We start from the raw sequence: 72,089 nt of genomic DNA, 5'->3' as shown, positions 1-72,089 counted from the left end.
CCCCCCAATAGCCACCATTACATCACATTAACTCCAGACCCTCGAACTACGTCATAAAGACCAGAAATCCAACATTCCATAGTGCTGCTGTGGTGCAAAAAACATGCATGGGTAAGAACTGGTTCTTCTTACTTTTACAGGGAGTTCTTGAATTTTCCAGCATATCACTTCCGCCACAATCATGTCCATGGAAAAAGTGCTATATGATACCACCATGGTGCAAAAATTGCAGTTAAAAACATGGAACCCCAGAAAGATCCTCAGTCTTACCTGGGCAACATATTTAATGCCCAGTGGATCCACTGAGCTGCAGTCATGTGACAAGAAAATGCATAGCATCAGAATGATAGGAAATAAAGAGGAGCAGGGAGACCTTTGATTCCCTGTGGCACAGAATGGTAAAGCTGCAGTACTGCAGTTCAAACTCTCTGCTCACGACCTGAGTTTGATCCCGGGAGAAGCTGGGTTCAGGTATCCGGCTCAAGGTTGACTCAGCCGTCCATCCTTCCGAGGTCGGTAAAATGAGTACTCAGCTTGCTGGGGGGAAAGTGTAGATGACTGGGGAAGGCAATGGCAAATCACTCCACTAAAGAAAAGTCTGTCGTGAAAGCCTCGTGATGTGACATCACCCCAGAGTTGGAAATGACTGGTGCTTGCACAGGGGACTTCCTGTACCTTTGGGGAGGGACGGTGGCTCAGTGGTAGAGCATTTGCTTGGTAAGCAGAAGGTCCCAGGTTCAATCCCTGGTATCTCCAACTAAAAAGAGTCCAGGCAAAAAGAGTCCAGTCTGAGTGGACAATACTGACTTTGATGGACCAAGGGTCTGATTCGGTATAAGGCAGTTTCATATATATTTCATATGTTCCCCAGTAGGGAGTGGGCTGCATAGAGTTATAGCAAGGGTTTCTGGTTGCAGGGGAAGATAGTTTTTGAACCCACCAGTGCTTAACAGGACTCATCTCCATGTTGCATCTGTCACCCTGCTCTTCTCTCAGCATGCTTGCAAAGAGCAGGGCTGGATTTACAATTAGGCAAAGTAGGGCCCCCACGCCTTTAGGGGCCCCGGGCCAGCTTCCCCCCATCCCCCCCCCCCCCCCCGCTTACAGCCTTCCCAGCCTGCATGCACAGCCAGCAACTGAGCTGCTCTTTGCCCAGCTTGCCTGGTGTGGCTGCTGGCATCGACTCCAAATTTACCTCTCTACTTCTCCCCCACAGCTTTGTTAAAGGGGCTTTTGAGAAGGTGCCTGCAGGCTGCAGTGGGGGCCACGGGTGGTGGGGCAGGTGCACCCACTCTGAGATAATTTGCCAGAGGGCCCCCATGATTTTGACTGCTTAGGGGCCTGCACAGGGTTTAATCCGTCACTGGCAAAGAGACACAGAAGGATTGACACCTTTGCTGTCTTTGTATCGCAAGTAGAGATAAAAACACTTCAAGTTGAATTAACAGTTTTGCAACTCCTGTAAATATTATTGAGAACTTTGTGATATGTATAAATGTTGCTATAATTTGACCCATGGTATATTTATTCAGCCATCATAACATGACAAGAGCCAACAGGATGCTGCAAAGTGACTCCTCTGTTGAAGAAATGTTGTGATGCTGCTATCAAGGCAGGTGCAAATCCCCACTGATTTCATAGTAAGCATATAAGAGTGTTTTATAATAGTATGAGTGGAAGATACTAAGGATGTGCACATGCAAAAAAAATTCAGTATTTTAAATTCAGATTTCAGAAATGGTTTCCATGCCAATATTTTGGGTAAATCAGGTCTCCAATACTATTTTGGGATTTGGATTGGAGTAGTTCTTTGTTTGGATGAATTCTGAAATTTTGAGGGTCCAATTTCCCTATGGGGTACTTTTTGGGGTAGTTGTTTTTCAAGAAAATAAATTTCAGGAAACCTAATCTTGCTTGTCTACTAACAAACTCCCAAGTTTCAAGAGAACTGAGTCAAGGAGTCCAGTAGGAAACCAGGAGGGGGGCAGTTACGGAGTAACTCCTCTTTTGTCTGGCTGGTAGCTGCATGGCCACTCAGCCAGTCTCTCTTCCCCCATGAAAAAACAATATATGGTGATATTTCTTCAAATGACCAGTTATCAAGAGATGACCCTCAGCTCAGTTCAAAACAGGGATTCTCCATCCTCTGGAAGTGCTTCCAGACCATGGAGGAATAGCCGCCCTGAGCCCGTTAGGAGAGGGCTGGATATAAATTTGATAAAATAAATAAGTGCACCCACATTTACTAGCAGCTATGAGCTCCACCACAGCCACTTCCTGTGAGGGGACGGGGGCAGACCCATCATGTAGATGGCAACAGACAGAGATGTCCAAGGAAAAAGGGTTTGAGATGGCAGTATCTCAGGGTGTAGTACCTCCATTTTCTCTTCTGCCACTTCCAGCTTCTGCATTTCCTTGAAAGGCCTGTTGGACTCTGGAGGAAATGGAGAAGGGGTGCCTGGTCTCTCTTCCAGTTCCTCTAGCAGCCTCTGGATCCCTGAGGTGAATTTGAGAGCCTGAAGATGTTTGGCCTTCAAATTTACCCCTAAAGACTAATGTTCCCTCTAAGCTGCAGAGTCTTGTGAGCAAAAATTCTTCTTTGTGAGCTACTGGCATTAAAGTTGTGAGCTACTGCATAAATTAGCATGCTCCGGGGTCATCCTTCCTGAGCTAAGACAAAAATGTGTGAGCTGGAGGCTAAAAATCTGTGAGCTATCTCATGCTAATTCAGCTTAGAGGGAACACTGCTAAAGACAGCTTAGGCTGCTGTTGAGTTACAAGAGCTGGAAAAGGTGCAGCCAAAGCAGCAGGCCACTGCCCAGTGCCAGCACCTACCTCAAGCATCCCTACAGGTAGCGCTTGTACCGCAGTCTCATTGAAGAGGACCTTGCAAGACCTCTTTATTGTACCACTCCCACCAGAGGAAGGTAGAAGAGTGTTACAGAGCAGACCTCTACACTGATAAGGGGAAAACTGCAATTCTCCCCACTGCCCTACTATTCTGCCTAACCTTTTCCCCAGGGCCTCAGTGCACTCCCCTCCTAGCACCCATTCTGTCTATTGTATTACTTCAACAAAATAAACTACCTTCTAAACTAGGCTAAACTGCACTCTGACTCTGCTAGGGTTGTCAATCCCTAGTTGGGGGCAGGAGATCCCCTGGGTTGAAGGCCCTCCCCCCACTTCAGAGTTCTCAGAAAGTGGGGGGGGTGTTGAATGTCCATTATACTGGTCCCCATAGGGTGTAATGAAGAATTAGCCCAAGGGTATCTGGGGGGGGCTGTTTTTTGAGGAGAGGTACCAAATTTTCATCATAGCATCTGGTGCCTCTTCTCAAAAAACTCCCCAGGTTCAAAAAGATTGGACCAGGGGTCCAATTCTATAAACCCCAAAAGAAGGTGCCCTTGTCCTCCATTATTTGTGATCAAAGGAAGGCATTTAGAAGGAACATGATCCCTTTAAAGTTGATGGTCAAAACTCCCTTTTGAATTCAATCGTACTTGTTCTGGCTCCAACATTACTCCTGGCTCCATCTCCAAAGTCCCCAGATATTTCCTGAGTTGGAACTGGCAACCCTAGTGAGCACTAACTAACCTGCACTTGAACCTGACTTGCTAATTTGCTGCTCTTGACTTTTTCTGTCTGCCTGTCCTCCTGAGCAAGAGCCAGCTTTATTTTCCAAACTGCTGCAACCTAACTATTTTTGTAAAACCACACCTAGGCTTTCTTTCTTTCTTCCTTTTTTTTTTTTTTTGGTGATAGTACACCTAGGCTTGCTTTTTCAAAACCTCCTTCTGACTTTCCAGCCTAAAAGCTAACTGCTTTTTTGTAACAGCAACTTGTGATGGAAGTATTGGATTCTTTTTTTAAAAACTTCAGTTTATTTTTTTCTAAGCACACAAGCAAAGCCTCCCCCCACACACACACACCATTAAACTAATCTCTACCCTTGAATTTAATTTGTTTGGAAACTAAAAGGTCAGTTTTAGCACAGTTTCCTTTAACCAACTGGCTTTAATTGTTGAGGTCAGCTTAATGTGTGTGTTTTTAAAGTAGCTCCTATGCTAAAAATTCTACCTAGCTTATATTTTTGGAAAGCCTAACCAAGGCCTATTTTTTTGAGAACACTGAACCCTATGCGAAAAATGTATTTTGTGTTTTTTAAAATACCTAAATCCTTACACAGTTAATACTAATAAAATGCTATCAACAGGCCTGATGCTATGGGTTCTGTCACTCCAGGCAGCCCCCTGCGCCATGCCTCCCCCCCGCTCCGGCTCTGGTCAATTTCGTGTGCGCGTGGCATGATGACATCACAAAGTGACATCATCATGCAGAACTGCCTGGCTCTTCAGAGGCTTCCTAGGAAGCCTCTGGAGAGCTCAGGGTTTTACTGGCGACTGGCCACTTTCAACCCAAAAATAGCCAGGTGCCGCTAAAACATGGCGCTCTTCAGAGAGTGCAGTGTTTTAGTGGCACTCAGCAGCTTTCGAGCTGAAAGTGGCCAAGAGGCGCCTTTGCACGAAGGCACCGCTTGCAACCTGAAAGCGGCGGGGCACCGCTAAAACGCCCCACTTTTCAGAGAATGCAGTGTTTTAGCAGCACCCCACCACTTTCGGGTTGAAAGTGGCCAGATGCCACTAAAACGCCCTGCTCTTCAGGCTACACTCCGAAGAGTGTAGGCGAGTAAGGGGGCACCTGGTAGTGCTCTCAGACAGGGTAGCACCCTAGGCAGCCACCTACCCCACCTACTTCCACGCACCAGCCTTGCTATCAAGCCATAACTAACTTATGGCAATTTTTAAATGGGTTTTTAAGGAAATGGATAAAAAGAGGTGGTTTGACATTGCTGTCCTCTGTATTTTCCATGGTGTTGTTCTTCCATCCAAATACTACCTATCCTGCCCAACAGCCAGACTTTGCAAGCTTAGGCTTGTCTGGTCTATTCAGGTTGCTCACCTACAGTTAGCTGTTATTTAAACCTAAAGAGAAATTCTCTTCAGAACCTGCTGCAACAATTAATTTTTTAGAAATCAACAGGAACACCCTCAAAACTTCAAAAAACCACTCTTCTAAAAAAACACAACACAGAAGAATCTTTTTAAAAAAACTACAGAACAATTGTAAAACCAGAATCAGAAAAATACAAAAAGATCAACTTTTCAAAACAGTAACAACTTTGAAAATTGTCTCTACTAAAGCACAAATCCTTTAAAAGTTAAAAATCCTTTATTAATAGAGAAAAATGCAGTTAAAGATTCTAAAACAAGTCAAAAGAAGAGAATCTAGCCAAACAGCACATATCTTTAAAAATAAAGGGCGTTTTCGCACTGAACTTAATCGGCAGCGACGTCTCTCTTCACCGCGCAGGATCTGCGCGGATTTCGCACCAATTGCTGCGGAGCACCCGGAAGAGCCGCAAAGTCCCGCGGCTTTTGCGGCGCAAATGGAAACCGCCAAAAACCAGTTTCCATTTGCGCCGCAAAAGCCGCAGGACTTTGCGGCTCTTCCGGGTGCTCCGCAGCAATTGGTGCGAAATCCGCGCAGATCCTGCGCGGTGAAGAGGGACGTCGCTGCTAATTAAGGTCAGTGCGAAAACGCCCAGTAAAACAAAACCAAGATCTGACATAGGGGACTGTCCTGTCCCCAAAGGGAAAAGCAGCCACTAAAGTATTTCATCCCTGAACCTATGAGAGTGTTGTTCCAGCATCCAGTCACCTTACGAGGAGGGGTGGAAAGATGGATGGAAGCACAACAGTAGTTAGTTCAATTATGCTGCAGGGAGAGTGTAGTCATGGGTCTATTATGCACACAAAGCTTACTGCAGAGAATCCATGCAGTCCTTTAAGCTTGACTTCAGATTTTTGGTGCCTGGAGTACACAAAGGGTTTTTTTTCCTGGGGAAACATGGCAAAACAGAGTTCTAGAACCTCTTTGTGGAAATAAAATTCTAAAAAAAAATTAAAGAATACTTTAAAACAAAATCTACTATTGATGAACAAATCCTTAAGATGTCCAGGCACAGAATGCAAAGGTCTTCACAGGCAGGCAACAACAGGATTAATCCAAGGTACAGACACGCCTAAGCAGCATTCCAAAACTTCTCACCCTGAAATGGAGTCAAAATGAAACCAGTTCTACCCTCTTTTATCCTCTCTTTACATTCTCAAAGACACATGGAGGGCTATAGGAGAATAGTTGAAGTTATGCAGCCAGCTTTAGTACTCACTCTACTGTTTGATCTCATTGTCTGCAAGAGTTGCCTCCCTTCCCCTTCATTCCCATTGCCCAGAAAACCTGTAAAATGGAGAAAAACAGTATTGGGAGCTTTAATGGCTGATTCTACACTCAGGTTTGATGAGCACTGAATCTGCCTGCTAGAGATCCGCATCATTCAAAATGCGTCCACATTTTATTATTATGTTCATGTATTATGTTTTTGAGATATTTTAAATTTGTTGTGTTTAATTGGATATGTTTTATTTATTGTTACTGCAATGTTTTAATGTTGTAAGCCACCCTGAGCCCACCTTGCAGGATAGGGCGGGGTATAAATCGCAAATTAAATTAAAAATTAAAAAAAACAAAAATCTGCTCCTCACCTTTTGTGAAGTTTTACATCTACATTTGCAAAAGAAGAAAGAAAGCCTGCAAGCCCCCGCTCCTCTCAGAGGCTGGAGGTTCAATTCAGCTGTCTCTCAAGATTGCCCGGTCATAGGTGTGTGGAGGGGGGGGGGGGGGGGTTGAAACCCCAGTCGAAGTGTTGCTGTCACATACATACTCTCAACCACCCAAAAATGGGTTTCGCTTTGGCTCTAGTTGGAACTGGGCTTTTATTCTAGGAGTGGGGAGGAAAAGTGGGCAGAACTGCCAACAACCTGGAGCAAGGGAGAGATGCCACCCCTGGCAAGGACTCCAGCCCCCCCATGCAGCAGTGCACACATTACTGCTACACACCGCCTCTTTCTCCTTGCAAGGGAAGTCAAGCTCAGAGGAGAAGAAGGCACCCTACTCAGCTGCTCTCACCTGAAGGCGAGAGCATCCAGGTGTGGCCGGGCAAACTTTTCTCCTCTGAACTTGGAGGAGAAGAACGTGCCCTGCTTGACTGCTCTTGCTTTCAAGGTGAGAGCAACCTGGCAGAGTGCATTCTCTTCCAAGCCCATCTTCCCTTGCAAGGGAAGCCAGACTCAGTGGAGACTGCTGCCAATGCATTGCCCAGCTGCTTTCAGCCAGGAGTGGCGGGGAGAGGATGCACCATAGGTGAGGTGATACCCCAGGCCACCACCTACCTTGCCTATTCTCATGCACTGGCCATGGGTCCTGCTATGAACTTTTGGAATGGCAGAAGTATAACAAAATATAATTTCTTCTGCACAAGAGTTCTTTTGCAGAGTTGATAAACTACACATTAGCTGGAAAAAGAGTTACAAGCCTCAGTTCCAATCTGTTCTTAATACAATGATCTATCCCTATTACAATGCCACAGTGTTCCATCCCCACAGAGTAGCTGTGCTTTCTGGAGACTGGACTGTTTCCTCCAAACAGCATTCCTGTAGTTCTTTGTCATTTCGTAGTCTTTTCTGCAACCCCACCAGTAGTTATTTTAATGTAGATAGATCCAAGCAAGCAGCCGTGTTGGTCTGGAGCAGTTGAACAAAGCAGGAGTCAAGTGGCACCTTTCAGACCAACAATTTTTTATTTAGAACATAAGCTTTCATGTGCTCTTAAGCACACTTCATCTGACGAGGAATCCAGCACAGTGAGCAAAGCCATACATAGCTGAACAGAGCCATACATAGCCAGTAGGCAGTGGCTACTATGAATAACTTATTTTAATTGTAAGTCATCTAAAGCAGGCATCGAGGAAACACAGAAATCTCTTAAATAAGCAGATACATTAAATAATCTATGGGGCTGATGCCAGGGTTTTTCGTGCCCTAGGCTCTTGGCCCCCACAGAGACAAGGGCGAGCATGGTGGAAGCAGGGCAGTGTGGCAAGGGACAGCAGGCTCTGAGCACATGCACCTCCCCACCACCCCATCGCACTCACCTTCGCAGGTCTGTGCTTCCAGCAGAAGCACAGACCCAGGAAGGTAAGAGTGGTAGGGTGGCACATGCACTCCTCAGAGCCTGCCTTCCCTTGGGAAGGCAAGCTCTGAGAAGCACACATGCCACTGTCCCTCCTCACCACTCTTGCCTTCCTTGATCTGTGCAGACCTGAGAAGGCAAGAGCGGCAGGGTGAAATGTGCTCTCCTTGGAGCTTGCCTTTCCAAAGGCAGGTACCGAGGAGCACACACTCCAGGGGGAGGGATGGTAGCTCAGTGGTAAAGCATCTGCTTGGTAAGCAGAAGGTCCCAGGTTCAATCCCCGGCATCTCCAACTAAAAAGGGTCCAGGCAAGTAGGAGTGAAAAACCTCAGTATGAGTCCCTGGAGAGCTGCTGCCAGTCTGAGTAGACAATACTGACTTTGATGGATCAAGGGTCTGATTCAGTATAAGGCAGCTTCATATGTTCATATGTTCACCAGCACACCATAGACAACCGCCAACTTCGCTGACTGGGACGTGCCAGCCTGGATCTGTTGAAAAACAGTGCCATCCTCAGCAGAATTATGCCATTCTAAACCAGTAATTTCAATTGATTTAAGCAGGATATACTTTGCTTAGGATGTCACTGTAAGATAGTTTCATCACAGTGAATATAAACTGCAGAATAAAAAGTTCTCCAGTTTCAATTGTGAAGTTTTCACTTATTTTTTATTTAAGAAACATGAAACTGATGCATATTGTTATTAATCTGATTGCTTCTTAACTTTTGGGGGGGTTTTGTGTATATTACTCTTTTGCACTGTAATCCTATGTTTGACTTGCACAAGTTGGACTATTGTGACATCGTCAATATAGAGTAACTTCATCATGTAACTATCACATGAAAATTGACATTTCAACTTATAGAGTCCTGTTGCAACCAACAGGTCTCCACCATCATAATAGCTAGAATAATACCTTTCCTGACCGCGTCGCCAATCGGCAGCATAGGGCGAGGGCCATGTTTGCCTCTCCAGAAGGAGGGGAGGCAAACGGACCTTCCCGCCCATTCGGGACTTGGAAAGGGGGCGGAGCTGGGAGCTTTATTAGCCCCAGCCATGCCCCGACTGATGCAGTTTTGAAGCGCTCTCGGTGGGGAAGGACGCTTTGCAGCGCTCCTTTTTGGTGGGCCAAGAGCGTGCGTCGCGAGCTGGCAGTTCGTATTTCTTCCGGTTGCAGCAGTCTGTGGAGTTGGGAGACGCAGCTGGGATGAGTGGCTGGGTCCTTTTTCTTTTATTTCCCGCTTAGTTGGACACGGTTGAGCGTTCTTTCCACCCCACCCCCTCCCACCCCCTTTGCTTCAGTCTGGGGCATCATACGGACCAACTTTCTTTGCCTTGGGGGGTTAGGGCTTGAGGAGCCTCTGGGGATCATTGAATCCTCACTGTGGGAAGTGGGTTTTCTCAACCCCCCATTATCCTCCCTCTCCAATAGCCCATCGGGCTACAGGCTCCTGCGTTGGCGGGGTGGGTGATGGCCTATAGAGCGGGGTTCTTGGCCTTCTCTTCAGCTTCCTCTTCTTTGAGGCAGTGGTGGGGCAGGGCCAGTCCCCAATGTCTGATCAACCCGGCCCTCCCACCCCCATTTTGCGTTAAGGGTTGGGGCTTGGGTCGATGACTTCCAAGAAGGGCCAGGGTATGGCGAAAGGCAATCAGCCCCTTAAGGGCGCTGCTAGGAAGCGCACAGCGAATCCCGGACCTGGGGAGGCGGAAGAGGCACTTACCAGGAGGGCAATTATTGAGCAGCTTGGGGTATTGGAGCAACAGCAGGGTTTGGATGCTGGGACAACAGGACTTGTTAGGGGCCATAAGGCAGCAAGGACATCTACTAGGGCCTTTGAACAGGAGGTGCTGGCACGTCTTTCTGCTTTGCAGGGCAGCGCTGCTCGGGCTGGCAATTCGGGAGGTCCGAGCCGGGACCCGATTGAAGAAAACAATTCCAAGTCCTGGGGTGGTTGGGGATCCCCATACATGTTGAGTCCAGCTGGCTCCACGGTTATGTTTGGATCTGGCGGTGTGGGGGTTACCTAGCCAACCCGGTGTTCCAAGGGCTTGGGCCCCATTTGCCCAAGGTCAGTATTTCCCCTGGGGGCCTACTCAGGTCTCCTCAACAGCTGCTACATAATCCACTTTGCAAGGGGCCCAGACACAACAGATGTCATCTGAGTCTTTGCCTTGGGGTCAACACCTTTATAGCCAATGGCTGGCCAGATGGCCTGCATCGCAATGGGGAGAATGCGGTTTGGCTCCAACTCCCTAGGGGGCAGTCCCCTTTCAGTGTCGCCCCTTTGGGGACACCGCCATGCCCCTGGGTGACCATTTGACGGTGGCCACCAGGGAAAAGATTTTACGAGGGGAATATGTTGATGTTTTTAGCCTTCTTTATAGAGAGCTTGAGAAGGAGGACAAGGACGAATTAGAGGATAAGGACAAGGAGAAATTGAAGCGGAGAAAGGTGGAAGGAATTCGGCTAACTGGCTGCCAGGGTTTCTGATTTATGCAGGAGTGATAGCGTGTGCTCAGCCTTTACTGTCGGCACTGCTATTTCAATACTGTGACATCATCTATAAGGCTTATAGGAACTTCTCGGGTGCAGCTTGGTTGCAGTATGATGAGTTCCGTATGAGGGCGGCCCTGAATCTGGCAATACCTTGGGATCAGATCAACCAGCAGCTGTGGCTGCAGCTAATGTCCCCGGCGAAGCCTAACAGTGGTGACAGGCCGGATAGTGGCCATCTTGTGAGTAAGCAGGCAAATGTATTTGGTCCCCACACAGCAGTGGGGCAGCCAGTTCAACCCCGGCTGCTGTGTTGGGAGTACACGTTGCAGGGCATGTGCAATAGAAAAATGTGCAAGTACAAACACGAGTGTCCGCTGTGTGGGGGTTCACATGCCTTCTCTACATGCAACAAATCTAAACCAAGAGCTGGAAGTAAGTATCCAGGGGTCGGGGGGAATGCCCACGCATTGGGAAAAGGGTCCCAGCCCCATCAGGCTGAGGGTACTTAAGGACCTTTTGTGGAGTACCCCAGGGTTGCTGACAGGAAGTATTTGTGGGAGGGCTTCGTTTTTGGGTTTCATATTCCATTCCAGGGCCTTAGGGGATCCTTTATGTCACGGAATTTACATTCGGTTCAAGGGATGGAACAAGTGGTGAGGGACAAGATAGCGAAGGAGTGTGCGGAGGGACGGGTGCTAGGCCCGTTTGCCCTCCTGTCCCGAATCTCCAGGTATCTCCTTTAGGCGTGGTGCCGAAGAAGGCGGCGGGGGAATTTCATCTTATTCACCACTTGTCCTACCCGAAAGGGGAGTCAGTAAATGATGCCATTCCTGACCACCTATGTTCAGTTCAGTATACCTCCTTTGACCAGGCGGTCAAAGTGGTTCGGAGCTGCGGGGTAGGGGCGGAGATGGCAAAATGCGACATTCGCCTTCTCCTGGTGCTCTCGGACGATTTTGAGCTACTGGGTTTTATGTTTGAGGGCAAATATTACATGGATAGGACATTACCCACGGTTTGCTCCATATCCTGTTCGGCCTTTCAGTGTTTTAGCACCTTTTTGGAATGGGCCCTACGGAGTAGGGCTGGCTCAGCTAACTCAGTTCATTACCTTGATAATTTTTGGTTTGTGGGTCCGGGAGGGTCGGGCCAGTGTGCCCGGCTGCTCCATACATTTGTGGGGCTGGCTGGGGACCTTGGGGTCCCGCTGGCCCATGAAAAGATGGAGGGCCCTTCATTGGTATTGACCTTTTGGGGCATCGAATTGGACTCCGTGTGGCAAGCTTCATGGCTGCCTGCAGAGAAGGTTCAGGGCCTGAGGCTGAAATTGGCAGCACTGAAAGGTAGGCAGAAGATTTCCCTATTGGAGCTTCAGCAGATAGTGAGCCACCTTAACTTTGCATGCAAAGTGGAGGGCCTTCCTGAGGTGGCTGTGTGATGCTATGGGAACTTTACGACTTCCTCATGACCGGATTAGGCTTAGCAGTGGAATGTGGCAAGACTTGGAGGTGTGGGAGCAGTTTCTGTCATCCTTTAATGGCATCTCCTTTTGGCGCAATGACATGAGGATTGAGGCTGATCTGCAGATCACTTCTGATGCGGCAGGCTCCATTGGTTTTGGGGTGTACTTCCACGGACATTGGTGTGCGGAAAGTTGGCCTAGGGAGTGGTTGAACAGTGAGCTATGCCGTAAATTGACATTTTTGGAGTTTTTTCCAATAGTGGTAGCAGTTCAGCTTTGGGGGGGGGGGCAGACCTGCCCAATCATGTGCATTTTTGGTGCGACAACCAGACAGTGGTTCACGTCATTAACACTCTTACTTCCAAATCTACCCCGGTGATGAGCCTGGTCAGGGTCAGGACATTCATGTAACATTGTTTGCGTCTGAATATTTTATTCCTAGCAAAGCATGTGCCAGGGGTTTGCAACGATGTGGCGGACGCTCTGTCTCGCCGGCAGATGGAGCGATTTCGGCAGCTTGCACCAAAAGCCAACCTTCGGCCAGCATGGATGCCCCTAGGCATGTGGCAGCCCCTAGGCATGTGGCAGCTTGGAGAGTTGAGGCCAACTGGGCAATGCCGTTAACTCTGGCGCCCAGTACCAGGAAGGCATATAACCACTCTGTCCTGCAGTTTCAAACTTTTAGAAAACAGGTAGGGTTGCATACACTGCGGCCTATCCCAGCTTCTCATCTTATGCAGTTCTGCATCCACTTGAAAGGTAAGGGACTTGTAGTTAAGTCCATCAGGGCGAATATGGCAGCCTTGGCACTTAATAGTAAAATCCAGTGATTTTCGGATGCCACGGGTGATTTCAGGCTGCTCAAGATGTTAGAGGGGTGGGCACGTGAGCAAGGTCCTTGGCCTGACACCAGGCAACCCTTTTCCTCAGCAGTTTTAAAAGGATTGCATACGGTGTGGACCGAAGTATGTACCTCTACATTTGAGGCGGTATTGTTTCATGCAGCGGCATTGATGGTCTTCTTTGGGGCCTTCAGGGTTAGCGAGCTAGTGGCAAGCTCGTGCCATGATTGTTCCCGTCAGGCCTTACATTCGGGCGACATTAAAGTTGCAGGTGACCAGATAGCTCTTAGGATATGGAGATCAAAAATCGACCAGAAACAGAAGGGTGTGGTGCTCACCTTGGGTGCGTGTCATTAGCAGGAAATTTGCCTGGTGCTCGCATTAAAGCAGTATATTGCTACTTGGGGTGAGGACAAAGGTCCCTTATTCTGCCATGCAGACCGGTCTCCTTTAACCAAGTTTCAATTCTGGATGGTTACCACGAGGGCCTTGGAAAAGCTTGGGCTTGGTGGGGTCAAATTTGGGACTCACTCATTCCATATAGGAGCCATATCTACGGCTGCAGCTATGGGTTATCCTGGACCGGCTATTCAGCGGGTGGGCCGTTGGCAGTCTGCTGCCTACAAAGGTTATGTTCGCCCATTGGACGGCAAATACGGTTCAGGTAATTGTTAAATGGTTCCCCTCCTTTGGGCCATTCACTTTGTTCCATTTCTATCTTCTAGGTGCTGTGGTGTGGTGTGAGAGGCAAAAGATTCTGATCACCAGCCACAGCATGGCATTTTGGGCGGCCCACCAAGCTCAGCGGACGCCAATTGGATCACAGCTGAGGCTCAGTGAGTGGGCTGTGGTGGAGTGGCAGGGATGCTGGGGCCTACGCTGGTCTGGGCTCCTGCCACTTCTCTTCCAGGGGAGGACAGATCCTCCGCCGCATGTTTTGGTGGTCCACCTTGGTGGCAATGATCTTGGCTTGCTGAAAGGGAGGGCCCTTTCACTGCAGGCGATCGAGGACCTTCAGATCATACGGAGCAGGTGGCCCGGGGTGCTGATTCTGTGGTCCGCCATCCTTCCTCGCAGGGTATGGAGGGCAGCCTGGGATCCGGCAGGGATTGAAAGGGCCAGGCGCAAAGCCAACAGGGCAATCCGGAAGGCATTGTGCGATGGCTTGGGTGTTTACTTGCCACATCTGCTATAAGGTCGGAGTTGGCGGACCTATATCAGCAGGATGGGGTCCACCTGTCCGTGAAGGGCAACAGGACCTTTTTGCACGAACTACGGCTGGGGCTTCAGTTGGCTCTGGGCCAACCGGTGGGCGCAAGTGCCTAAGCGGAGGCTTGGCATTTGGCAGTGGCTGGAGTGTGCTTTGGGCTATTTAGGACACTGGTGAGCACCTTTGGTTTTCCCTGTTTGAGGGGAAGTGGTGAGATGGAGCAGCAGCTGGGCTGTACGGCTCTCTGCTGTGATGCCTGCTACAGGGTTCCCTCCTCTGTTAAGGGCTCTCCCGGGGTGCGGGGCCCGGGAGTTGGAGGGTAAACCCGGACTTAGCTGGCCTGGCATTAGCCAGTGCAAACTGGCTACTGCTGGGGGCTGGGAGGCTCACTCTTGCCAGACAGGGAAGGGTCAGGAGTTTCCCTTGGCCTGTCCAGCAGTTTAGGTTGCCCCGTGCCGTAAATGTTCAATAAAGTTGCCCTGTTTTATTACCCAAAAACTAAAGTGTTTGCCTCGTTATTCCGACTGGGGGGGCAATGCGGCCCTTTCCTGACCACGTCACCAATTGGCGGCATAGGGCGGTGGCTGTGTTTGCCTCTCCGGAAGGAGGAAAGGCAAACGGACATTCCCGCCCATCCAGGGCTTGGAAAGGGGGCGGAGCTGGGGGCTTTATTAGCCCCAGCCACACCCCGACTGGCGCAGTTTTGAAGCGCTCTCGGCCCACCCTCCCGCCCAGCAATAGTACACATTTCTCCGGTTACCCATTTTTGGGGCCAGGTAGGAATTTTTTCACCTCAACCGATTGGCTCTAGTTGGGGTGTGTTTTGCCTACCTTGTACTGTTCGCATGCAGTTTGGGATGTATTAAGGGGACATTGTTAAGGTTATTTGGCTGGAGTGTGCTTTGGGCTATTTAGGACACCGATGAGCACCCCTGATTTTCCCTGTGTGAGAGGAAGTGGCGGGATGGAACGGCAGCTGGGCTGTACGGCTCTCTGCTGTGATGCCCGCTACAGGGTTCTCTCCTCTGTTAAGGACTCCCCCGGGGTGTAGGGCCTGGGCGGTGGAGGGTAAACCTGGCCTTAGCTGGCCTGGCATTAGCCAGTGCAAACTGGCTACTGCTGGGGGCTGGATGGCTCGCCCTTGCTGGACAGGGAAGGGTCAGGGGTTTCCCTTGGCCTGTCCAGCAGTTTAGGTTGCCCCATGCCATAAATGTTCAATAAAGTTGCCCTGTTTTATTACCCAAAAACTAAAGTGTTTGCCTCATTATTCCGACTGGGGGGGGGGGGCAAACTGATGTTCTCTCTAATTGCATTACAGAGTGATACTCTGAAGTAGCGTGTAATTCCAGTGTCTCCATGCTAATGATACCGAGACATGACCTGATTGAGGAGCATGGGGCCGATCCAAAATAGTCTGATCAGTTCATTAGGAACATTTGATAGACAATAGTTCCTGTTTTCAAATTATTCTGGAGCATTTATTAATGATCAGATGATCCCAAAGGTAAAGGTAAATATATTTTGGATTTGTACTGTGTCTCTTTGGACTTTAATGAATGAAATAGATATTTTCAATATTTTCCAAGGTACACATTTACTGGTCTTCATAAAAAATAGCTCGAACATGTAATCCAGTAGAAATGAATTCTTTTTCAAGAAGTTTTTGAACAAAAAACAGATTTGATGTAGATAAGGAATTGCCCAAGTAAAAGGTAAACTACATGCCTGCAGATTCCTGCTTCAGATCAAGACTGTGTGAGGAGAGCAAAAAGGATTTAATCCTTCAAACCCACTTGAATTTGCTAATTAAAACTGAACTTCCAGAATGCTATTGACACGTTAAAGAAAAAGATCTAGGTGTTTCTAAATGAGATGACTTTTATTCTCATTTAAAACACTAGCAATGGTGTAAGGATCCTGTTTTCACTTAGCAAAACCAAGCAGGAGCTGAATGGTTAAACTGCTTCTCCCATCCCTGTGTGACCCCATTCTGAGTCAGAGCTGTGTATGTAATTTGGTTTTTATAGATGTTAGTCTGTTTGTGCTCTTTGACACAACTCCTGAGTCTCCATCCCCTAAATCTAAGTACACATAATTGACACAACTGCATAATTTACCACTTCTTAACTCTATTTCCACTTCCCATTCCTCCCATTGTTGCCTCCCTTACAGTTAAGTTTAGACTGTAACCCTCTTGGCACAGAGACCTGTTTTCTTTATTCCATCAAATGCCATGCACCTTGATGGTTCTGTATGAATGAACAATTTTCAAATCCCCATATCGGACAGTCTGCATGGTTTTTGCATTCTCATCAAAACTTCTAAAAATTAACTTTAAATGTTTAACACTCTCAAAGGAAGCCAGGCTCAGTGTTTGTGGAGATCAAAAATGACAGCAAGTTTTTGACTGAGATTGGGGGAGTCAAGCCTTTATTCTGAATTTTTCTGTCTCCTGCAGGAAATTTTGTTGAGTGATATCCTTTATTTTAGGATATACACCCAATGATCATTTTAAAGAATGCATGAATAATGTATAAAGAAATGTGGCCTATATAAGAAATTAGTAAGAGTTGTATTTCATGCGTTAGTACTAATTATTGTTCTTTCTAAGTGGATGACCCCTTAGCTTTTCTTTGATTGTTAGAATAATTACACATAATAACCTGTTCTTCAGACTTTATTCATATTATTGACATTGAGAAAGGTCATGAAACATGGCATAGTAATTTTATAGCTCATCCTTTTTCTCCTCATGAGGAACATCATAATGACATTCTGATCTTATATTTATAAACAGCTGTGCCTATATACACAGGTTGCACCAATCAGCATGGGCAAGTCAGTTTTTCAGTCCCATTATTAACATACCATTTAACTGCTTGTTGTTAAGACAGGTGAGGCTACAGGCTTCCTAAGCAAGGTAAGTGTCTTTTGAACACCACATTGTACATATAGAGAGAGTGCTGGAACTGTGGTATTTGAGGTTGCTGCAAAGAGTCTTTTGTCTTTCCTTATCCTAGTAAGATTTGGGGGTGGCTCCTGAAGTTGCAGCAGCCACAGCAATGTCCCACTGATGTTTTCCATTCCCTGACTTTGATCGAGGAAAGACAAGTGAGAAGCCCATAGATCTGCAAGGATGAAAAATAGGGTTGCCAGGTCTGTGCTGGAAAACACCTAGAGAAAACACCTGGGGCTGGATCTGGGAGAGGGTTGAGTTTGGGGAGGGGCCTCAGCATGGTACAATGCCATAGAGCCCACCTTTCAAAACAGGGGAACTGATCTCTGCTAGCTTGAGATCAGTTGTAAAAGCAGCTCCAGGCTCCACCTGGAGGCTGGCAACCCCAAACGTTATATAACATTTCCAAGGTAAAGTCTAAGAGCCACATTCATTATGACCAAAATGCACATTAAACATAACACATAGTTCCAATGAGGACTTGCTGGAGAGTTCCTAATGCAGGGGTGGGCAAACTTGCTTAAGAGCCACATAGAATAAACATCAGGTGTTTATTCTTGAGCTGCAAGACATGAATGTGGTGAGATGTTTGATGGCAGGCAGGCAGGCCTAGCCGCATAATATATTTTTCCTGGGTCTTTGTGTAGGTCAGGTTGGCAAATATGGTCTGGAAGTTCTATGCTTTCCAGGCATACAGAGGCTCAATTCAGATCAGGAGCACAGTATGTTAGGAGAAGGGACATAAAATACTTTTTTCTTTTCATCTTTCTCATGGTTACAAACAATGTAGAAATATTATGACTTATTGTGCAGCCTTCATTTATAATTCTGTGAAAGTTACATAGATTTATATATGTATATATATGTGTGTGTGTGTGTGTATATATATATATGTTTATATAGATTTTGAACATAAAAGAATTTGCTGAGTTTTCAGTGAGTCCATTTATTTTTAAAGACAATAAATCATTTTTTATCCCAGGCATCCCAAGTCAATAGATTAAGTTATACAGTTCTTATTACATTCATAATATTGTCAGTATATTCACAATTTTATTGTACAATTGTCAGCTTTATTGGTTAGCTGTATTAGTTTATCTTCATTTTTCTGCCTTGGTGTTGCAAACACTCAAGTGATGGGCAAGATACCAAATCTGGGTTATGTAGCAAAAAGCAAACTTTATAAATACAACTAATAAAATTATGGCTTATTACTGTCATGATACTTCAATCACTAGAACTAAACGAAACAAAGTAATCATTGTACAGCTTCAACATATTCAAAGGGAAAGAATGGTGGGAGGAGGATCTTCAAGATCCTGTTTCATGTGAGGGACAGAACTGCAGTTATGCATTCCTAAAAGAGAAAGATGATTGATATGGAAGTAACAATACAACTATTCAGTTACCTTTGAGTTTCTGTAATTACTAGGTTCACAAAAAATACCCTTTATGGTCAATACAAGTGAGCTTGGTGAGAAAATAGTAAGTTTCAATATATCAAAATTAGCTTTATGTTGAATTGTTAATCATCTTTTGCAGTAGATTTCTAATGTTAATGCCCAAGCCTAGCAGCCACTTGCATAAATGCGGTCTCTGATACACTCATAACCCAAGGGCTTCCTTTTTCATTTCTTTGCTGAGGAGCCACACAAATTAGGAGAGCCTGCATCCATGGGAGTGGTATGTGAACATGACAACATCGCAGACTACTTTTGGAAGTAAGGTTTACAGTTATCTATCAATACCAGCTTACATTCTAGTGCAGGGGTGTTGAACTGATTTGTTATAAGGGCCAGATCTGACAGAAATGAGACCTTGATGGGCTGGGCCATGTGTGTCATAAAATGTAATGCCAGGTAGCAGATATATAAACTTTATAAAGGACACAGACACACAATTAAAGATTTTTTTGAAAAAACTTAAAAATAAAACATGCTTAAAACAGTAGCACTAACAGTAGTTCTAGCAGTGCTTTCTTTGTATCTCTCCTGTGTGATCCAGGGAACTGGGCAAAGGAAGCTCTGGCTCTTTCCTTCCTTACCCAGGGGACCAGGAGGGGAGAAGCCTCAGCCAGTAGAAGAGAGGCTTGGCTCATTAGCTCAGCAGTGCTATTGAGAGAGCCTGGCAAAGCAAGCTCTGTCTCTCCCCCTGCCTCTCCAAGGGAGGAGCCTCAGCCAATGGAGAAAATAGAGGCTTTGCTCTGTTGCTCCTATGCAGTTGAGCAAGCTTGGCAAAGCAAGGTATGATGCAGAAGGAAACAAGAGAGAGGGAGAAGGAAGTAGATGACAGCCAGTTGCTTGGGGGTCTGATTTGGCCACCAGGCAACATGTTTGACACCTCTGTTCTAGTGGATTCAGGAGTTGTGTTACAATATAATAACTGAATATTGATTAGTTCTACAGATCAGATTATAAAATATAAGAGTTGTAAATCAATATATGGTTACATGCCTCTATGTCCCACTAATTTCAGTTGGCCCCAAGCATTTATAACAATTTTTTGCATTATAGTCTGAAACACATTTAGCAGATACTTAGCTAAGAAATTGGCAGTGCAGTCCTAAGCAGAGTTACAGCCTGAGAGCCAATTTGGTGTAGTGGTTAAGTGCACGGACTCTTATCTAGGATAACCGGTTTGATTCCCCACTCCTCCACTTGCAGCTGCTAGAATGGCCTTGGTCAGCCACAGCTCTTGCAGAGTTGTCTTTGAAATGGCAATTTCTGTGAGAGCTCTCTCAGCCCCACCTACCTCACAGTCATAGGGTGTCTGTTGTAGGGGAGGAAGGTAAAGGAGATTGTAAGCCACTCTGAGATTCAGAATGAAGGGCGGGATATAAATCCAATATCAAATCCAATATCTTCCAAGCCCACTTACTTCAATGGACTTAGGAGGAAGGGCATTACTCTCTTGAGGATTGCACTATAATAAACTGTTCTAACATGCACATCAATAGCATTCCATCATTTCTGGAAGTCCAAAGAAAGCCTAAGCTGAACTATACTTTCTCCCAGGACTTTTTTCCCCCTTGAGGGAACATGATGGAACAGCATTCTGGAACCTCTTTGTGGAAATTCTCAAAAGAATGTTTAAAAGTTAATGAGGCGCATCTTTGTGTTTCTTCTTAATTTCTATTTTGAGAGTTCCAGCACCTCTTTTTCCAGAAAAAAAGCCCTGCTTTCTCCTACATGGGCTCATGTGAGAAATAATTTTGAAGCTGGAATCAGGATTTCAGTTTGCTTTGCACATACGTAGAGACAGCAGGAAAAAAACTTCTGCTATTTACAGAATAATGAAAAAACAACTTTCCAAGCCTTGAACTTAGTTCATATACACAGATCAAATACTGCTGAGAGTTTTCAAACCCTCCTGATTACAAATCTGATAAATGTTTATTTGGGGGATTTTTTTTTAAGAGAGAAATTCTGCTGAGATACACAATCTATAGGAAGGTTTCCCTACCCAAGTCAATAGGAGATATTATGAAAGCTGCACAAAAGAATCCATTTATTTCACTAGAACTTGCATCATTAAACTTTCCAGAGGATTGTGGCTAAAGTTTTCAGGACCATGATAAATACACTTATTCTTTTATACAAGCTTCTACTAAAGTCTTAAATGGAGGTTCTGGTTGATCTAAAAAATCAAGTTCTTCATCTTCCGATTCGCCTGTACAGGAGCTTAGGGTTCCAACTGGTGATCCTTTCCCTTCATAATTATATGGAAGTACATATTCTTTACTTTGGTGGAGCTCATCTTCTTCTTCACACTGGAATACCTTCTGCAGAAAAAGAAAATGTATAAACAATTTTCTTAAATGCAAGTAGAATTTCATAAAAATATGGCTTTATATTCTTTGTTATTTGTTTAATCGGTATACCTCATTGATCTGATTAATCATATACTTTTTAAAATCTACCAACCACATATAATAATCAAATCTCAAAAAATTATTTATTTTTTAGAAAGGAGAAGGATCCAATAACTTCCTTCTGACGTCTTCCTATGTCAGAAAAAGATTTTCTCAAATGGAGGAAGACTTAGCTGAATGGAGTCATTGGGCTGGATCCCATGGAGGATTTCTAAAATCCTTGCACAAGAAGTGCTACAGTTACTTCCCGGGGTCTGCTTGCACTAAGGGCGTTTTCGCACTGACGTTAATCAGAAGCGACGCCCCTCTTCACCGTGCAGGATCAGCGCGGATTTCGCACTAATTGCCACGGAGCACCCGGAAAAGCCGGAAAGTCCCGCGGCTTTTGCGGCGCAAACGGAAACCGCCAAAAACCAGTTTCCATTTGCACCGCAAAAGCCACGGGACTTTCCGGCTCTTCCGGGTGCTCCGCAGCAATTAGTGCGAAATCCGCGCCGATCCTGCGCGGTAAAGAAGGGCGTCGCTGCTGATTAAGGTCCCTAAGTGAAAGCAGTATTCCTAAGTTTCTTTTTCGCATTCCCAAGACAGACAGCACAAGGTATTTCTTCTGATATAATTTCAATGAAATCATGTGATTCATCTGCTGAACACTCTGTTGTTTCATATGCACATTTCATATGAAATGTTGCTCTAGCTATTTCACTATTACTTGCACAAGTGGAAATGCACTAAGTACAATTTCCTTTCTATTAATGCATCACTGGGGATCCAATACATTGAATCCAACTTAATATTTAAACATTATTTGTTAGAAACATCTTTTTGAGTTCAAAGTACAATTTAGAATTTTACAGTCTGTTCTGTGCTGCCTAGCATACATTTAGCATGAGGATCAGAGTTTGCATTCAAATACTGGGAACATTTGAATAGGTTAGGTCACTTACACTGCAATTCTAAACAGAATCACACCCTTCTCAGTGGACTTAGACTGGAGTAACTCACTAATGTACCACAGCTGTTGCCTCATTTGGATACTGTGTACAATTCTGGGCACCATATCTCAAAAACAACAATGCAGAGCTGGGAAAAGTACAGATGAGGTCAACCAAAGTGATTAGGGGATTGGAACACCTTCCCAATGAGGAAAGGCTGAAGATTCTGTGACTTTTCAGTTTAGAAAAGAGATGACTGGGGACAGACATGATAGAGGTTTATAAAATTATGCATGGGGTGGAGAGAGTTGACAGATTTTTTTTCTTCCTCTCCAAAGTACTGGAACTTGAGGGGATCCAATGAAGTTGATTGGCAGTAGATTCAGGATGGACAAAAGAAAATTCTTTTATTTACAGGGCAAGTGATTAAAATTTGAAATTTGCTGGCAAAGGATGTAATGATGGCCACAGCTTTTAAAATGGGATTTAAAAGATTAATGGCAGACGACCATCAGTGGCTACTAGCCATGGTGACTAAAGGGAACTTCCCAGTGTCAGGAGGCAACATCAGGTAAAGCCTCATCCTATATGCCCTGTTATTGGACCTCAAGAGGAACTGGTTGGCCACTGTGTGAGACATGATGCTGGATGAGATGGACCACTGGTCTGATACAGCAGGGCTCCTGTTATGTTCTTAACAGAAACTTTGTTACTGATAATCCCAGGATTAGATAGGGGCTATAAAATCATTTATTTACCAATACAGTTATATTCAAAATCAGAAGATGAACTATGAAAGATGTCACAATGGGGAACAGATCCAGGTGGGTAGCCATGTTGGTCTGAAGTAGAAGGACAAAGTCTGAGTCCAGTGGCATCTTTAAGAACAAAAATTTTTTTATTCAAGGAATAAGTTTTTGTTTGCAAGTGGATATCTGAAGAAGCACACAAAAGCTTATAACTTGAATAAAACTTTGTTGGTCTTAAAGATGCTAATGGACTTAAACAATGGGGGATAAAAAGCTTAACATCAATTCAGACATGAGTTATGAGGAAACTGTACCAGAATGCTTACTTCAGCTAGGTGAGGATTGGAGAAACTCCGCCATTCAGAATAGAGGTTTTTATATGAATTGCGCAGATGCTGTCCAATATTCTGTACAGATCCTCCAATGGGTACTTCCCCTCCTTTTATCAGTTCCATACTTCCAGTTTTTTCTCCAACTGTGCTCATGCTAACAGCTGCATTTGTTGAAGGTATATTCAAACCCTAAAGGAAAAGGTGACAGGATTCTCTGACTAAAAGAAATAATTATTTCTTATCACACAAAGGTTAACAGATAAAGTAATTGCAGAACTGAACTTGAGCTCACCATGACCCAAGGCCATCTCATATATTCCCACTGTGCTGAGCCCATATCACACAAAGTGGCCTCATTCTCAGTTTAAAAAACAGTTACCTTCATCTGGAACTGGATCAGTGCACAAGAGACAAAACAAGTTGAAGCCATGAATCTCACAAATACCTATAGATCTCAACCAGTATTTCTCTTGGTCTGTCTTATTCTATCACAATGAGTGTTTTATATATTTTAATGACTTAATGTTATTAATATTTTTTCTTATAAGTTATGTATCATTGCTTACTAAGAACAGATTTAATATATTTTTCCTCAAATTTGGGGTGAGGCATTATTTTCAAGAACTCACTGTTATGATGTTTAGAAAGGAGGGGTAGCACAAAATGGTACTTTGGTTGAAGTATCTCAGAAACATGGTGGAATGGGGAAAACCTATGGGATACAGTCATTCCTGGGTATAAACTCTATAGACAGGACAGGGAGGTTGTTGTTGGTGTTGCATGGTACATCAAGGAAGAATATAATCAAATAAGTTATAATAATAATAATAATAAATTTTATTTCTATCCTGCCCTCCCCGCCTAGGCGGCTCGGAGCGGCTAACAACATTTCAAACAATTAACATAGATAGATAAAACTTTAAATTTAACAATTAAAATTTTTAAACATAAAAACCAGTCAATTAAATTTAAAATACATAGTTCAAATTGTATTAAATGTATCTGGCAGCAATAAAATTGTTTGGCGCTGGTTCTGCCAGTTTAAGTGGTTCCATGATCGTATTATGGATGGCGGCTCTTTATTCCAAGCAACTCAGCAGTTGGTATCAGTATAAGCTTGTCTGAAAAGGGCGGTCTTGCAGGCCCTGCGGAACTGGTCAAGGTTCCGCAGGGCCCGCACTTCCTCCGGAAGCTGGTTCCACAGTGCAGGAGCCGCGGCTGAAAAGGCCCGTGTTCTGGTATTTTTAAGTTTGACCTCTCTTGGCCCAGGGATGGTCATTTTGTTTTTACCCACTGACCTCAGTGCCCTCTGGGGTTCATGTGGGGAGAGACGGTCCCTTAGGTAGGCTGGTCCTTGGCCATATAGGGCTTTAAAGGTAATAACCAACACTTTGTACTGGACTCGGTAGGTAATTGGCAGCCAGTGCAGTTCGCGCAGCCCCAGCCGTATGTGCTCCCATTTCGAGAGCCCCAATAGTAGCCTGGCCGACGCGTTCTGCACCAGCTGCAGCTTCCGGGTCTGGCACAGAGGTAGCCCCAAGTAGAGGGCATTACAGTAGTCCAATCTTGAGGTGACCGTTGCATGGATCACTGTTGCGAGGTCGCGACGTTCCAGAAAGGGGGCCAACTGCCTCGCCCGCTTCAGGTGGAAGAATGCTGACTTGGCAGTGGCTGCTATCTGGGCCTCCATTGATAATGAAGGCTCCAGTAAAATGCCCAAACTCTTTACCTGGCGCGCTGGTTTCAATGGTGCGCCGTCGAAGGTTGGTAGAGCTATTTCCCCTCCTAGAGGGCCGCGACCCACACAGAGGACCTCTGTCTTCGCTGGGTTCAACTTCAGCCCGCTCAATCTGAGCCACGTCGCTACAGCCTGCAAAGCCCGATCCAGGTTCCCTGGGGCGGAGCCGGGCCGGCCGTCCATTAGCAGATAGAGCTGGGTGTCATCTGCGTATTGATGGCAACCCAGCCCAAACCTCCGGACAATCTGGGCAAGGGGGCGCATATAAATGTTAAACAGCATTGGGGAGAGAACTGCTCCCTGAGGCACCCCACAATCGAGTGTGTGCCTGTGGGATCACTCACCCCCAATAGCCAGCCTTTGTCCCCGACCAGAGAGGAAGGAGGAAAGCCATTGCAAGGCCAACCCCCCAACCCCTATGTCGGCGAGGTGGCGCTTTAGCAACTGATGGTCGACTGTGTCAAATGTGTTATATTAGAATATAATCAAATAAGTTAGAAAAACTCCCCAACAGAACCAACATGAGTGTAAATACTGGACCCTAAGGATTACTTAAAAGTTCGAGTGTACTATCGCCCACCTGATCAAACCCTTGCAGATGATCTTGAGATGGAGAAGAAAATAAGGGCGGTGTCTAGAGCATAGAATGTGATTATACTGAGAGACTTCAACTACCTTCACATTGACTGGGTAAACATGTGCTTGAGTCATGCTGTAAAAATGAGTTTCCTAGACATTACAAATGACTGTACATTGGTCACAGAGCCAAACAGAGAGGTAGTGATCTTGGCCCAAGAGATATCCGTCTGTCTTCAACCAGGGCAAGGGCTTTTAGTGCCCTGGTCCCAACCCGGTGGAACTCTCCGCTAAGTAACATCCATGCCATGCAGGACTTGCTGCAGTTTCACAGGGTTTGTAAGGCAGAGATGTTCTGCCAGGTGTTTGGTTGAGGACAGCAATGGCAGTCATTTGGCTGGCACTCTCACCCCTCCCCTCTCCTGCAAGGTGGTAGCTCAATTGGAACATGACTGCTATCTGAACTGTATTGCCGTTATGAATGTTATTGGGATGCTTATTTATTTTTAAAATCTTGTTTAGTGATTTTGGTTTAGTTTGTTGTACACTGCCCTGAGCCCTATTTAGGGAATGGGTGGTATAAAAATTGATTATAATAAAATAAATAAAATAAGTAATAAATATTCCCAAGCAGCAGGGCATATAACAAGGTGCTACATAGAACGGCACTGTATCAATGTGGCTTTCTTATGATTCACTGTTCTGTTTTCTCTGAGAAAAAAAGCTGGCCTGGCTTGAACCCCAAACAAGTTACCCACACCCCAATCCTTTTTGGATTTCAGTTGCAGATTTCGCATTTCAGGTTGGGGTTGGTTCACATTTCACAGTGTCTGGTGACAAATGTAAAATCTCAGCTGCATGTAGTAAATTAGCAGTTAAGCTCAGAATGGGCTTTTTCATCAATCTTGTCATCACATTGTTTCTTCATAAAATAAGAGCTGTGATTAGCACATGTACATCAGAGTGCCTCATAACAATAAGCAACTGACAATGCTTATAACTCCCCATCCCATAGTAATAGCTGGCATTTCTAATGAACTACTATCAGCCATGTTTATTGCCATATATTAGAAGTGGCCAAACATGCTTAACATAAGACCCTCATAGAATAACTACAATCCTAAGGAAAGTTACTCCAGTCTAAGCCCATTCATTTCAAATAGTTTAGACTGGAGTAACTCTCCTTAGGATTGCCCTCTAAATGTCAGATGTTTGAGTGCTGCAAGACATGAACAAATATTACACACACGCAAACACATCTTTATTAAAACTCACAGAAAAATAAAATACATATGTATGCATTTTACAACACAATCATGCTAGAAGGAGACTTTTTAAAAAACAAAAGTTGGGAATAACTGTCCCCATAAAACCATCATAGGGAATGTTAGGGAATTATTTTTTTAATATCAGTGGGAGAAGGAAACAAACATGTAACATATAAATCAGTGGCCACTGCTTGCATCCTTATGTATCTCTTTTCTTGACACTAATGTTAGTAAATACATTTCCTATAAGAGCAATGAAACAATGCCATTTTTAATTCTGTCCCTCATTCCAGTGGCTTTCTTGGCTCTTGCACACATTTTCCCCACTTCACACATGGCAGAAATAGTCACCTACCTATGGGTTAGTGCTCAGAGGATGACTGAAGTCCCAATGCTAAACACACTTACTTGAGAGTAAACCTGCATTATGTTCCTCCTCAACCTCCGGGAGCCGCACAATATATGTGAAAGATCTGTATGTGGCTCCCAAGCCAGTTTGGCCATCCCTCCCATAAAGTATCAGCATATAAGTGCTGGAAAGAGATTGCTGTTTGGAAGGTAAGGATATGTTCCAATGTACAATTTCTCTCTATGGGAGCAGTAAATGCATAATCAATGAATCTGGTATTTCCAAACATTATATGGGGGGAATGCAACTTACTGTCACATTTTCACCTGGTGCCTCCGTGTTGGATACAATTAAATTGTGGGAAGCTGAATTATCACCCACCACTCGAGGCCTGGACCTTCTTTTGTGGACCCAGAAACCAAAAGGTATAGCTCCTTCAGAAGAAAAAACACAAAATCAGAAACAGATGTTATTGATGGGTCTTAAAGGCTGGTTCAGTAACAGAAGATAGCATGCATTTTGCAAGGCTTTTTGTTGCAAGAGTATATTTTTAAATATCTTGAGGGGGAAGGAATACTCACTTATGCATGATACAAAATACATCAGGTTACTGTTCAAAAGTTGGAGTACTTTTGCTTCCCTTAGAGGAAGTGCCTGCCTCTGGAACAGAGGTCTAGTGTTCACAAACAGCAGATAATGTGGCCAACCTGTATCTGAACTACTAACCTTTGACCTGCAAGTATAAGACATATAACTGGATGTTCCTCCTTATGTAGAAATTCCCCACGGATAGAAAATTAAATCTGGGGAGGGGGGAACTGAGCTAGAACTTTTTACCATGATATCTACTGTTGTTGAACATATGAAGCTTGTTTGAACTCAGTCCTAAAATGGCTGACTGGCTCCATCTTAGTAATAGTAATGTTGTTTCTGCAATGTCATGCTGAGTCATGCTGCATCATGATCCAGCTGTTACCTGTTACTGAGGTAAGGTGGGATGACCTCACCTGTAATTAGGTTTTGTGCTGACTCACAGAGCTGATGCAACCCTGATGATTGGTACGTGTACTTAGGGAAGCTCAGTGAGCCTGCTCAGTCTGCCTGTAAGGATTGTGGGTACTGTGCGGCCCACTGTCTGGGTGGCAGCAGACACTGCTGGTGTTGGATCCTATGCTACTGTGCTTGGATCGTGCTGTGTATACTTACTGCTGTATACTGTTATCTACTGAAGTGTGTACTGATTACTGTGTATGACCTTGGCCTGGCAATGACTCTGAATATTGGATACTATCACTGGTAAATATATCTACCATTGAATACAGCTGTTTCTCTTGTCTATTAATTCCTGTGTTTTGCCTGTCCCTCTCCTTCAGCTCTTCTGCTGCGTGCAAAATACTCTATCATTGGTTATGGGCCCAGAGCTCCCAGTGCTCCCAGTGTTTCTAGAGGTGCTGCTGTTCTGAAGACAGAGGAGGCAACACAGTGTTTTGGAAGAGACGGAGGCAGACTGCCAAGTTGCCCAGGTGTCCAGTGATAAGTAGCAGAGATGGAAGCTGCAAATGTTGTTTCCTTCTCTGGGCTCAGCATTACTAAGCTGAATGGGACTAACTATGCTACGTGGTCCCAGAAGGTCAGTCTGTTATTAAAGCACCAAGAGCTGTGGGAGGTGGTGGCTGCTCCTATCAGTAGCCCGGAGTGTGAAGAGGAGGCTGCTGAGGAGGCAGAGGAAGCTGCTGAGGACAGAAAAGCTGTAGACCTTTTGCGTAAAAAGGATGTTAAGGCTTTGTCTTTAATAGGTCTTTCTCTAGACGACTCCCAGCTGGTGCATATAGCAGGACTGGAGACGGCTCATGACTGCTGGAATGCTTTGAAGGAAATTTACGTCCGAGGAACTGTCGGTTCTCAGATTCGTTTGGTGAGGAAGCTTCTGCATACCAGGCTGGCAGCTAATGCAGATATGTTATCTCATATAGAGTCTATGCGTAGGATGTTTCTAGAGCTAAGAGAGCATAACCAAATGTTTTCTGAATCACAGGAGGTGTGCATACTTTTAAGCTCCTTAGATGCATCATATGACGCTGTGATAACGAGCCTGGAGGGTTTGCCTGAGACAGGGTTAACCATGAACGTCGTAACTGGACGGCTTCTTGATGAATATGGCAAGAGACAGTCCAATTCCTCTCTACGTGCGGAGAGAAAGCCTGTCTGTAAGCCAGAGAGGGGCAGTGGATTTACTGTTAAGGAGGATCCTGACTGTCCAACAGGTAATGTAATGGCTGTAAGGAAGAAATGCTTCCGGTATGGCTCATCTAGACATTTGTTTAGGAATTGTCAAGGCCAGAAAGGGAAAGAGAGACGGTCTGAAATGAGGTCTGCTGATAAGAGTGGTAATGTGCATCTCGTTACTACTGGTAAGTCAACTAATCACACTCAATCTTTCCTAATTGACAGCGGAGCGTCGTAGAACCTCTGTAGAGAGAGGAGTTTGTTTACTTCTTACACACCTGTTGATAACCAGTCTGTTGTTTGGGCAGATGGAGTTAAAGCAACTGTTTTTGGCAGAGGGAAAGTGTTCCTGCCAAGCCTAAGGAAGGAGCTTCAAATGGGTTTTGTTCCTTCACTTAAGATGAATCTGCTGTCTGTGTCTGCTCTGTGCAGGGAAGGTTTCAAACTGCAATTTGACACCTCGTGTTGTGAGCTGAGGACCAAGGACGGCTTGAGTGTAAAGGCTATGCTGAAGGAAGATTTATACTTCTTGCATACCAAGGTACAAACGTGTAATAACGTCTGTGTAAATAAACCAGTGCATGATAATTGCTGTCATCTTTTACACAGGAAATTAGGCCATGCTGGTTTTCCTGCTCTAAAGAAGACTGTTGAACAAGCAGAAGGCCTTAGTCTTAAACCTTGCAAGGAATTTCTTGACTGTGAAATCTGCAAGCTGGTAAAGTCTACAAAAGCTCCTGTGCGTACTCCAAGTAAATTTACTAGTAAGAAACCTCTTGACCTAGTGTTCTTAGACCTGATAGGGCCCTTTAAGGAGTCAGTGGGCGGGGCCAAATATGTCTTAAGTATAGAAGATCACTATTCAAGGTATGGTTTTGTTTACCTGTTGAAAGCTAAAACTGAAACCTTTCAAACTATGCAGAATTGGCTAAGGTTTGTTAAGAGAAAAACTGGAAATGTGCCTGCATGCATTATTTCTGATAGAGGCTCGGAATTTGTTAATAAACGTTTTCAAAGTTTGTTTGCAGAGCTTGGGATTGAGCACAGATTGACTGCTCCGTACAGACCTACCCATAATGCTTTTTGTGAGAGGAGAGGCCGTACATTGCAAGACATGTGCCAGTGTATGTTACGTGATGCAGATATGCCCTGGAGATTTTGGGCAGAGGCTATGTGCTGTGCCAACTACAACCTGAACAGAGTTTGGTGTTCATCAACTGGCAAAATACCAGCAAGCCTATGGCATGACAAGGTAACTAACTTGGCAAATTTGCATGTATTTGGAGTTACAGCCTTTGTTCATATTCCTCAACAGCTCAGACGTAAAGGCCAACTGAAGGCTAGACGTATGAGGTTTCTCGGGTATGAGAGAAACGGGAGCTGTTATCGTTTTGGCACGCTCGACAGTCGTGAGGTGGTGATTAGTGCTTCAGCCACGTTTCTGGAGAGATCAGAGGGCTGGGATCGTTGCACCCAATCGCCAGCGTTCTGTCTTGAGGATGACCAAGGAATCCGGTTACAAGTCAGCTCGATGCCTAGCAACCCAGAGGAGGGAGAGGCGGCTGAGTTAACCCCAAAAGAAGAGATGCCTGACGAGGAGGAGATGGAGGAGAAGCCTACTCGTGAGGAATTATCCGGGAGGAATGTGCCAACTGATGAGTCTGCATTGAGGAGATCTACACGTGAAAGAAGAGCTCCTGAGAGATTTAGTCCTGTAATGTCTGCTATACATGAGCCTGAGAAATATACTGACATTTTCTCTTTGTCCAAGGAAGAGCAGTGTAACTGGAAGGCTGCTATGGACGATGAACTTTCTTCCCTGAAACGTTTAAATGTTTATGTTGAGACTGATACTGTACCTGCTGGTGTAAAACCCATAGGCAGTAGATGGGTATACAAGGTGAAAACAGACCAGTCTGGGGGAAAAAAGTATAAGGCGAGGCTTGTAGCACAAGGTTGCAGACAGACTAATGAGACTTATGACGAAGTGTTTGCTCCAACGTTAAAGAGCAGTTCACTTCTGACTGCGTTAACTGTGGCAGCCAGAGAAAAACTCCATTTTACCCATTTGGATGTCTGTGTGGCATACCTAAATGCTAATTTGGAGCACCAAATTTATTTAAAGAGACCAGAAGGTATTCCTGGTACTGGAAAGGGATACTGGTTGCTAAATAAGAGCTTGTATGGTCTAAAGCAAAGTGGTCATCAATGGTCAAAATGTCTAGTGGGTACACTTAAACAGCTAGGGTTTACCCAGAGCATTGCTGATCCATGTGTGTTTACCAAGGGAAGTGGTGAAACACGATGTATTGTTCTTACTTTTGTGGATGACTTGGGGATTCTGACCAAGACAAAGAAACAAACAGATGATATTGTTTCAGCCTTAAGTAAGAAGTTTAAACTGAGAAATCTTGGTACTGTACAGACCTATGTGGGTGTAGATATTGCAAAAACTACACAAGGTTTTAAACTGTCACAAAAACCTAAAATCATAGATTTGTTGGACAAGTACAAGATGACTGATTGCAAAACTGTTTCAACCCCTATGGTGACTGGCTTTGTAAATGATGTTACAGATAGCCCACCATGTAATGTTGAAATGTACAGGTCGTTAATTGGTAGTCTGAGCTATATCAGTAATTGGACACGGCCAGACATATCAGTAGCCTGTAATCTGTTGGCAAGAGCTACCCAGAACCCTAAGCAGAATCACTGGATTGCTGCTAAGCGAGTGTTGAGATATTTAAAGAACACTGCTGACTGGTGTCTTTATATCGAACCTAGGGGGGAGCTAGCACTGAAAGTCTATACAGATGCAAGCTTTTGCAAGTGACTGTGAAACCAGAAAGTCAACAACAGGTCTTTCCATATATTTGGGAGAGGTATTAGTATGCTGGAAGACACAAAAGCAGCGTGTGGTTGCCTTGTCCACCACAGAAGCAGAGTTCTGCGCCCTTTCTACTGCTTGTACTGAGGTAGAATGGTTTAGACAGCTACTAAAGGACCTGCATATAGAGGCAGAGAAGCCTGTTGAAGTTCTGGAAGACAATCAAGCTGTGATTGAGATTGCAAAAGCGGAAGGAGTAAAGACAAGGAATAGATACACTGACATAAGGTACCAGAATGTCAGATCATGTATCATGGAAGGGTTGATAAACATAAGGTATTGTGATACTGGCCACAATACAGCAGATATGTTTACCAAACCCCAGACTATGGAAAAGCATAATGAGCACTGTAAAAGGCTCGGATTGAGAAACGAACAGAACTATTAAGAGGAGAATGTTGGAACTCAGTCCTAAAATGGCTGACTGGCTCCATCTTAGTAATAGTAATGTTGTTTCTGCAATGTCATGCTGAGTCATGCTGCATCATGATCCAGCTGTTACCTGTTACTGAGGTAAGGTGGGATGACCTCACCTGTAATTAGGTTTTGTGCTGACTCACAGAGCTGATGCAACCCTGATGATTGGTACGTGTACTTAGGGAAGCTCAGTGAGCCTGCTCAGTCTGCCTGTAAGGATTGTGGGTACTGTGCGGCCCACTGTCTGGGTGGCAGCAGACACTGCTGGTGTTGGATCCTATGCTACTGTGCTTGGATCGTGCTGTGTATACTTACTGCTGTATACTGTTATCTACTGAAGTGTGTACTGATTACTGTGTATGACCTTGGCCTGGCAACGACTCTGAATATTGGATACTATCACTGGTAAATATATCTACCATTGAATACAGCTGTTTCTCTTGTCTATTAATTCCTGTGTTTTGCCTGTCCCTCTCCTTCAGCTCTTCTGCTGCGTGCAAAATACTCTAACACTGAATCAGACCCTTGGTCCATCAAAGTCAGTATTGTCTTCTCAGACTGGCAGCGGCTCTCCAGGGTCTCAAGCTGAGGTTTTTCACACCTATTTGCCTGGACCCTTTTTTGGAGATGCCAGGGATTGAACCTGGGACCTTCTGTTTCCCAAGCAGATGCTCTGCCACTGAGCCACCGTCCCTTTTGGAAACTGTGGTATATAAAGGAACATTCATGCATGTGATTCCTACCTGTACATGTTGTTATGAAGTCTGGATACAGGTTTAGCAGCTCATATACTGTTTATGAGAACTATACCAAAGATCCTGCAGATACAAAAACTGATAACTGAGCCCTTCACTATTTGAAATGAAACTATTTTGCAAACAGTATTTCTCAATATTTTGCCTGGGTCTCATTGTGGAAGGGTCTCATTGTGGAACACAGGCTCTGATACCTGGTTGGTCTTGTCTCAAACTCTTACAATGTAATTAATCTCTGAAATAATTTAGTTAATGAGGAACCCTGGAATGAAACATAGTGGTTGTATTCCAGGCATGTGAAATAACTAGGTTTCTCATTTCTGCTAGCCAATGAAACTAACAACATGTCTGTTTATCTAAATGGCTACACAGGTGCAGTGGCATAAATTCAGCAGTATTTAAAAAAAAAAAACCCTCTGACAGCCAAGGTAACTGTGTGTCTGAGTATAACAATTGTACCAGAGTATAACAATTGCTAGAAACAGAAGTACTACCTGATTTTGGCCCAGACCTACTACCAATGCTTAAATCTCTTAATGCCTCCTTGAAAGTCAATATGATGTCATAATTACAGCTTTAACTAGGACTGCTGATAATTGGGTTTAAAACTCTGTGGAGTCACCAAACTTTCTGGGTAGCATTGGGGCAGTCACTGCCTCCCAATCAAATCTATTTCACTAAGTAGGTGTAAGGATAAAGGGGGGGGGGGAGAAAACCATTTATACTAACTAAGCAACTTGGTCAAGGTAAAAATGTAATAACCCAGTAATAAGGACAAGTATGAAATGGAATGCAAACAATGGGAAATGAGAGCATGTGCCATGGACAGTCCCATGAAAACTGGTTGTTCTGGATTCACCCCAATCCTGCATATTTTCATTCCAGTTTTCCCAGTTATAACAACTTTACGGTTAGAAAGAGAGGTTCAGATTCAGAAATATGAGAATACAATTACTGGACTCCATCAGCCAAATTAATTTAGAAATGTAGATCATCCCATGTGGAGAAGAACAGAAGACTGGATTCAGCCCACATATTGAATGTAATGACTGCTGGCAAAAGTGACCCATATATGGCTTCTAGAAATTTCTGCAAGTTGTTGCTACCTATAATTTTAAGGCTAGGTAATGGACTACTATTTATACACTAAAAATATTTAATGGACTGGATTTTTCTACCTCTGAAGGCACATCATATGTTATACAGCTTTACAGTGCCGTTCTAAACAGTTACAGCTTTACAGTGCCATTCTAAACAGTTACACCCTTCTAAACCCATTTACTTTAATGAATTTAGAAGAGTGTACCTCCATTTAAGATTGCACTGTTATTACTTAAACTACCCTAACAAATCATTTTGTGTATTCAGAGTTAAATCCTTTGATGAAGCTTCTTTGTTATATCAAAATAACAACAGCAACAATAATCACAGTTGACCTCCAGATCAGATAGAGGTGGTTTGGCTTTTAGACCTGATGCTTTTAGACCTGTCAGCCATGTTTGACTTAGTCAATCATCAGTTACTGACCCACCGCATTGTCAATGCTGGGATACAGGGGTTGGCCTTACAGTGGCTCTCCTCTTTTCTCCAGGATTGGGGACAAAGGGTGGTGATAGGGGAGGAGCTATCCCGATGGCACCCACTTCTATGTGGTTACCACAAGGGGCAGTTCTCTCCCCGATGTTGTTCAACATCTACATGGGCCCCCTTGTCCAGATTGCCCAGAGGTTTGGGCTGGGATGCCATCAGTACACAGATGACACCCAGCTCTATCTGTTGATGGGTGGCCAGTCCAACTCCTCCCCAGAAGATCTGACCATGGCATTACAAGCTGTGGCAGGGTGGCTCAGGCTGAGTTGACTGAAATTGAATCCAACAAAGATGGAGGTCCTGTATCTAAGTCGTGGTGGTCTGGGAATGGAGATCTCTTTACCAACCGTCAATGGAGCACCACTTACATTGTTTAGGGGTATTCTTGGACTCCTCTTTAACAATGGCGGCCCAGGTGGCAGCCACTACCAAATCAGCCTTTTATCATCTTCAGCTGATAAGGCAGTTGGTCCCCTACCTCAAATGCAACAATTTGGCAACAGTGATCCATGTCATGGTCACCTCAAGACTGGATTACTGTAATGCCCTCTACATGGGACTGCCCTTGTCTCAAACCCAGAAGCTTCAACTAGTGCAGAATGCTGCAGCAGGCTGCTAATGGGCCTTCCCTTGTGGGATCACATTCAACCTGTGCTGAAAGCGCTGCACTGGTTGCCCATCGCGTACTGGGTCCGTTTCAAAGTGCTGGTTCTTACTTTTAAAGCCCTATATGGCCAGGGACCTGCATACCTTCAGGCCCACCTTTCCCCACATATTCCCCAGAGAACACTTTGGACAGGGTCACAAAACCTGCTCTCAGTCCCTGACCTTAAAGAGGCCAGGCCCATGACAGCCAGAGCTAGGGCCTTTTCTGTTGTAGCTCCATGCTGGTGGAATGAGCTCCATGAGGAGGTCAGGGCCCTGTGAGAGCTTGCACAGTTCTGCAGGGCCTGTAAGATGGCACTCTTCCACCAGGCATTTGTAAATTAAGATCATAGGCTATAACAGACTCTGAAACATCTGGACCACCTCAAGCATTAACCTGCGATTTTTTTTTATATAGAACATCCAGCTGGAACAGCAGAATAGTAAAATGTGATATAAAAACAGACTAGGCAGCTATCCATCTTATCAAACAGATTGCCATCCATAAATTAATACAGCACTTGAAATGTTTTAATTTTTATGATTTTATGCTTTTATGTCTTAATGTACTTTTACATTTCATGTATATACATAAACATGTAAGCTGCCCTAAGCCTGCTCTGGCAGGGAGGGTGGGATATAAATTGAACAAAAATATTATTACCACTACCACTGCTACTACCACCACTATACTGACATATATGGGCTGAACTTTAAAAATTCCAAAGTGGTGTCATTATTTCTCATATGCTAATAGATCTAATGACTCATTTTGTATTTCATCTTCAATATATATATATACTTACCCATTGTTAACATTGTTCCCATCATTGTTGAAAAGATGGCCAAGGGACCAAAGGATCCCGCTTCAGCTGGAGCTTCGTATGGCACCTCTTCCGTAGAAACCCGATCCACAGCGATGTCTGAGTTGAGGTCAGAACAATCACTTGGATACACACAGTTGCAGTAATGAACTCTTATTTCATTTATTCCACTGTAACCTCCATTATCATATATCCTAAGAAGAAGTGTATAATAGCCATAAGGTATATCTTCATCAAGTGAAAGCAACGCTGATTCCTCTGTATAAGAAATGATCCAAATGTAGTAGTTAGAAATTCACACAATTACTACTTTAGCTAAGCTTACTACAGATCATATACATACCATCATATGGTATTATCCTCCACGCTGAGTGCATTGGCTTTTCTATTTCAAAATAGAAAGGTGTTGTGTAGGGAGATTGATCAGCATCAAAGGCTGTAATATATACTGGTTCTTTGTCCTTGCACATTACGTAATTACTTTCAGTAATCACTGGGTAATTGTCATTCTCATCTATCACTGTTATAACAATTTTTCCAGTTCCTGTTTTACCACCTGGGAAATAAAAATAGTCTTTCACAGTTTAATGTTTTAAATAATCATTTAAAAAAAACAGGTTGGGTTTATCTCTCCCATAATTATATACAACAGTGCAAAGAATTCAGTGCTAAAATTATATAAAATAGGGAAGATTTCTCCCTTTGTTTCTTTCATTGGTGTTAGACCACATAACACCAAACTAGGCAACATACATACGTTCAAGAAGAGATACTGGAGCATGGTTATAGGTGTCTGCATAAAATCTTAGTTGTATATGAGGCACAGAAAGAAGAAAAAAAAATACAACAATAGAGAAGATATTGAAGAAGAAGATATAGGATTTATATCCCGCCCTCCACTCCGAAGAGTCTCAGAGCGGTTCACAATCTCCTTTACCTTCCTCCCCGACAACAGACACCCTGTGAGGTGGGTGGGGCTGGAGAGGGCTCTCTCAGCAGCTGCCCTTTCAAGGACAACCTCTGCCAGAGCTATTGCTGACCCAAGGCCATGCTAGCAGGTGCAAGTGGAGGAGTGGGGAATCAAACCTGGTTCTCCCAGATAAGAGTCTGCACACTTAACCACTACACCAAACTGGAGCCAATGACAGCAAAGCTCCAGTAGCCAATAGGAATGGTAGGCTGAGAAGTAGGGAATCAGTTAAGATTTGTCAGGTGGTTGTGAGAGATGAAGGTCTGGAAGTTGGAGATGGAGATGTGTGTTTGGGAGGGGTTTAATCCAGGAAAGTGTTTTTACAAGTACACTGTTAGTCCCCTAACAGGATTCTACACTCACCCCAGGGCTTTTTTTGTAGAAAAAGCCCAGCTGGGACTCATTTGCATATTAGGCCACATCCCCTGATATCACCAGAAGTTATGTCAGCTGTTCAGTAGGTTATTTTCCACATATTGACACAGAACAGTACAGGGCCATCAGCTGCATTTCATGAATTTATTTTTCTCACACAGCCTAATGAGAGACCTTGGGCGTTTTCCCACAGAGCTTACCTCGGAGCGACGTCGCTCTTCACCGCGCAGCGTCTGCGTGGATTTCCCACCAACTGCTCCGCATAACCAGGAAGTGCCGGACCTTTTGCGTCGCAGATGTAATCCGCTAAAAACCAGTTAACGTTAGTGACGCAAAAGCCGCGGCTCTTCCTGGTTATGCGGAGCAGTTGGTGGGAAATCCGCGCAGACGCTGCGCGGTGAAGAGGGACGTCACTCCGAGATAAGCTCTGTGGGAAAACGGCCCTTGTTTTGCCCTCACTCCAAACACAAGTATATGAAACCAGAAAGCTCACGGGTATGAGTAAGGTATATGACTTAGAACATTCCATGAGAGCTTTAACTAATGCATATATTGAAAACCGCCAAAAACCAGTTTACATTTGCGACGCAAAAGCTGCGGGACTTTGCGGCTCTTCCAGGAGCTCTGGAGCAATTAGTGCGAAAACCGTGCAGACGCTGCGCGGTGAAGAGGGACGTCGCTCCGGCTTAAGGTAAGTGCGAAAACGCCCTCTCATTTCTCATTCCCTTGTTTCCATTTGTGCTCAGATTCTTGCCCATACTTCCACTTTTGCAGCAAAGCATAGTTTGCCATTTCAGCTGAACTTGTCTACTCTACCTTTTTGTGAAAGATCATGGGGATACCATGTGTGTTCCTTATGCTGTTTTATGTTTGGAGTGCGGTCAGAATTTGTTAGCTACTAAGGCATGGGTTCACACAATTAAATTCTAGTTACGGCTCCACTTCAACTCTGATCTGCTTAGTTTTCTGTACCAGCTACTTTCTGAATCGGATAATTCTAGCTGGCTATCTAACATTGAAGCTACAATAAGTTCCCTGGATCTATCTTTAGAATTTTTATCCTTGCTTTCTGAGTCCAAGGCTTTTTAAAAAATAAAATCTAGTCTACTGGGCTCAGAGCTGGAAACTCTTTATAGTCTGACGCCAACAGAACCTGCTCTCCCCTAAATTTAGGGATTATTCCGAATGCAAATATTCTAGCTGTGTACCTCTACCAACTTCCTAGCTCCAAATTTGCACAGAGCCTTTTCCTTGGTCAGATTCAATGCCCTTCTGTCAGCCATTTTATTTGGCAGATTCCAAGGGACTCTCTATTCATGTAGGTGCTGTCCCTGTAAAATTGATTGTGTTGGGACTGTCACCCATGTTCTTCTCCAGTGTCCTCTCTATTTGGCTTTTATGCCCCATATTAGCCCAAATTTTAGAGACCTCTGATGATTTTAAGGTGCTTTTTTTGCTTGATAATCCTGATACAACTGAATTAGTAGCAAAGGTTTTTTTATAGAGCTATGGTTTCTCATCTTGATAAGTAGTACTATGTATCAGGTTTTACTATGTTGCTACTTTGTTTTTATCTTGTAATCCTAATTTTATTCTGTATGGATTTTGTACTCTTTTAATATGTAACCTGACTGACCCTCTATTTTATATTTTCATATATGCCAATAAAGGCTGTCTTGTGTGTGTGAGAGAGAGTTTGCCATTACAAAAATGCCATTCCAGGTTTCCTCCCCCCCCCCCCAGATTACTTCTAATTAGGTTTAGTAAATTAGTGGCCCAATTGTATAAGCTTCACAGACAACTGATTCCTATCCTTGATAGGGCACTGGTCTGATAGGATCAAGACTGAAATATTATGTGCTTTTCTGTCCAATATGAGTTGCAAAAAATGCTGCAATCTTGTTTATGACAAATGCAACTGGAAGAGAAGAACTGAATTCCAGTTACTGGATAATGCTTCAGACCAGTAGAACAAACAGCTGCTTACATTACTAAAGTGAAAGCCAATTCATAAAAATCATGTTCTCCATATCTTATGGTTAGCTCTGCTTTATGGAAACATAATACACAATCCAGTGTCCTACCTGTGCAGACATTTGTCTCCTATAAAGACAAAGAAAGAAATGGAAGGAGATCCTGACGTGCATAACAGAGCACTTCTGCAAGTGTTATAGTCCAGGCATGAATTGGAGCTGCTGGACTGTGCCTGCTATCACAACATCTAGGCATGGTTTATACAGAACACATGAGAAAATAAGAATATAAGAGAAGCCATGTTGGATCAGGCCACTGGCCCATCCAATCCACCACTCTGTGTCACACAGTGGCCAAAAAACCAAAGTGCCATCAGGTGGTCCACCAGTGGGGCCACTGTGAAGGGGGAAGGAAAGTCTTTGCTTGTCAATGTTATATAGGTTTCCAGTTATAAGGAAAAATCACAGTCTGAAGACAGACACATTGCATCAGTAAACTAGATTATAACGCAACAAGGGTTCAAAAAGTTGTGAAATCATATTAATAGTATCCACAATCTTTTGAAGCTTTTGAAACTTGAAAGGAGGATGCAGACTGCTATTGGCCATCTAAGTCTGCACACTACCTATGAATAGCAAAAAGCCTATTATTGCTGTACTTGTATGATAAGAAATGAAAGATTCTTGACGATTATTGAAGATTCACAATTCCTGAAACTTAAAAGTTCACAGTAAAGCAAAGGTACTATTCACTACACTGGATACTCACTTCGGTCTGTAGCACAGACTGTTATGATGCATGGAGTATATTCCATATTTGGTATATCTCTGTCCAAAATTCTAGTGGTTCTCAGCTGTCCTGTGTTGTCAATGATGATCCAATTGCACATTCCATTTATTATTCTGTAACTATTGAGACCAAATAATTTTAAAGTGCTTTATACCATAAATGAATTGCAATAACAATGCACTTATAATTTTTCCTGATTTTATTCAGGTACTGTAAACTAAATAACATTATAAAGGGAATGAATACCTTATGCCTTCACTATTTCCGGTTTCTGGGTCTCTTGCTTGGTAACTGCCAACTACTGTTCCACTTGGCAAAGATTCCTTAATATTTAGAAAATATTCACAAGGATCAAATTCTGGTCCCTCATTCTCATCCAGAATTCTGACTATAACTGTCGTAGTACTTGTTGAATGGGTTCTTGAATATGGTGTTAGTACATAAGGTGCTTCATTATTTACAACAATTTCTAATCTTCTCTCCTTGGTTTTCTCATAGTCCAGACCCTAGAAATAAATGTATTTCTATTAAAATCAGAGCAGGGCTTAGTATAACTATGTTACTTTAATCTTCAAATCTTAATATTATAAATAATTATTACAGATAGGCTTTTTTTTTAAATCCACTGTCTTCCTCTAACAGATTTCTAGGGATGCCAGACCCCTGCCCCAGGAAATCCCATTTCTAACTGGTCCAAAAGGTGATGTGATGATATCACATGGAAGTGACATCATTACATTGCCAACATCATGCAGCTATGCTCTAGTTTTTGAACAAGACTTGATGGTAAAATCAACTACAAACCATAGAGTTTTGCCCCAAAACAGGAGTGTTACCACCTGATATCATCGATGTGATGACATCACATCCAGGTTACGTCACCATGCTGCATATGCAAAGCACACATGGCATAAGATCCTTGAAAAGAACCAGGATCCCCCTGCCGGCTTCAAGGTAGGACCTGGCAACCCTATAGATTACACCATGAAGGAAATGTCTATGAGAGAGACATTTCAAATATGTCAACTCTTGAAAATCAAATATGAATACATGTTAAAGTAGGTACTCAGGATTTAAAACTTGATGAGCAGGTGTCTTGGGTCATGTCGTGGGGGAACCTAAATACAAAAATGTTGCACTGTAGCTAACAGCAGAAGGGAAAGGCAGGACTGGGCCCTGAAGACACCTAAGAAGTAGGAAGGGACAAAGACTGCCAGTATTTGTCTCCTCAGGAGTCTGCCTTGGGAGTAAAAACCTCCTTGGCAGTCAAGGCCTACTCAAGTGTAGGTCAAATAGGATTGCCAGACACGGTCTGGAAAGCAGTGGGAGGCATGGGGGTGGGGATATGGGGGCAGCCACTAACAACAGTGTGATTTAGGGTTGCTTCTTCCCAAGTGGGGGCAGGGGTTCCTCCAGTTGGAGGCCCTCCCCCTGCTTCAGGTTCATCAGAAAACTGGGGGGGGGGGGAAATGTCTGCTGGGCACTCCATTATACCCTATGGAGACCAATTCCCATAGTGAATAATGGAGAATTGATCTGCTGGTATCTGGGGCTCTGGCGTGGGGGCTGTTTTTTGAGATAGAGGCACCACATTTTCAGAATAGCATCCAATGCCTCTTCTCAAAAGACCCTCTCAGTTTCAAAAAGATTGGGCCAAGGGATTCAATTCTATGAGCCCCAAAAGAAGTTGCCCCTATCCTTCATTATTTCCAAAGGAGGGGAGGCATTTGAAAAGTGTGCACTCCCTTTAAATGTGATGGCCAGAGTTCAATTATGCTTGTCACAACCTTTCTCCTGGCTCCACTCCCATGTCTCCTGGTTCCACCCCCAAAGTCCCCAGATATTTCTTGAATTGGACTCGGCAACCCTAGTGTGATTCTACTTCTGGGGTAAACCCAGAAGAGAGGTCACACCTTTATAGAAATTGCTGGAAATTCTGTCTTTCCTACATAGGGCTGCCAACCCCCCCCCCCCGATCTGGGCGGGGAATCTCCCGCCCGAGAGGTTCTCAACCCACCAGCCCACATTGGACCGGCGGGGGGAACTTTCCCCCGCGTTGCTGGTGCAATGACATCACCCAGAAATGATGTCATCAAAATGGTGGTGCCCATGTGGGGCCGCTCTAGGCGTTTCCAGGAAAACTCTATGGTTTTCCTGGATACTCTAGTCATTTGGGAGGTAAAACTCTATGGTCCAATAGGTGCCATAGAGTTTTAACCTCCCAAATTGCTAGAGCATCCGGGAAAACCATAGAGTTTTCCTGAAAACACCTAGAGTGGCCCCGCATGGGTGCTGCCATTTTGATTTCACTTCCGGGCGATGTCATTTTGTTGCGCAGTGCACAGCTGTCCCCCACTGGGGGATGAAGAGGACTTGGCAACCCTATTCCTGCAGGGAAGTCACATCACTTCTAAGTTTTCCCCAGAAGTGACATCAGGATGTTGGCCCCAGAAACAGCCAGAGCAAAGGGAAAACAGGCCAGAGCAGGATTAAGTGGGGCAGAGAGACAGTGCACTTACAAAGTCAGCAAGTCAGACAGTGGTCAAGGCCTGAGGCCTTTGAGGGCAGAAGGGACCAGGCTGGCCCTAGGGCTGCAAATCCCTAGGTGGGGGCAGGGAACCCCCCAGTTTGGAGGCCCTTCCCCCACTTCAGGGTTATCAGAAAGTGAGCGGAGGGGGAGGGAAATGTCTGCTAGGAACTCTATTATTCCCTATGGAGACTGACTCCCATAGCGTACAATGAAGAATTGATCTGCAGGTATCTGGAGCTCTGTGGAGGCTGTTTTTTGAGGTAGAGGCACCATATTTTCAGCATAGCATCCAGTGCCTCTCCCCAAAACACCCTCCAAGTTTCAAAAAGATTGGACCGGGGGGCCAATTCAACGAGCCCCAAAAGAAGGTGCTGCTATCCTTCATTATTTCCAATGGAAGGCAGGCATTTAAAAGATGTGTGGTCCCTTTAAATGTAATGGCTCTTTTGAGCTCAATTATGCTTGTCACAACCTTGCTCCTGGCTCCACCTCCAATGTCTCCTGGTTCTACCCCCAAAGTCCCCAGATATTTCTTGAATGGAACTTGGCAATCCTAGCTCGCCCTGCTCCCTCAAGGACCAGGGAGGCAGCATTCCGGGCCATGAGAACAGCAGGTTACTCTCATAGGACCTACCTCTCTCAAATCCTGATCATGTGGTATGGATGCATAGTAGCATTGCCAAATTCCAGGTGGGAGCTGGAGATCTCCTGGAAATACAACTGATCTGCAGACTACAAAGATCAGTTTCCCTGGAGAAAATGGCAGCTTCACAAGGCAGACTTTATAAATCATATCCTTACTGATTTCTATCCCCCTCCAAGACTCCACTATTGCCAGGCTCCTTCCCCAGATCTCTAGGAATTTCCCCACTGGGAGGGGCATTGCAGCAGGACATTTCAGTACTAGTTTTACAAAGAGGAAATGCTTATGCTATGTTGAATCCAAAGGTTTCCTGACATCTAAGTAATTTCTATAAGCAAAAGGTGGAAGCAAGTCCCCTTTTCCATTGTAATCTACTGAAGTCTCTGAAATAATAGAATCATAGAGTTGGAAGGGACCTCCAGAATCATCTAGTCCAACCCCCTGCACAATGCAGAAAACTCACAAATACCTCCCCCTAAATTCACAGGATCTTCATTGCTGTCGGATGGCCAACTAGCCTCTGTTTGAAAACCTCCCAGGAAGGAGAGCCCACCACCTCCCAAGGAAGCCTTTTCCACTGAGGAACCACTCTAACAGTCAGGAAGTCCTTCCTAATATTGAGCTGGAAACTCTTTTGATTTAATTCCAACCCACTGGTTCTGGTCCTATCTTCTGGGGCGACAGAAAACAATTCCACACCATCTTCTATATGACAGCCCTTCAAGTACTTGAAGATGGTGATCATATCACCTCTCAGCTACCTTCTCTCCAGGTTAAACATGCCCAGCTCCTTCAACCTTTCTTCATAGGACTTGGTCTCCAGACCCCTCACCATCTTCATTGCCCTCCTCCAGACCTGTTCCAGCTTGTCTATATCCGTCTTAAAATGTGGTGCCGAAAACTAAACACAATACTCCAGGTGAGGTCCTACCAGAGCAGAGTAAATCATGCTCCTATGGGACAGAGAGCCTTTAGGAATAGAGTGGGGCACAAAGTGAGAAGTGCCAGATGGAAGAAGGAGTTGGTAAAAACTGAACCTCTTCCACTGATGGGAAAATGTTTGGATTTCTTCCATTATGAATATTAAGATGCAATCCTAATGTATATAGTCTTTCTGATATATGGTTACCTTTAAAGCAGTTAAATGCCCAATGTTCGTCTCTTCATCCACAGTGATAGAAAAACTGTGATCTTCATTTCCTCTTATAATAGTGGCTGTGCCCACCCACGAAGGTGTTCCTACTTGATCATCATCTTTAACAGGAATGAGCAATATTTCCACATTTTCTGTGTTCTCAGGTACATCCACTTCATACTAAAACGCATTAAGTTCCAACTATTAGTTTATGAACAGTTTAGCCATTTTAGATCGAAGAAGTCAATTCTTAAGGCAAGGGTTTCATTGGATTTGGTCCAATCATTCCCTTTCACTAATTCTTCCTGTATCAGAGGAAGATTTTTTTTTTCTATCAGAGAACACTTTGCAGAGGAGAATCATTTGGGTATAATTTAGGAAGAGGTAGTTATTAGATGATGGAGAGGTGGGTGGGTACTCATGGATTTTGGATGTAGACAATGAAACAAGGTACTAACGAGAAATAAGGTAATAACTGAGTATTAGACAATGACATATCATCAACTATATAAACAGTTCTATTATTATGACACAAAAAAGAAATGTAATGCTATCAGTTCAGCTCTGAAAAGTTCAGTTTTCTTTTTTACATAGTTTAAATTCACTGGAATGACATTATCATGACAGTACATTCTGAATCCAAAGGAGAACTGATTCATTTTAGTAAAGGCAAACTTACCACAATTTGTTCTAATCGTGGAATATTGTCATTTATATCTCTGATCTCAATGATCACTTCTGCTGTATTGCACAAAGCAAATTCATGGCCTCCCATATCTCTTGCCTCTACTTGTAGTCTATGCTCTGATATTGTCTGAAGAAAGACATTGAGAGGAATATATGGATTAAAATGCCCTTGTGTGATAGGAAAACAAGGGTTTTGAAGCAAATGCTATTTTTAAATAGCATCTTTGCTCCTTTAGACATATAAATATGTAATTATCTGAAGAATGGGTGGTCACCCGTTTTTCAAATAATTACATATTTATATGATGTCTATAGGAGCAAAGATGCTATTTAAAAAAAAATCAGTGTGGACAACCTCTTCCTAAATACTAGCATGTTCATTTTGTCAATGTTTTACAGTCTCCACAAGACCATACTTCCATGTTTGATGCATGGTGTTGCTGTATTAGTCAAGAAACTGTAAGAAACTTTTAAATTCAATATTACTTCAGTGGTGGAGGCCCTAATCAGTAACTCCTTGCTAGGAGTTTACCTGTGTAGTCTTTTGTGACTGGAAAGTTAGAAATATATTGCACCGATCCTGGTTTAATGGTTGAAGGTGCAGGTCTTTGGCTGCTGTACCAGCTATAGCCATTTCCCCAAAAGAGTATGAGCAGGTAATGGTGATCTATGCTCTGATCATATTCCCAGGATAGATTATTGAAATGCATTTTATGTGGGGTGCCTCTAAATACTGTGCAGACATTTTAGTTGGTATAAAATGTGGCAACAGGCTATTGTTGAGGAATGGATAGGGGTACTGTACTATCCCTATGCAAAAGGTGAGGCAAGTAATGACCAGAGACATGGCCTGTTTACAATGGTGGCACATCACCTTTGGAATGCCCTCCCCTTTGAGACAGTCCTTTAGGCACCAGCAGTAGGGCATTTTTGGTAGAAAAAAAAGCCCAGCAGGAACTCATTTGCATATTAGGTCCCACCCACCATTGTTTCTAGGGTTGCCAATCCCCAGGTGGGGGCAGGGGATCCCCCGGTTTGGAAGCCGTCCCCCTGCTTCAGAGTCATCAGCAGGGGGAGGGGAGGGAAATGTCTGCTGGGAACACCCTATTATTCCCTATGGAGACTTATTGCCCATAAGAAATAATGAAGAATTGATCTGCGGGTATCTGGGGCTTGGGAGGGGCTGTTTTATGAGGTAGAGGCACCCTTCAAAGCAGCCATTTTCTCTGGGGGAGCTGATTTCTGCCAGCTGGAGATCAGTTATAAAAGCAGGAGATCTCCTGGTTGCACCTGGAGGCTGGCTACCCTACCTGAGTGGAGAAGTGTCATAACATCTTCTCACAGATGTTCTGTTTAGGCCATATGACATATTACTCCCATTTTATTCACATATAGCGTGTTCCCCTTGTCATATCAGTTGCACATAAATGTGAAATGCATGTACAATTACCTCTCTGTCCAGGTTTGGTGATAATACAGTAATAGACCCTGATTCTGGATGTATCCCAAATGCCTCTGAGATATGATACATTTGACCACTCTGTGACACAATTCTGTATCTGATTGTGCTGTGTAAAGTGTTTGGCTCATCTCTGTCTGTTGCAGTCACCTGTCCAACAATCGTTCCTGCATATATAAAGCATTATGTTCAAATTTTCACCTTTCTTTCAGAAGACAGTTTTCAAGCTACTTCTAATTTATCCACATAAATACAGGCATACACATGAGAAATGGGGGTGGGGGAGTAAACCATAATCGTAACCATTAAGGAGAACTATATCATTTTTGAAGACATAAAATTTGACCTTACAAGCTATGAAGGGAAGGAATGATTGAAATTGATTTCTTCCCCAGTTCCCTTTTCCCTGTAGCCCTGAAAACAATTCCTGAGGGTTGAGGGGCCAATGGGAACAGAGTGGGATGTTGTAAAGGTGTCTGCAGTTTGAATTGGGATAAATAACATGCTTCCTCTCTTGAATGAGCTCTTTGGCAACTGGAATAAAAGCTTTCAAGGAGGGGATGATTTCTATTAATTCTTCCTCTATCTTGCAGCCCTCCCTCCCTCCTACCCCACTCCATTCCTTTCTAAAGTCACTCCAACTCTGTAGAATTCTCCCTTTATGTAAGAACTCCTCACTCCGTTCCTGTTAGTGTTGAGAAATCACTTACAAGGTCATAAGAAAAGCCCGGCTAGATTAGACCAGAGGTCCATGTAGTCCTGCATCCTGATTCACACAATGGCCATCCAGTTGCCCTGGGGGACCCACAAAAAGGGCACGGAGGCCAACACCTTTCTCTGATGTTGTCCCCTAGCAGTAATATTCAATGGTTTACTGTCTCTGGTAATCAATCTTATCAGACTAGGACTCAACTAGGCAGAAATGGTACTCTTCAGAGATCTTTTGGGATGCTACTTTTATAATATATTGGTTGTATTAATTTTTATTGATGAATTATGGGGTTTTTCTGGTATTACTAGGCTAGAAATATTTGCAATAATGAATAAATATATTATTATTCACACAAGCTCCAAAACATTGTCTGTTCTAATTAGAAGGCTTATGAAAATGCATTAATCATTTTTAAAATTGACATCACTGTTTCTAATGCAAATAATTATTCCAACACTCTGATCATTATTTAATCACATTTTAAAATGGATTGTATGAATGATCGTAAAAATAAATTTAACAGTTTACCAACTCTACTGTTTTCAACAATACTAAAAATATAACTAGCATGCTCAAACTCTGGAGCATTATCATTGTCATCTTCAATTTTGATCACATGCACAAGAGGTGTTTCTGGTGTATATCCCTCTGGTGTCACTGCGTAGCAAATTATCTGTAGGGAGAGAGAAAAACATTTTTTAATTGCTAGTTACTCTCTAGAGTACATGAAGCCAGGATATACTCATTTTGGCCCTTGTTTACATGTAGGGATCTGCTATAGCAAAACATAACAAGCAATTTCATAGTAGGAACAAAATCCTCAGATATTAAGCAACCCATATGAATGCTCAGCATAGAATGGGACATGGTGAGGCCCCCCACTGAATATATACGGCCATAAAGACTTAGAAATGGTTGCATCTGAGTTGAACTGAAAAAAAGGGAGGAAGGAGCTGGGAATAAGTGGCAAGAAAGCACCTGAGCAAGAGACTGAAGTTATTTGCCATAGGAAGCAGGAATGTAAGAGAGACACTGAATGGAACAGGTTGAAAATTATTCAGGAATGTCTGCAGGCCTCATTTTGGGCAGGAGCTCACAGGAGCGGAGCTCTGGAACCTCTAAATTTTATTGTGCTTTTTCTTTCTTACTCCCCCCCCCCCAAAAAAAAAAAAAACTTCCTTCTGGGCTTCATTGTTTAAACTCCCTCTGAAAATGTTGCTGAATTCTAAGATTTGCCAAACTTTCTAATATTTTCCCCCACAAAAATGAGAAAATAACCAAAACATATAAAGCAGACTGATGGAAATCTTCATCATGCCACTGTGGCCACATAGGAGAAAGTAATTTTAAAAGTATGATGGGAGTAGGGTTGCCAAGTCCAATTTAAGAAATATCTGGGGACTTTGGGGGTGGAGCCAGAAGACTTTAAGGGTGGAGCCAGGAGACATTAGGGGTGGAGCCAAGATCAAGGCTGTGACAAGCATAATTGAACTCCACAGGGAGTTCTGGCTATCACATTTAAAGGGACAGCACACCTTTTCAATGCCTTCCTTCCATAGGAAATAATGGATAGGGGCACCTTCTTTTGGGGCTCATAGAATTGGACCCCCTGGTCCAATTGTTTTGAAATTTGGAGTATATTTTGGGGGAAAGCACTAGATGCTGTACGGAAAATTTGGTACCTCAAAAAAGAGCCCCCCCCCCGCAGAGCCCCACATACCCGCAGATCAATTATCCATTATTTTCTATGGGAATAAATCTCCATAGGGAATAACAGAGTTCCCAGCAGACATTTCCCTCCCCTCCCCCTGCTTTCTGATGACTCTGAAGCGGGGGGAGGGCCTCCAAACCGGGGGAGCCCCTGCCCCCACCTGGGAATTGGCAACCCTAGATGGGATTAAGGTTTTATTATGACAATCATAATTCAAGAAACATTTTAAGGTAGCTGTTGAGCTGATATAATTTGTCAGTGATGTCAGGGGTGTGTGGCATATGCAAGTGAGTTGTGCTAGTGACCTCCAGCACCTCTGTTTCTACGAAATGACCCTTGAATGTCTGAAATTCATCAGAACACAGCTGAGGGCCAATGTCACTGAGTCATGGCAGTAGCAACCCAAACTGAGCAAACAAGGGGCACAGATGACCAGTAGTGAGAATCTTTTTGAAAATTTCACTCATTTTGAATGGGTATCAATCACTGCTTTAAAATAATCCCAAATTCAAAGTGTCCAAATATATATGAATCAATGTTCAGTGGACCGTAACTGTGACTAGGGATGCAGGCATGCTACATCTAGGTGATACTAGAGAAATGTGGGCTGCACCCAATCCATAGAGAGGAGACTAATTGCCTTTTTGCAAGGGAATAGAGACATCAGCATGTATGTAAACTGGGACAGAAGTCAATAGTTTATTTGCTTCCTGAAAAATTTGCACAGGTGGATCCATTTTCATATTGTCTTTTTTGGAGCCTTCCATAATATGGGGTTAAATGTTTTTTAAAAAATCAATTTTGACTTAAAAGAAGTTTAACATAGTATTCCTGATCCTCCACATTTCCTGGTTAAGGGGGAAATGCTGTTCAAACAAATTACAAAAATAATCTGATCCCAATGGTAACAAGAGAAAGACATTTTTATATACAAAAACAGAAGCACATCTTACATGACATATTCATGTAGGTACTTTTAACTTATTGTAAACAAATTAATTTCAAAAAAAGTTAACTTGCTACAGCTCCAAGCCCAGATAGGAAAGAGAAAAGAGGTGCTATATAAGATGCAACAAAAAGGCCAGAGAGTCTCAACATCTAACTGATCAGAGAGTGGAACCACCTTCCAAGTGTATTTGAGTGAGAAAATTCTATTAACCCTTTCCCTCTCAGATGTGCTTGCATGCAGAGTTAGAATATCCAGCACATATGAGGATGCCAACATATCAAACAGACTTGATAGGAATTTACTGTAAAAGTTAAGCAATCTTAGGAAGGAACACAGTTGTAAAGCCTTTTCTAGTACAAGTATATGAAGTAGTGCATTCTCTTGGTCAGCTGATTTCCTTAGATCAGTAGCACCAATAATATCCAAGCCAAGGTTTTAAACAATTCATACTTGTCCTGCTGTACCCCAAATTCATATTTTTCTAAAGCCCTTTTACAATAGGTCAGAAGCAGAAGGAATGTCATAGGGCAATCTATTGTGATACAGTGCACAGTAAAAGGGATAGTAAAGAGTTGACTAGAACCTGTTTATGGGATGGAAGAAAACTCCAGCCCCTAGACTGCTCTGCTCAGTACTTTCATTTTCCTGTGTTAGTCTGAAGAAGTTGGTTGTAATATGGCAGACTGTTACATGCAGCAACTCCTGTAAGTAAATTGCCCCAGTGAGATCACAAAAGTGTGGGCTTGCAAAATGTTTAGTTTGGGTGCTTTGTGAGTGTGTGTGTGTTCACTTTCATTTAGTGGAAGCACAACTGCTGGGAACCCTTTGAAGGCAAAAAAGAGGAGGAAATTAAGACTATATTCAGGGGAACTGCACTGCTGTATTTTTGTTATTTATTTAGAATGGGAAAGTCTCTTGGCTCCACCCTCAAAGTTCCCAGATATTTCCTGAGTTAGACTTGGCAACCCTATGCCAGGAACTGCTCCACTTCCCAGTTTTAGCTGCCCTCCTCCTTCTCCAGCACTGAGGGTCTCATGCCTGTCTCTCATAAAGGCCAATACACAAAATAGCAGTGGGTCAGAGGAATCTTTTTGCCAAATGTTATATGTGTATGAGTGATGAAGTTTACCCAAAGAACTCACAATAATCAAGTGGTACTGGTAAGTTCATCTCTTTTACTGAACCAAGAGAATAAGAAATAGAAACCAAGAGAGGGTAAGGTTTAAATGAACAAGTACATCACATTTTCATTTTCTTTCCTCTTGACTTTTAGTTTTTGTTCAGTTCCTGTTTTGTTTATGTCCTCTAGCTATATACATAACAAGTGAAGGAACTGCAGAATGGGCTGAAATTCCAGCTGTCTTTTCTAAGCTTTCTATGCTACTTCTGCATTTTCAGCATAAAATGAAGAACCAGTCTAGCACTCTTTTATGGCAGTTTCATGTTATCAGATAAGTATCACACAAACCATTCATTTGTTACAGCTGTTCGTTCACCTTTAATGCCTTGCCTCAGAGGATATAGTTGCTGCTTTTAACAAAACCAATACAAGGGTGCTGAACTTGTTCATCTGATCCTCACATTGAAGAGAAAGTAATAGTGGCAATAGGCATATTTGAAGGTTGTTTATCTCTTTCTGGAATATGTATATACAGAGGAGTAAAAGAAATACCACAAGCCAATTTAATTTTGCATTATTTGTTAATAAACAGAAGGTTGATGTCAATACCTTAAATTCTGGGTATATTTCTCGGTCTATTGGACAAGTGACAAAGAGATTTCCAGTATCTCTCTCAATATAAAAGTAATTCAGAGGTGGCTGGTCAACACCAGGACCACTTATGGAATACCTGATGTTATATTTCAAGGCTGTGTCAGAAACTAACTGTGAAGACAAAAAAAAGAATATATAAAACTTAACATTCTTACTATGCCCTTATTCAAATGGTGTTAGGAATCTCAAGATGCAGAATGGATGTATTTGCAGATAAACTGAAAGATCATCTCCCCAACTAGCTCTAAAAGTGTTCCCTATGGTAGTGACTTCATACAAGTTCCTGCTATGCCTATAAATGTGCTTAACATACTAGTACATCCAGTCACATGGATCATCTCCATACCAGTGCTACACGTTCCCGATGACCACTAGCATTACAATGGAAACTGTATGCCATTGGCTTGTCTGCAGTGTAAATAACTGACATTATTGCAACCTTGTGTGGTTCTCCACTCCACCCCTTGGGTATGTTCTTCAGTAACCATGGGGCTGTAATATTTAAATAGATCTATGTAGGGGATAGGAACTCAGGAATCCAGTGGGACCTGACTTAGGCTTCAAGCTTGTTACTGTGAAATGGTCTATTTATGACATTTCAGAAATACAACAGAAATCTTTCTTTTATGGCTCATGAAATTACATGGATGCATTAGAATCAGAATGGTGGGGGGAGGGATGTGCTACAAATGCATCCAGAGAAATCATGGTTGAGCCCTGATTGGCATCTCCAACTACAACAATGTTTACACCCTCAACAGCCAGACTCATCAATACCAAAGATGCCACAGCCTCCACAGAACTCACAGGACATTTCAGTCCTAAAGATACTTTGTTTGTCAAAAGTCCAGTTGATTTTCATGATATTTCACTTTTCAAGTCATAGATAATTTATTTTGTGGAGAGTTTTTCACTCTCTCACTTTTCTTAATGAATATCTGCACAGTAACATGCAATGGATATTTAGCAAATTCCATCTGCATACAAAAGGAATTTTCACTCACACAAGTAGAGACCAAACTCTGCAAACTCTCCCTGCCAACTGCAGCTCCTCCCCCAATGCCATTCAAGGGGCTCCCTGACTTTTGGCAGCAGTTTCTTAAGGGCTGCACTGAACTGAAGCAGGAAGGAAAGCAGGAATATAACACAAGCACAGCTCCACTTCTGCTTCTCTGCATCAAAACCCAACATTTTATGCGTTAGATATGAAAATGATTTCAACTGTAAAGTGAATGGGTATAGTAAAATATACCTGCTGAATTTGCATTGGAAAAGGTCCCAATGAGTTTTCCATTATAGTAGTTGGGACTGGAGCCCATCTGCGTTTGCTCCGTCTAAGAGCAGTCCTTCTTACATGTCCTGCCTTAGTTCCTGAGGTCTAGAATAGAGGAAGAGATAACTAAACATATTACAACAATCATACATACTTAACTGTTAATAACATGCCTATTGACCAATCCCTCTGTGTACTATTATTTTTCCACAAACCTTTACTGAAAACTGTACTCAAAACCATGTTCATAGTTTAATCCTGTTATTTGTTTATAGCTTCATTGAGACTACTGAAGGCTTCTGTCATGTGACATCATCGTAATATTTTCTGACTTTCACCATGACCATTAAATTTTGTTCTGCCTTCCATACTGGATTGCTATTGCTGGAAACATTAATCCAAATAATCTAAACAGTCTTTATTTCATAGAATCATAGAGTTGGAAGAGATCCCCCACAATGTAGGAAATTCACAAATACCTCCCCCTAAATTCACAGGATCTTCATTGCTGTCAGATGGCCATCTAGCCTTTGTGTAAAAATCTCCAAGAAAGGAGAGCCCACCACCTCCCAAGGAAGCCTGTTCCACTGAAGAACTGATCTGTCAGGAAGTTCTTCTTAATGTTTAGATGGGAACTCTTCTGATTTAATTTCATCCCCGCACCATCCTCTATATGACAGCCCTTCAAATACTTGAAGATGGTGATCATATCACCTTTCAGCTGCCTCCTTTCCAGGCTAAACATACTCAGCTCCTTCAACCTTTCTTCATAGGATTTGGTCTCCAGACCCCTCACCATCTTCATCGCCCTCCTCTGGATCCGTTCCAGCTTATCTATATCCTTCTTAAAATGTGGTGCCCAAAACTGAACACACCACTCCATGTAAGTTCTTACCAGAGCAGAGTAAAGCAATACCGTCACTTCATGTGATCTGGACATATACTTCTGTTAATACAGCCCAAAATTGCATTTGCCTTTTTAGCCACCAATTCATACTGTTGACTCATGTTCAGCAAATGGTCCAGTAAGACCCCTAGATCCTTTTCGCACATACTACTGCTGTGACAAGTCTGCCCTATCCTATAACTATGCATTGGATTTTCCTACCTAAATGTAGAACTTTACATTTATCCCTATTAAAATTCATTTTATTGGTTTCAGCCCAGTTTCCCAACCTGTCATAATCATCCTGTGTCCTGTTTCTGTGTTCTACTGTATTTGTAACCCCTCCCAATTTAGAATCATCTGCAAATTTAATAAGCATTCCTTCTATGCCTTCATCCAATCATTTATTAAGATGTTGAACAAAACAGGCCCCAGGACAGATCCTTGAGGCACTCCACTTATCACTCCACTTATCATTTACCACAATAGGATGAGGAACCATTCACAAGCACTCTTTGGGTGTGATCTCTCAACCAGTTACAGATCCACCTATCCATAAAAGGATCCAAACCACATTTTACTAACTTGTCAACAAGGACAGTATGTGGAACCTTATCAAAAACCTTACTGAAATCAAGAAAACTATGTCCACAGCATTCCCTGATCTAACAAGGTAGTAACTTTCTCCAAAAAAAGAGAGAGATAAGGTTAGTCTGAATGACTTGTTCTTGAGAAACCCATGCTGGCTCTCAGTAATCATAGCCATCCTTTCTAAACAGGACTGACTGTTTATTTGTTCTAAAACTTTTCCAGATATAGATGTCATGCTGACAGGTCGGTAGTTACTCGAATCCTCCTTTCTCCCCTTCTTAAAGATGGGGACAACATTTGCCTGCCCCCAATCTCACCTGTCCGCCAAGAATTCTCAAAAATAATGGCTAGAGGCTCAGAAATTATATCTACAAATTCTTTTAATACCCTTGGATGTAGTTCATCTGCCCCCAAGGACTTAGGTTCATTTAAAGAAAATAGGTGTTTTAATACTACCGCTATGCTGATCCTAGACTGCAACTCCCTACCCTCATTATATGTTCTGTTTTCGCCATGTTGAACATTGTTTCCCTCAGAAGAGAAGAATGAGGAAAAGTAGGAATTGAGAAGTTCTGCCCTCTCTTCATCACTTGTTACAATTTCACTTTCCTGTCCCTGCAATGGGCCTATCATGCCCTTGATCTGTTGCTTACTTCAAACTACTTTATTTCATGACAATTAATTTGGAAAAGTCGTTTAACAATGTTCTTGTTTGTTTGTAACAAGGATCAACCTAGTTTATTGTTACTGTTATTTATTTTATTTTGTAGATTTATAGTCCGCCCTTTCCCATAATGGGCTCAGGGCGGATCACAACCTGGTAAAACAATTAAAACCAACAATGCAACAATTAAACATTTAAAACAATTAAACCATTAAATCAAAATTAATGTTAGGTTGGTGTTTCCCCTCCTTCTCTTGGATGCAGAGCAGAAATTAAAGGCACTTTTGTTTTAATTAATCTTTAATCTAACCATAATTTCTTGTTACAGTCAAATTCAGGCATTTTAATGACGTTTCTTTTCTACAAACCAGAATTCTATACCAAGATTAATCTGTGCACCCCAATTTATTAAAGAAGCTACATTTAGAAGTCATGGGAAATTGCATTAGATCAAAACACTAATAAACCAGGTTGAAGGAAGTGTACAAGCCAAAGAATAAAACCAGGATCATTCTCAGCACAAAGAAACTGGCATACACCTGAATCTGGCCATCATAGGAATCTGGCCATCATAGTGCTAAAACTTTTGCACAATAAACAACAACAACCTTTAATGGCATACAACAGCATCACAGTCAGGCAAAGAAAAACCTTTGTACTCAGAGCAGAGACTAACCATGAGCTGCGGAGGGGTGGGGGGAGTGCAGCAAGCACATGCTGCATTGTGGAAACTGAGCCTCGGCGTTATTGATTACAGATTCCTCCAGGCTTAGCATTGCATAGGTGTGGAATGACAGTGTGACAGTACCCTGATAGTGTGACAGCTGAAGAGAACCCCAAACACATCTTGGGGGAGCAGGGAGGAAATTGAGAAAAGAGAATCAGTTTAAGATGAGAAGCAGTAGAGACTATGGTTTCCACCCATTATCTGAATCTTAGGGGTGTGGTTGACACCAACTTTTGAGTTCTGTGCAGGCCTTGAATTCAGCTGGAGCTCACAGGAGTGCAGCTTCTGAACCTTTCTGAGGGTTTCCCCTCCTCCTCCCCACCTACCTTGTCCATTGAATAGTAGGTGCAGCTGCAGAACAATCTCTAGATTAGGAGAGTGGGCAGCCAGGCAACCACCAGGAGTTTTGACACACCTCCAGCAGCCTTCATTAACCCCTGGAGAAGCCCGCACCACCCTTTCTCTACTTCTTATGTGATTTTGGACAGCAGGTGGTTTGCTGGCCTTTTGACTGGGGGGGTGGCTAGCCAAGGAGAGTTCCAGGTGAGCGAGGCTTGCTTGATCCAGTCAGCCCAAGCAGGCTTTGCTAGTCCAGGGCTCTCCTTTCTTGCGTTGGGTTGCTTTGGGCTAGTGGGGGGCGGCATGTGCTAATGAGTTATGCTAATGAGCTCCACCACCTATTTTTCTACAAAGCGACCCCTGGTTCTGTATATTGGTGCCACATGATCTCAAAAAGAATTATGTTCCCAAATCTGATATCTTCAGATCTCAGAAGCTAAGCAGGGCTGGCTCTGGTCAGTATTTGGACGGGAGATCACTAAGGAAGACCAGAGTCACTACTCAGAGGCAGGCAATGGACAGTCACACATGCACAGCTTATTGCTGATTTTCACTGAAGTTGAGTCATGTAGTTTTAATTTAAATGCGGTGTGTGTGTGTTCCACACTTTTCTTTTTCTCTGATTTTTCTCCTCGGAATTGATTAGCATAGCTCCATTACAAGTGCATTACAGAGATAAATGTCCAAAAAGCTGCAGGCTTCCCATGATAGTTTCCTGTTCACTTTACATCTCTACTCAATTTCATTCCCCACTGATCATTTCCCCGCCACCAGCTGCCGCTGCACAGAAGTACACACAGAACTGAAATAATTTTTTCTTGCACTGGAGGTGCTCCCGTTTGCCTTCTCCATGATACCCCAACCAAACCAATAGCAGCCAGGGGACATAGCCACTTGAACAACTCTTTACTTTTTTCCTCTGTCATATGATGGTTTTTAAAATTCAGCTGAGACTAGCAAAAAGACACCAATTGCAGGAATTTGATTAGTGTTTTATCATTAGTCTCAGATTGCCAAATAAAAAAAAATATAAAATGAGTAAAAAATCAAAAAAATCATCCATGTGCAAGAGATTTAAGTCCCATGTCTACAGTGCTACAAATGGTTGGAAGGGTGGAATGAGTTTGCAGTGGGTGGTGAGGTTGGCGTCAAGGAGGAGGGAAGTTTAGGAGAGAAAACGCCAACATTTCTGTTATGGTCTTTGGTTTGCTTCAATGTGGATAGTGAATTTACTGGATAGTGAATTTACTTGAAAAGAGAACTGAGTGCCTGGCCCACGTCTACCCCCCCCCACTTCTATATATCCAAGATGATTCAAAGGAAAGAAGCCTTTCCTCAAGTCTACCCTGGCTACCCCCCCCCTCACCAGCCCAGTGCCAGGTTGCCAGCCCAAGGGGTGAATCCATGGTGGAAGTTCAGCCACTCCCTCCCACAGGCAAGAGTCCACCCAGCTGCCCCTCATTTTCTTAACCCACCCTTCCTGTGCAGGGCACAACAGGTTCCCCCATTCATGGTGGAGAACTGAAATTCTAAAAATAATAATAATTCTGCCTGCTGAGGAATACGATTAACAAACAAAATGACTGTTTTAATTGAAGTGTATCTACCTTTTTTGGATAGGTTAGCAAACTAACGAGTATCTTCTTTTGTTCATGTTCATTACTGGCTTTAAGGAATATGGTGATGGTGTTTTCATGAGAAGACAAGGAAATAGCATTTGTTGTATACAATGAACCATCTTCTAAAACTGTAAAGTTGGGGTTGTTTGAGTGGATAAATTCTGCATGCTTAAGACAGTTTTTCACCTTGACTGAAAGAAAAATAAAGACCAGTTGAAATGAGAAAAAAGCATTATAAGATGCTTAAAATGTCTAATCAATGAACGACATGGGGAACAGACAGAGGAGTCCCAGCACCAGTTGTGATGTCATAAACTGCCCAAGCAGTCTTGGGCTAAACAATCTGAGTGTAAAGAGCCTTAATTCAAATTTCAATTTCTGTTTACAAAACTAGTTAGATTTTAATTTCATATAAATGTTGCCTAGATTCTATGGATTTTCACATGTACGATTGACTGGTAAGTTTTAGAGCTGCTGATAGAAACAAACATTTAAAGCATAATAATACACAAAAATATCTTCATAATTGTAAAATCAAAGAATTTTTGGACTTTCTCACCTCTGCCAACCAATACTCCAGCTTCTAGTTCAGGAGGGACATTGAAAGTCTCTTTCTTGCAAGCATCAGAGAATAAATTCAATACCTTTAAAAAAGTTCAAAAACTTAAAATCATCCATTTTAACTGCAAAAGAACAAAATCCTTCTAACACAAATCTTGTTTTGATGCACTTGTAATGGGAAATGTTGGCAGACATAACCATATTTGGGCCACAAAGGAAATCAGCATCAGTTCTTGCAATGGGATTACAAGTGATCCTGTATTTCTCTTTACAGAAAATCCTTTTGCTGATCCAGACTTAGGACAATTAATAACTTGTAAAAAGTGTAATACAAAGTCTATCACATTTTTATCTTAAACTTACTCCATGGACTTCTGATAATGTACATGGTTCTTCCCTACTGCATTTTAGCCTCTAGTAAGTTAGGCTAAGAGAGACTGATTGGCCCAAAGCCACCCAGTGAGTGTTATGTCTGAGTGGGGACTTGAATTACAAGAACATACATGAAGGGTGTGTTCAGACGCTCCTTTAGTTCTGACATAGGCACAGTTCCCATTTGGATTTCCGGAGCATGTTCAGACTTCCAAATCTGTTACTTGGCAGCAACTCATAGTCATTCCGACTTGCCCTGGATTGATCTCGCCACAATTTGACCCCAGAGAAAGTCGGGTCCTTCCTGCTTGGTGCAGCATACAGTTGGGTTATTTCCGTTTGAACGGCTCATCCGCGATGCAGCCGGTTCGCACTTCCATCAAACTGTGACCATTTCTGGCACCATTATTAACTGACGAATTCATGCGTGCGCATGACCACATAACCATTTAGCAGAGTTTTGCATTTTTCCTGTCAATATGGGCTAAACGGGAGCAGAATCTTTCATTTTTAGAGGAACTGAAATATAATATCTCCATTATGTGGGATCTCCATATGCCAACATCAAGTCCCACTTTTCCCTGAAAGTAGTTCTCTGCTGATCGGCAGTTTGAATGCGTCTTGCTAGACTTCTCTCCCCCTCCCCTCACGAGGATCCCTTCCCACAACAGCTGTTTTTCAACTTAACAAAATGCATTGCAACTACCTCAGGCTTCCCCCCCCCCCCCCCAAAACACATGCACTGGAAATGCACTCTATTCCTAAAGTTTAATGGCATCCTTCAGCTCGCCCTGTAATAAAAGAGCATCATCCAGATTCGACTCTCTTTTTAAAAAAGTTTTGGAAAGGGCTGCTTTTCTTTCTTTGAAAGTGATCCATCATCAACAATAACTCTAATAATGGGAGGAGGAGAAGGGTTGCAGGAGGTGTGGAAAGCAAGAAAGCCTTCCCTGGTGCTCGGGGTTCGAACCCAAGTCCTTTTCTCTTGCCATCCATCTACAAATGTCTTGAGTTCTAGAGCAACCATATTGACAAAGAGATTGCAACCCCCCGCAGGAGGTGTGTGGTGTGTGTATGTGTGCGCGCGTGTTGGAAGGGGGAGAGAAAAAAGGAATTCAGGAATGTGCTTTTAGCTGAGGGTGCAACGTGCAATCCAACTAATGGTTCCTAGGGAAGGAGGCAGTCAGGATCTCTTCATCTCAGCTACAGATTTTGCTGTAATTTGTTATTTCAAGCAGATGCCCACAGGAAGAAGTGGCACAGGTCTGCGATGTCTGAGCATTCAAATACGGGACCAGTGCGGGACCGCTCTCTTTCGGGAGTAGTTGTCTGATCGGAAATGTGCCAATTCAAAATTGGGTGGTTCAAACTGGAGCGTGATGCATCCGCTTTTAGTGTAACGTCTGACCGCACCCGAAAATGCCCTATACTGAGTCAGACCACTGAACTATGGTAGAGGTTTTTCACATCACCATATAACTGCTCCTTTTACTGGAGATTCTGGAGCGTGAATCTTGGACCTTACACATGTAAAGCTGATATTCTACTGCTGATCCACAGACCCACCCAACTACATTACAGTGGCTGCCCAAAGTGAAACTTTGATTGACTTCAGAATCAATTTCATGAATTATATTTCATGAATAATAAAATTGACTTACTTGATATAATAAGAGCATTGGACTAGGAGGTAAAGGTGCAAACACCAGTCATTTCCAACTCTGGGGTGACATCGCATCACAGCATTTTCACGGTAGACTTTTTACAGGGTGGTTTGCCATTGCCTTCCCCAGTCATCTGCACTTTACCCCCAGCAAGCTGGGTACTCATTTTACTGACCTTGGAAGGATGGAAGGCTGAGTCAACCTTGTGTCGGTTACCTGAATCCAGCTTCTGCCAGGACTGAACTCAGGTCATGAGCAGAGCTTAGACTGCAGTACTGCAGCTTACCACTCTGCACCATGGGGCAATTGGAATGGGAGACTCAGGTTCAAATTTTTGAAGCTTCTTGGAGGACCTCCCCCCCCCCCCCCCAATTATTAAAGCTTCTTGGGTGACCTTTGGCTGGTCACACACTCTCAGCCTAACCTACCTTACAGGATTGTTGTGAGAATAAAATGGAGGAGAATGATGTAAGCTGCTTTGTGTCCCCATTGTGGAGAAAGGGATGGTGTAAATGTAGTAGATACAGGACTGTTTCCTGGAAAAAGAGGTGCTGGAACTCTCAAAAGATAAATGAAGGAGAAACACATGGGTGGCCCTCATTAACGTTTAAACATGGTTTGATAATTTTGTTTCCATGAAGAGGTTCTGGACCTCCCTTCTGCCGTGTTCCCCCAGAAAAAAAGCCCTGAGTAGATAAATACATAAAATAACAAACGTACTACTATTGTAATCATCATCCACTTTTCTCACTGATATGCAAGGTGGATTACAAAATACACAAAGCAATTCAATCAGATTGCAAAGAATAAACAATGCAGTAGGACTAGGATTTCAGAACTGGCAAACAACACAAACAAAAACCTGCCTCAAGCAACAAGAACTGCCTGAGGCATGATACGTTTGAATGAAATTGTTTATTATAGTCATAGGCCAGCACAAAAATGCACACAGTAACAGAAATATTTACATAACTGACACATAGATAATATAAAAATAGCAAATATAATTCATGAAATTAACACAGAACTACAGTAGACTCTAACAGCTACAAAAAAATCTGGCAATTGTATTTATAATCCAAGGTTCATGGTCCAAGAGGAGAAGGGAAGTATACTAGCCTGCTAGGGTTGTTGTTTTTTGCGAATATGAATAATAAAATCATATCTGCAATCACCCTAGAAAGGGATATGTAGTAAAACATGCTCAACGGTTTCAGAGCAGGTTAAGAGCTTGGGGCTGCTCATGGACCCTGCCTTCAATTAATCATTCAGTGTTGTTGTTATGATCCTAGATCAACTGGCAACAATGTAGTCAACAAAGCCAACAACATAAAATAAAAATACATAGCCTCAGTATCTCACTTCCATTTTGCATACATATTTTAAAAGATTTAACCAAGTGGGGCCCTGCTTTGCTCTTTGAAAAGATGATTGGTGGGTGGTCAGGAATATCTTCTATCAACTACATTTGGTTTGCCAATTCTTATAACCTAAAGTAAATCCATTTGGCCATGCTGAGCCATGCTTCTGCAACCTCAGATTGATTGCTGCAAGGCACTCTGCATGGGGCTGACACAGAGAACCCAGAAACCACAACTGGTTTAGAATGCACAAGCCCAAATATTGTCAGGGGCTAACTGCAGGGAACATATGTTGCCCATTTTGAAACAGTCAGTCTGTTTTTAAATTCAATTCAAGGTGCTGGTTATGACCTTTAAAGCCCTTTGGGCCCACAACCCACATATCTGAAGGACTGTCGCCTTCCATATATCCCAGTGCACCAACTAAGGTCTTCATGTAGCCATCTATTATCTACCCCACCACTTTTCTATCATAGTTTCAGCTCTATGGAATAGCCACCCTGAAGAGGCGAAGGGAGCCCCCCGTTCAGAAGGTCTGCAAGTCTTGTTTTTTTGTGAGGTTTTTCAATAGGATTTAAATTGCTGGCATTTTGGGGTGGGGGAGAGAGGTTTGGGGATTGTTATTTTATTTTGATTGCAAATAGAATTGTTTTTAAATTATTGTTGTAAATTGTCTGGAGGGAGGGAGGGGGAGGGAGGGAGAGAAAGAAAGAAAGAAAGAAAGAAAGAAAGAAAGAAAGAAAGAAAGAAAGAAAGAAAGAAAGAAAGAAAGAAAGAAAGAAAGAAAGAAAGAAAGAAAGAAAGAAAGTCTTCCTCATTTGCACATGACCATATACATTCCTGATATCATACACCATCATATCTCCCTTCTAAAAGTACAGAGGGAAAATAATAAAGAAACTGAGTCACAAAGTAGAAGGCACTTTAGTGAAAAAGGAGGTGATGTACAATAAATGTATTGATAGATTTCAAAAGTAGTATTTCAAAATAACAGGTTAGGTTGATAGTTTGAAAAACAAATGGTTTGGAGGTTTACTCAGTCTTCCATCTTTCCAAGGTTGGTAAACTGAGTACCCAGCTTGCTGGGGGTAAAGTGTAGATGACTGAGGAAGGCAATGGCAAACCACCCCATAAAAAGTCTGCAGTGAAAACGTCGTGATGTGACGTCACCCCAGAGTTGGAAATGACTGGTGCTTGCACCTTTACCTTTATGTGATCCAAAGTTTCCTCTGTCTATGTGAATTTCTGAAATCTTCTCTGTGTTTTAACTGCCCCAACATTTATGGCTGTTTTAAGTGACATTTTTTTAAAATGTCATTTAGCTAAACTGATGAAATTAACCTCTGAAATAAAATACAGTTGAAATCAGATATATATATATAAATTTATCCTTTTGTGATGTAAGCTACATTGGAAAGACCACAGCTTCACAGTAACTCCACAATTTCTTAATGTTTCTGAACTTTCCATTATATAGGTTTTTAGGGATACCTTTCTGTTGCTGCAACCTGAGGATATGGACAGAATACTTAGACTTCCACGACCCACCTCCTGCTTCTAGCAAATAAAATCTGCAGAGACTTGGTAGATTTTAAAGTCATTTTAGAGTCACCAGTGACACTTTCTTTTTAAAAGGCAGTGATGAGAATGTCTGGGGAAGGGGACTGAATAGTTATATTTGAAGCAATACCAACAAGGGTCAATTTTACCATTTATAAGCAGTGGATTTTCAGCTCCAACTATGGCTGATTTCTCAACTGACTTCCATACTAACCAAAGTGCAGAAACTGCCTTGGTCACCCTGATAGATTATTTATATCTGGCCAGTAATGTGGGGAGTTCAAGCTTGTTGGTTCTTCTTGGCCTGTTGGCTCTAATGGCTTCTAACATCACCAATCACAACATCCTTGTGGGTTGCCTAATAGGAATGGATATTGGTTAAGCACTGAGGAAATTCATTCTTAAGAGACATGTTGCAGAAGCAGCGCTAAGGAATTTCTGTCTTCCATTTTAGCCTATTAAGTTTCTCGAGGTTCTGTTTTGTCTCCTGTGTTATTTAACATCAACATTCTGGGAGAAAATACCTGCAAATCTGGAGTGGGTCTCTCAAGACTTCCATTTCCAAGCCATCACTGATTACCTGGGTGGTGGAATCTTCAGCAATGGTTTAACATTAAAATGTACACACTTTCTCCCTCACACCACTGCCCATTACTTGTGCATCAGTCCTGCAGAGCCATCTCTGTTCATGTGATCAGTAGCTTCTTTAGGGAAGCACAAAGAGTTGGGGCATTGGAATTTTCTCTGCCCTGGGGATGGCTGTGTCTGTAGGCAGAGGAAGGATGAAAGTGGCGGAGGGGGGCCTGAAACTTAATCCAGACAAAATGGAACTGTTGCGAACAGGGTTAAAAGTTGATATGAAAATTGTGAAAAATGCATTTTTTTTCCTTTGGAGATTTGAAATGAGCAAAATCTTCACTCTAAGTTTTAAAAGTCTCTCTCTCTCTCTCTCTCTCTCTCTCTCTCTCTCTCTCTCTCTCTCTCTCTCTCTCTCTCTCTCTCTCTCTCTAAGCAGAGGGCAGGCAGGGAAGACGAAGTCAGTGGATGACTTTCCAGGCTCACCTCAGCTACCTCTAAAGACAATAGACGAGTCCAGTCCCCCTCCCCGCAGCAGGAAAAGCTTCTCTGACTGGCCTGATCTGGTCAGTGGTGAGGAAAAAGGAGCTGATAAAACTAAGAGGATGTTCTCTCTGCTGCTGTGCTAAAAACATGCTTGCGGACATTTTCTTTTTAATAAATGCTTTCTAACTTGGGTTGCCAGGTTCAACTCAGGAAATATCTGTGGACTTTGGGGGTGGAGCCAGGAGCAACTCCTAAGGGAATTATGGTCATCACATTTAAAGGGACCACATTTGTTTTAAATGCCTTCCTTCCATTGGAAATAATGGGAGCACCTTTTGGTGGGGGGCTCATAGAATTGGACTCCTTGGTCCAATCTTTTTGAAACTTAGGTGTTTTTTTTTTAAGGAGAGGCACGAGTCGCTATGATGAAAATTTGGTGCCTCTACCTCAACAAACATTCCCCCCAGAGCTACAGATATCCACGGATTGATTCTCCATTATATCCTATGAGTACTAGTCTCCAAAAGGTATAATGGACTACTCAGCGGGCATTTCCCTCTCCCCTCCCCACTAGTTTCTGATAACCCTGAAGCAGAGGAGGTCAATACTATTTATAACTTTTGATGTTGGTAGTGGTTCTTTGTACCACATAGACCTCCAGTATGTTGGAGATGCTATTTTAAAAGGCTCACCAGGGGGAAGGCACTCAGTTGGCAAGTGGCTATTCCTCCAGAGGTGCACAAGGCAGTAAACTCACCATGATGACCAGGCACTGGGCAACAGGAGAGACGGGGTAAGGTCTCAGACCTTGGAATGGAAGCTGGGACACTTGATCCTCCCAGCAGGCAATTTCTACAAAGGTCATGTGGTGGTGGCAGTATGCCAGAGGGAGAGAAAAGCCTCTCCAGGTGTTAGAAAAACCTTGGAGGGCATAGTGGAATAGGACCTGCGGAGCAGAGCAGACCCATTCTGCCACAGATGTACAGCCCATTTTGCAGCTTGGCACTACTGGATTCCTCTCTGCCCCTCGGAAAACAGAAGATGGAGGTGGCTAGACCTGCTTTTTACCAGTTTAAGCTGCTTTGCCAACTACAGTCTTTCCTGAAGAAAACAGACCTGGGCACTGATGGGAATGCCAACCTCCAGGTGGGACCCAAGAATCTCCCAGAATTACAGAGAAAATGGATGTTTTAGAGGGAGGACTCTATGGCATTGTACTCCACCAAGGTCCCTGTTCTCCCCAGGCTCCATCCCCAAATCTCCTGTTGTTTCCCAACCTAGATCTGGTAACTCTAACCCCCATCCCCTGCCTGGGGGGACTTGGAAACCCTAGTCATCTATGCCTTGGTAATATCCAGACTGGATCACATTCACTTTGAAGACACCCTGGGAGCTTCAGCTGATTGGAAGGGCACAATTTTCGCTGGAGCTCACCAATATATATATATCCATATATATTCATATATATATATGAATGACCAGGGGTCATTTTGTAGAAAAATAGGTGGTGGAGCTCATCCAGGGATTGTTATGCAGCTGCACATACTATTCAATGGACAAGGAGGTGGAACTCTCAGAAGGAGGAGGTGGAACTCTCAGAAAGGTTCAGGAGCTGTGCTCCTGTGAGCTCCCACTGAATCTGAGGCCTGTATATGACACTGATATTGTATCAGTTACACTGGTCACCACTTTGTTTCTGTGACTAGTACTAAGTGCTTTGATCTTCAAAGCCAAAATGGCTTAAGGACCACCTCTACCCATAAACACCTGTCCTCTGCTCTGAGGTCATCTGAAGGGACACTGATGTGGGAGTCATGTTATCTCAATTATATTTGTTGGTGACCCTTGTGAAGCCTTCTCATGGATGGCTCTAGAATATCTTTCCAGGAAATTCCCCTGAAGTTCTGTTTAGCCTTCTCATTGCAGGCTTTCCAGCATCAACTAAATCCATTCTTATTCTGGAAGACCTTTGAACAGTAATTTTAGCCTTAATTTTAGTCCTTGTTCTAAATTGTTTTAAAACTCCTGTTATGTGTTTTATGATTGTGTGAGGTGCTCTGGGCTAAATTGCGTGTAAAGCTATTATAGAAATGGTTCAGATATGTAAATACAAAATGACCATTCACATAATTTTTGCAACAGACAAAAAATGTCAAAACATCTTTTACTTCAGGGCTATTTTTCTGGAAAAAGAGGTGCTGGAATTCTCAACAAAGAAATGAAAGAGCAATTCATGGGTACCGCTCATGAACTTTTAAACATTTTTTAGATATGTTGTCGAAGTCTTTCATGGCCGGAGTTCATTAGTTGTAGATTTTCCGGGCTGTATGACCGTGGTCTTGGCACTGTGAGACCTGACTGGCATCCTCAGAGGTATAATCCAGAAAACTGGAGTTCTCTCTGGGTCAAATCTTCTTCTCACTTTGACCCAGAGAAAACTCCAGTTTTTTGGGTTATACCTCTGAGGATACCATTCACAGTTGCTGGTGAAACGTCAAGTCTCACAATGCCAAGACCATGGCCATACAGCTCAGAAAATCTACAACAACTTTTTTTGATAATTTTGTTTCCATGAAGAGGTTCTGGAACTCTGTTCCACTGTGTTCCCCCAGAAAAATAAGTCCTGCTTTTCATCACCACTGAGGTGTGGAAGGAGTATTCCAGTGCTGTAGACCTCAGCTAAAAAGCCAGGCTTTCTCTCTGGTACACTAACCATGCAGAGATGCTATAGAAGTATATTCAAACAAGCAAGCACCACTCCTACATTCTGCAGTGGTCCTAAACAAATGGTACCACTCCCCTTCCTAATCACTTGATCTGGACTAAGTAAAAAAGATGGTAAGGTTTCCCAGGCAGTCCCTTACTGTAGTGATACCAACTGCAATTTGTGCTCCCATACGTCTTGTGATATAATCAGATTTTCTGTATTTCTTCTTTGATTTTCACCATCTCCTCTATATGCTTCATGGGAACACTAAGGGGATGCAGTCTCAAATGCTCCTGATTTGAGCATGAGTATGTTTATTTTTCTTTCCCCTCCCCCTTATCTGATGCTCAATGGTTGATGCCTCCTCAAGAGCAATGAGCACACTCAAGTCTCACTGGACTGTTGTGAGGGTAGGAAATACTTTTAACATTTTGTAAACTCATAATTTCCTGCACTCCTGTGCAGAAAAGAAATCTCCCAGGCATTTAAATACTTGGGCCATGTGGTTGGCATTGTTTTGCTGCTATATTCATAGATATGCGACCACCACATTTGCTATTAGGAGTGTTTATAGTTTCAATTTATGATGTAAATCATTCTAGCAAAACAGATCCTTTCTTTAGAATGTATATTCTTTTAAATATTTCAAACTGTTGCACCCTACTTCCACAAGATAACACCGGCTAAACATCATCAATTGTTACTAGTAACAATTGTCCATAAAGTAGGAATTGAACAAAAGCAAAGAGTTTACTCAAAGAATCAAATATCAGTTCATTTATTCAGAGGTAGTAACACAAACCATACTTCTTGTTCTATATGTCATTGATTTGCTAACATTTTTTATACAAAGAAGGCCAAACCCTCCCCTCTATTTGACACAAAGAAGAAAGAAAATATAAATCACTTTACTCACCAGTAGACTGAAGAGAAGGTGCAACCAGATTGTTCTAGCCAAGGTCCTACCTCTGCATCTTGCTGCAGCTGAGAGTACCATTTCCAGTCCTCCTGGTAAATTCAAATGGTTGGTGGAATGGCAGGATTACTGATTAATCACAGTCCCCAGGGGAGTGAGGGTGAAACGACCAAGTGATGTCCAGGGCAGCTCAGCTGTAGCTGTGCAGTGGTTCAGAAAGTGAATACAACTTTCTTCCCTTTCTCTTTTTTGATCCTTCAAACTTTGACAGTCTAAAGTAAAGGAACTGGTTGTTAATTCAGCTCTCTTAGTAAAGTTGATAGGGCTTGTCTCCTAGGAAAGACTTGTGGAACGTGCTTAGTTTCATTTCAGAGTTCTGAAGTGCTGGGGGGGGAAGAAGAAACTGGATGGATTGGGCCCCAGGCTTGCCTTTCCCTGCTGTTTCTATTTGCGTAACAAGGAGATATTTTTTAGCAGGGTCTAGTTTCATAGATTCCCACTAAACTGAGTCTCAGAAAGTTGGGGGGATAGGTTCCTACTAAGGCTGAAATAAATGTTCTTCCTACTCATTCAAGGAGTTTGCCCCTAGTTAGCCCTGCTAATTTGCCTCTTGCCTGCCCTGTAATTGTCTGGATTCCCATTGAGAAATTTTCTTCCTTCTTTTATATGCAAATGTTCTACAGATTAGCTACAGTTCTCCTTTTCATCCTATACAATTCCAAATATCACTTATTCAACTTATTTTAAAGGTCACCTCATAGCTTAATTGCCCTGTAAACTTATGATGTACATTCTTTCCTTCAGGAAAGCCTGATTCCAAAGCACTCATTGGAAAATGAACCACTAGTCAGTCAGCTGTTCCCAGTTAATTACGAGGAATAATGGTTTCATGTGAACATGACTGTTGATGATAAATTGTCATTATATCCCCACAAAATTCTACAAGAAATTGGAGCTTCAAGGAAATCAGGGAGGGTTTTTTTCAAACACGTTTTTCAATCTTTAAAAAATTAATCACCCTAAAATTCTGCTTATTATAAAATAAATAAGACTTGACATTTGGCATGAGAATCAACCTGGTAAAGGATAAAAGCTGGCCCAGTTTCGGGGGGGGGGGGCTGATAAAGGAAGATGTGTGATACAGGTGATATGCCAATATTTCCATATATATATATATAGTCAATATTTTTGCTGACCCAAAGGCTGATTTCTCCTTTTGCTCATTTAGATTCTTTCAAAAACTCAAGAATACTTAAACTTAAAACTCAAACAAAATTCAAGAATCCACATGTCTCTCTTCTTAAAGTTATGAGGTTTTTTAGGGTCAATCAGTGGTAACTCAGCATAAGTTGCTAGCATATTTTGACAGCTGAAGCCCTTTTCAGAAATTATGCCCATGAGCACTAGGAGGCTGGCAGCCAGGCATATCATGAGCACACTGCTTCTAATATGCACTGCCACCATGTTGTCTGAATGGCACCCCCACATGTATTTTACATGTGTGTACACTGGTAGACAGGAAGAGCAAAATGGCCCTTGAAAAGACTCTATACCTCACTCTGCCCCATGATGTGGGGAGAAGGGAACAAAAAAGAGAGCCAACCCCATCCCTGCCCCTGAGTGGAGGTGGGGAGCAAATAGGGTTGCCAAGTCCCCACTGGCTGCCAGCAGGGGAATTTTTTCACTCACGCACAGCATGTGTGGCACAATGACATCACCCAGAAGTGACATATCATGCCAGGCATGTCGTGCGGGGATGCTCTAGGAAATTGTGGAACACTCTATAGTTTCACACAGGGACACTCTAGCAATTTGGGGGGGGGGTGTTCTCCCCAATTGCTAGAGTGTCCCTGCACAAAACCATAGTGTTTCCCACAATTTTCTAGAGCATCCCCAACACAATATGCCCAGCATGATATGTCACTTTCAGATGATGTCATTGTGCCTCACGCACTGCATGGCAGTGGGACTCTTCAGGGGGCAAGGACCTCCCCCCTGGCAGCCTCCTCCCTGCCGGCGGGTTGAGGCCCTCCAAACCAGGGGAGCCCCCTCCCACAGCAGAAACTTGGCAGCCTTAGGAGGAAAGGAGCAGAGCTCGCCATGGCTTCTGCCTAGCTTACCACCACCCACATTGTGTGGGACAGGCACTCCTTGCACATGGCTGCAATAGCTCCCAAGCAACTGGTTTGTTCAGGTCAGGGGTGCTAATTCCCCTAGAAATAGAATTTATTGGCTTATAGGGGCAGCTTCAACCGTCCTCACAGGGACCACAAGCTTATGGCAGCTCAATCCCATTCCATGAAGAGTTGTCTCATGGGGAGCAGATCCCCAGCCCTTAATGGCCAACCTGCCCCTGTGTCTGAGCCAGAACCCTAACAAGTCTAGTGGTAAATTCACACATACTAAAGCTATATATGCATGCAATATCTATGCAGTGCCATTGTTCAGACAACATGGCGACCATATTCATCAGGAGTTATGCTCTACCAGTAGACATGGTTACCAGCCTTCTGGTACACGTGGACCAAGGGTCTGAAAAAAGTAGAGAAGAAACTGGTGGCAAGTGTATGAGCAGGACAGGATCATTGGGGGAGGTGGGTATGTGTGTTAGGCTCTTTCTCTATTAAGAAGCTGACTTAGACCATAGGCCATTTTCCATGGCACTTCTATATGGAAGAATATAGCACAGCATGTCTTAGCAGGAAAGTCTAATGTTTAAGAAGGAGTCTTCTTTTGTAGTGAAGGTAGGATTTAAACCATTTTTAAAATTTCTTTTTATAGTATAGTAAACAACAAGAAAAGAAATGTAATTTAGCTAAAAATTTAAAAGAGAGATCTGGGAAATTACAAGCCAGTCAGTCTGACTTCAATACCGGGAAAGTTGGAGAAACCATTATCAAGGACAGAATGAATAGGCACATTGATGAACACGGGTTATTGAGGAAAACTCAGCATGGGTTCTGTAAGGGAAGATCTTGCCTCACTAACCTGTTACAGTTCTTTGAGGGGGTGAACAAACATGTGGACAAAGGGGACCCAATAGATGTTGCTTACCTTGACTTCCAGAAAGCTTTTGATAAAGTTCCTCATCAAAGGCTCCTTAGTAAGCTCGAGAGTCATGGAGTAAAAGGATCCTCTTGTGGATCAAAAACTGGCTAATTAATAGGAAACAGAGAGTGAGTATAAATGGGCAAGTTTTGCAGTGGAGGATGGTAAGCAGTGGGGTGCCGCAGGGCTCAGTACTGGGTCCCATGCTCTTTAACTTGTTCATTAAAGATTTGGAGTTGGGAGTAAGCAGTGAAGTGGCTAAGTTTGCAGATGACACTAAATTGTTCAGGGTGGTGAGAACCAGAGAGGATTGTGAGGCACTCCAAAGGGATCTGTTGAGGCTGGGTGAGTGGGCGTCAACATGGCAGATGAGGTTCAATGTGGCCAAGTACAAAGTAATGCTCATTGGGGCCAAAAATCCCAGCTACAAATACAAGTTGATGGGGTGTGAACTGGCAGAGACTGACCAAGAGAGAGGTCTTGGGGTCGTGGTAGATAACTCACTGAAAATGTCAAGACAGTGTGCAGTTGCAATAAAAAAGGCCAACACCATGCTGGGAATTATTAGGAAGGGAATTGAAAACAAATCAGCCGGTATCATAATGCCCCTGTATAAATCGATGGTGCAGTCTCATTTGAAATACTATGTACAATTCTGGTCACCACGCCTCAAAAAGGATATTATAGCATTGGAAAAAGTCCAAAAAGGGCAACTAGAATGATTAAAGGTTTGGAACACTTTCCCTATGAAGAAAGGTTAAAACGCTTGGGGCTCTTTAGCTTGAATAAATGTCCACTGCGGGGTGACATGATAG

General features: G+C 43.2%; 1 protein-coding gene across 1 annotated transcript; it reads right to left on the bottom strand.

The window, feature by feature from the left end:
- Positions 1–20,415: 20,415 nt before the first annotated feature.
- Positions 20,416–68,548, bottom strand: LOC132575534 (desmocollin-2-like). Its single transcript, XM_060244346.1, has 16 exons — positions 68,227–68,548; positions 58,583–58,667; positions 58,012–58,214; positions 53,177–53,302; positions 51,880–52,035; positions 48,019–48,163; positions 46,770–46,945; positions 45,312–45,446; positions 44,627–44,812; positions 40,571–40,830; positions 40,304–40,443; positions 36,560–36,772; positions 36,199–36,474; positions 27,185–27,306; positions 22,936–23,130; positions 20,416–20,838 (listed from the first exon to the last, which is right to left on the bottom strand). The coding sequence occupies exons 1-16, from the start codon at positions 68,305–68,307 to the stop codon at positions 20,641–20,643; spliced, it is 2,697 nt and encodes an 898-aa protein (XP_060100329.1). The 5' UTR covers positions 68,308–68,548; the 3' UTR covers positions 20,416–20,640.
- Positions 68,549–72,089: the final 3,541 nt, after the last annotated feature.

This window comes from Heteronotia binoei, chromosome 7 (genome assembly GCF_032191835.1).
Source record: "Heteronotia binoei isolate CCM8104 ecotype False Entrance Well chromosome 7, APGP_CSIRO_Hbin_v1, whole genome shotgun sequence".
Lineage (NCBI taxonomy): Eukaryota > Metazoa > Chordata > Lepidosauria > Squamata > Gekkonidae > Heteronotia > Heteronotia binoei.
This window is presented reverse-complemented; position numbering and strand designations above follow the sequence as displayed.

What these genes read in the sequence shown, in the direction of transcription:
- LOC132575534 (XM_060244346.1), bottom strand. Translation starts at nt 68,307, where the DNA reads ATGGTACTCTCAGCTGCAGCAAGATGCAGAGGTAGGACCTTGGCTAGA. An exon ending in AAATATACCCAGAATTTAAG is followed by an intron (nt 48,164 to 51,879) that starts GTATTGACATCA and finishes CTCTCCCTACAG; the next exon opens with ATAATTTGCTACGCAGTGAC. An exon ending in CACGATTAGAACAAATTGTG is followed by an intron (nt 44,813 to 45,311) that starts GTAAGTTTGCCT and finishes AATGCGTTTTAG; the next exon opens with TATGAAGTGGATGTACCTGA.